Genomic DNA, 72,089 nt, shown 5'->3' on the forward strand with positions numbered 1-72,089 from the left:
ACCCTGGAGTTCCGCAGGTGACGAATTCGCCTGGAATTTCGTCACATACTGTTCACTAAACTTTTGCCTTAATACCCTCGCTTACGTTTGCGCACGTTCATGGTTGTGTAAGGATTGACTAGTATCTATTACCTAACAGTGTACGTGCAGTCATCTGTGAACACTCAAATTGTGAGAAAACAAATGCTCTACTGGCGCTCGTAGTCGCACCAAATGGTTTAAGATTTGAGAATATCTATGTGTATTCAAAAGCTCTCGATCAACCCAAGTACCAGCTGCTCAAATGTCGAATCTCCCTTATTAAGGGCATGGGATATTTTCCATTCAATGAGCATGATAAAGCCATCAAGCCAGAGAATGCTCGACCAAATTCCATCCTGATCTTTGATGATATAGCTTGCGAAAAACAGAGTAATATGCGAGAATTTTTTGCATGGGTTGACATAGAGATGTTGATAGTTTCTACCTCTGTCAAACGTACGCTCATGTACCGAAACATCTAGTACGGGATCACACCAATCTTCTGATACTCTTCGGTCAAGATGATATGAATCTCAGACATATTTATGAGCAAATACAGTTCCATTGTGATTGATAAGGACAGTGAAATTCATGAGGCTTGGTATCGAAAAGGATTCGATAGTTTCATGAAGAGATAAATATGCAGTTTTCTGATATGATGAGAAATGATACCAGTTCTTGTGTGAACGTACTCGTGTGAACATGCAAAACGAGAATTTTCGGAATAAGACGAATATCTTGCGGAATATTACTCAAGCGAGTGATGCCATTTGCCGCAAGCATAAAATGATAAAATTGGGAAGAAAGACTAGTATATAAGCTATGAGCGAAATGCTTGAACCAGTCATAACCCCTCTCGAGAAATTGGTGGATCAGTCGGTAATGAAGAAATCTCCGCATGAAAACAAGACAGAAAAGATGTCTGGTACTCCTGTATAGATGCAGAAGGATATGGATACAGACAGTTCTTCTCACTATGAATCCTTAGAAGAGCTCTCATCTGATTCAGAAGGGGCACACATAAGCACTCCCGTGACGAAAATATGACCGATAAAAGCAATGACTCCAACTGATAGTATTTCATCAATTAAGCTCCTATGAAGATCGGTGATTCTCTTGTCATTTTTCATGGGGATTCAATGACCCTTAAAGGTGAGGCATATACATTAACTTCTGGTCTAATTGAATATTTTCCAAAAAAATATCCTCACTTTTATTCACCGAAAAATACTTGAAATAAAAAATACGCCAAGCACGTCGTTCACAAATCATATTGACTAGAGGGACCTGATATATCAAGTGAATGAATCCAGTAACAGATATGAATGGAAAGGTCGCCATTGGAGACGCTAAATAACAAAACGCCCTCTACAAATTGCCGGCTTGAGAATACACATAGATGATACATCCGCTCATATGTCCATGTGTGAGCAGACTTTTATATATCTGTGAGCACTCCTAAACTGGCCATCTTGAAAAAACTAGCACCACCTACGGTAACTAGCGTCGCCAATTGCCAATTCGATTTTCAGAAAAAAGTCCACTGGGCGCGTCCGGTTTTGGTGTAATTACACTGGGCACTTTCTATCATAGGGCACTGTCTAACACAGTGCCAAAAAGGAGAACTGTGATTGATCAAAGACATATCATAGTTAACACTGTGTCACTCTGTGGCCCTTGATGGAAAGTACCGATTGTTACCGATCAATTCATGAGGATAGAACGCCTCAGTCCTTCATCAGTGGATTGCAACATTACTCAATCGGCGTATTCAAAATCTCAATTGATTCAAATGAATATGGTATTAAAGATTTACATAATTTCCAGTTGATTCCTCGATCGACCGTTGAATCGGGATAATCTACAATCGAATGTTTTTCAAGTAACTATGTCACCAAACTTTGATTTAATTTCGGAGATTGTACAATATTTTCCCCGAAATTCATTTATTGCTTTCTAGAAATGAACTTCGACACCGATCTATCAACTACTCAATTACACATAATTTTCATTTTCTGAAGTATCCACAGAAAACCGGGCGCACCAAGTTAACTTTTTTCTGAAAATCGAATTGGCAATTGGCGACGCTAGTTACCGTTGGTGGCGCTAGTTTTTTCAAGATGGCCAGTTTAGGAGTGCTTACAGATATATAAAAGTCTGCTCACACATGGACATATGAGCGTATGTATCATCTATGTGTATTCTCAAGCCGGCAATTTGTAGAGGGCGTTTTGTTATTTAGCGTCTCCAATGGCGACCTTTCCATTCATATATGTTACTGGATTCATTCACTTGAGATATCAGGTCCCTCTAGTCAATATGATTTGTGAACGACGCGCTTGGCGTATTTTCTATTTCAAGTATTTTTTTGTGAACAAAAGTGAGAATATTTTTTTGGAAAATAGGCTCAGGCAATAAAACGTCAACTTGGCAAAATTTTTTCACAAAAGTTTTTTTGTGATTTTTTTATAGGATTTCACTCATTTTTGCAAAGCATAACAATCTTTTGCAAAATAATATGGTTAACTAAAACAATTATCCGTTAATAGAGTTTCTCCTCAATTTTTTAGCTCTGTATTTTATTTGGAATTACGTCGGAATAAAATCATCCATAATAGTCTTCAAATGGTTGAATCGCATAACAAAATTTTAAGGAGACTTATGACTGCTCAGATTGGTTTCCCCCAAAGGTACTCAGATGTCTACCAGTCGTGAAGGGTCTGAGTCAGATTTTAGACACATACACCAACTTTCATCGATTGCTTCAACATATGTATTTCTTAGGGACTTAAGGATTGAACCCGACTTTCTTCAAATAGAATTTTGGTATATACCTAACATAGGTTCACCACATTCAGCAACTCAAAATCATCTATGTTAAATGAACCAAATATGTTACACATGACATTTTTGTGAAGGAAAAAAATACGTTTCTGCAGTGTCACCAAAATTAATTTTTCTTCCAATTTTCATTCTTTTTCTCCAAAAATAATATATACGTATCATTAGCGTTCCGCGGCCATCGAATTTTTGAAATAACGGCATCATCAATGTATATCCAATCATTTTTGTTATCTCTTAATAAGCAAGCATACTGATCGCAATGAGTAGCACAATGCAGTATTTGAAGTAGCCTCTGCGTTTAATTTTTTTTTTTTGAGAGGAGGAATGAGTACAGTGCAGACCAGCACAGCCTTTCTTCTGAATTCATGAAAAGGATAGAGGTATGTTGGAAAATATTTTTTCTGTATATCTCTTTTATTTATACTTGTACATATCTAAGAATTCATATAATGATCTGACAATTCCATTATCATTTCTTTCTTTCTATCCTTCCTTTACTCCACCCCCGCAACGTCATCACTACTCGTACGTTTTCTTATTTTTTCTATCATAAGGTGTTAAGAAAACCATATTTTAAAGTCTCATTATAATTTTTCTCATTTATTCATTCATTATATTTTTTGCAATAATGACAGTCGTCGAAGAAGTGCTTGAAACATAATGACTTTTTGCACCAAGAACAACGAATAATAGCAATATTCGTACATCCTGGAATTTCGCGATGCGATTTGCAAGATTCACCGAATGCGAAATGGACTAGATTTTCGAATTCATCTGGTTTGGTTACTATGTAACCGCTTCTGTACCAAGCATATTTAAAGAGATTGACATATCATGGTGACGACAATTGATTATGAGCCAAGGATTGCTACTTGATGACATTATTCTTTAAATGTAAATTAAAATCGTAATCCATTAATATAACGCTATTAGAGAAATGTCTAATGAAATTTTTCCAAACTATATCCAAAAACATCGGGTGGTTAGAGTTTCCAGTTGTCCCTAGGTGTCCCTGGAGGTATAATCATTACCTCCACATCCTTATTGCGTGTTTTGGTAGCGCGACTGGAGAACAGTATCCGGTCCATGAATCCACTAATAATAGACTTTTCGAACCAACATTCGAAAAAAAAACATATTGCAACCAAGTTTTGAAATGTTCTGAAAAAGATCATAGAACAAATACACGTTACCATTGGAGCGACGCCGTCATTACGGATGAATGAGAAACTAAGTATTAGACGAATGAACACAGTCTCATACCTGAAGTCAATTTCCCAGATTTGGATACGTCTACGTATACATTATCAGGACGAAACCGTTTCTCCTCTACTCTGAGACCGAAATAACCGCTTGGTTCTTTCAAAACCAAAAAGAGTGGAGAGAGGAGTTTCCCTTCGACCGATATAGTTGGTTAAATAGTATAACTATGTATCGTCGATGTTAGGGATTGTACGACACATTGTATTTGTTTTTCACCTTATTCAGCCAAAGTTCTCCCTGAATGCATTTCAAACTGAAAGCCGCTCTGATTAGAATTATATATGAGTCATTCCACGGAAATGCTGTTTTTTCACCTCGTAAAATTTTCAGTTTTCAAAATGCCTCGGAGGCAATTTTTTGCCAGTTTTCATCCGTTTATGGGGATACAAGAACATTCTAGAAGTTATCATACTACAACCTAAGAAATCTCGAAGTAATTACTTAATCCAGTCGTCAATTGCTTCAGAATAAAAATTCGATTGTACACGACTTGCTAAATGTTGAATTATCTCAACAGTGAAGCGTTCCGCGAATTGATCACAAAAAATATTGTTTTGTACAAGAATAAATTCCGGATCGTGAAGGTGGGAGTGAGATGGAGACACGAGGTGGACAATGTATATCTATGTAGTCCGGGGTTGAAATGATGAAGCACTGTGTAACGTCACTAACAGTTTAATGTCACTAATTCTAGTCTCTAATTTACAATATTTACAAGCGCGTAAGCATGAATTAATTGCGTAAGCAACCGGGGTTACAAGAAAAGAATACTGAGAATCCACTGGGTACTTTTCACGAGAATTAGTTGATTTGAGTTCCGCGTAATCCTTATAAACAAACTAACCATTCCCGACAATGAGGGCGTGATGAGATTATTAATTTTTTGGTCACTGGGTAAACACTAGGATTAACACTCAGATTGATGATTAGCGTGAAGCTGGGCTATAATTAACAGAACTCTGTGCAAGCATGCTGACTGGGATGCTACGTGAGGCTAACTGCTAAAAGCGCGGGCAAAAGCCGCTGGTTAGCGTCATGCGGTGAGATTAGGCTGGGTGATTGCCCACTGTCCAGTGGGTGGTGCCACTCGTGGCTCAATCAAGCGACTCTTTCGATCATGGGTGTATTGGATGAGTTTGGCGGGATTTCAGACATCGTCCCCCACGGTCCTCAACGAAGTTGATGACGTAACCTGGGTAGATCAAGTTCCTAGTGATCTGTAACAAAAAACTGATTAATTTTGACCTGGATCTGAGGACTCCACTGGTAGCAGTACGAATTTGACGATCGGTCGATCCAAGGTTGTAGCTGCTGTCCTCACAGTGACGACTCTGGTCATACCATCTGGTCCGGGATGCAATGCAGTGACTCGAGCGAGCGGCCACTTTGATGGAGGGAACCTCTCGTCCGTGAGAAGAACTAGTGATCCATTTTGAATGTCGCGGTTGGGTCGATACCACTTGGAGATTGCCTAGATGCTCTGGAGGTAGCTGGTAGACCATCGGCTCCAGAACATTTGTAGCCTCTCTTGGATGAGTTGGCATCTGGAGAGTTTGTTGGTGTTGAGATGGCCTAACAAAGGTTCTGAGATGGTGATTGGTGCTTCACCGATGAAAAAATGTCCTGGTGTGAGTGCTGAGAAGTGGTCTGGGTCGTCCGTCAGTGGAACCAATGATCTGGAGTTTAGCACGGCTTCGATCTGGGTAAGCAAGGTGCTGAGTTCCTCGTAGGTGAGAAGAGTGTCACCGACTGTCGTGGAAGGGTGATGCTTGACCGATTTGACTGCTGACTCCCACTTTCCTGCGAAGTGAGGAGCTCCTGGGGGGTTGAAACTCCACTGGGTGCCGTCGTTGAGAATAATCTGGGCAAGGTGTTGAACGTCCTTGATTCCTGAAGTGAACAGCTTCTTGAGCTCCTTGTCAGCTCCGATGAAATTCGTTCCGCAGTCGCTGTACAGGTTCCTGCAGATGCCACATCTGCTGACAAACCTCCTGTAGGCTGCTATGAACCCCTTTGATGAGTAGTCTCAGACCACTTCTAGGTGAACAGCTGACGTGACCATGCACACAAGGATTGCCAACCAGCCTTTGCACGACTTGTGACCACGCCTCTTCCACGTTTTAAGAGGTACTGGGCCGGCTTAATCTACGCCGGAATTGAGAAAAGCTCTAGCTGGGGTGATGCGTGACACAGGGAGCTGACCCATGAGTTGTTGAGCTCGCACTCCTCGTTGCCGTGCACAAGAGACACACTTGAGGATGTACGATCTCACCGGTGCTCGTCCGCCGAGGATCCAATAGGATTTCCTGGGATATGTGGTTGTCAATTGGGTTCCTCCATGGAGCGTCTTTTCATGAGTATCTCCAATGATAAGCTGGGCTAGTTGAGATTCTCTGGGTATGATAACTGGGTGCTTGGCTTCTGGGTCTACGTGTGCGAGCTTCAATAGTCCCTTAACTCTGAGGATGCCCTGGTGATCGATTGTTGCGATGAGCTTTGTCATGGGATGAGATCTCGGCAAGATCATGGCAGCTGTGAGCTCTAGCCTGGGTATGGTAAGTTTCTTGGTAGGTGCCACTTTACTCTTAGCACAAAGCAATGATACTTATACTCGGTCCTCCTTAATGATCCTGAGATAGACTACTGCTGCCATCCCATGGTTGGAGGCATCAGAAAATCCGTGTACTTCGACCTCTGAGCTCTTGCTGAGTCCCAGCCACCTAGGGATTGTAATCTCTTCTAGATGGATGAGTTCCTCTCGGAAATTTTTCCACCGATCTCCAATGTCTTTTGGCAATGAGTCATCCCAACCCATTTTTTCCAACCACAACTCTTGCATTAGCATCTTCGCCCTGATGACCGCTGGTGAAAGAAAGCCAAGAGGGTCGAACAGCTGGGCTATCTCGGAGAGTATCACCCTCTTTGTGATTACTGAGCTCTCTGGGAGCCTTGATGAGAAGAAGAATTTATCTGTGCTGGGCAGCCAGGATTCCTGGGATCTTGTGAAATATCAGTAGGTGAAAGTGATGCAAGGAGTTCTGGGCTGTTACAGTGCCATTTTACCAAGGGGAAATGACCAGCCATGCAGAGGCTTTGAACGTGACGAGCGACTTCTTGAAGTTCCTGTGTTGAATCTGCGCCTCCGCAGATGTCCACGTAACGCCCCTAAGTAAGTGGTGTTACTGCTAAGGGATACTTGTCTCCTTCATCAGCCACAAGTTGATTGAGTACTCGCGCCGCCAGGAAGGGAGCTGATCGCGTTCCGTACGTGACCGTGGTGAGCTGATATGTCTGGGGATGCCCTTGGTTATCTATCCAGAGTATCTGTTGTAGTGGCCAATCCTCCGCATGAAGCTTGATCTGCCTGAACATCTTGGCAATATCCGTCATGAATATGAACCTGTGCTGCCTCACCCAAAGTAGTACGTCTGAGATGTCCTTCTGGAGCGTCGCTCCAGTGTGCATGATATCGTTGAGAGATTTCCTTGATGTCATTTTGCTAGAGCCATTGAACACGACTCTGACCTTTGTCGTCTCGCTACTTTCTCTCAAAACTCCGTGATGAGGAAAATAGTACTCATGTGTTGGCGAACTTTGCGCAGACCGGCCTCCCCCCAAGACCCTCGATCCTCCTGCTGCCGGAGCAACATGCGCCAAGGTCATCCCAGGGGGCTGTCGACCCGCAGTTGAGTTCTCACGTTAAAACTGAGTTGAGACACGCCTCACCTGTCTTAAATCTTCGTATTCCTGAAGAAATTCTGAATATTTCCGAGCGTAGATTGGGTCCTTGTTGATCCTTCTAATGAGTGACTTGAGACAGGCCTGGGCACGGGGTCTAGATTCTCCGAGTTGATCTGGTGATCTATGAAACGGCAGGCGAATTATATAGCGTCATGAGCTTTCTCTGGTGTGGGTTTTCTGGAAGTGCCCTTCACACTTCAGTTCTTCTGGGTTGAGAGCTGAGCTCTGAGTAGCTGGGACTTGTTCCTGGGTCCAAAAATGCTTCAGAAGATCTTGAAGGTCTTCGTCACCGACTGCCGCATGATGAGAGATGATCTGCGGCGGCTGGAGGCGCTCCGTTGGTCCGAATACGGTCCAACCAAACTTGGTTAGCTGAGCTACTGGGGTATGTGGTCCTGATTTGACCACAGCTTGTTCGAGGATACTGCCATAGACGTCAGCTCCCAGTAGAACATCAATCGAGCCAGGTGTCGAGAACCCTGGATCAGCTAGCTGTAGGTTTTCGAGATGAGGCCCTGTCATCTTCCCCGGGGAGAATAACGGCAGCGACGCTGTCAGTTTAGTGAGGACGTGGGCTGTCAGCTTCAGCGTCTGAGATGAATAAATTGAGCGTATCACGAGATCTACTGTGCCTCTGGTGCATCCAAGTGAAGACTCTGGCGAACTGCTGATTGTGTGCGTTTGAAGTATAGAAGTTTAACAATCTTCTCTGAAACAAACGAGATTTCCGAGCCTGGGTCAATTAGCATGCGTACCTTGTGAGAAGAACTAGGATTATCGATGAGATAAGCTCGGCATGTAGCTAGCAGGACTCCTGGTCTCGCTGATTGAACTGCTCGTTGAGACGCACAGGCTTGGACAACAACATTACGATGTAGTCACATCGATGGCTGCTGTTGGTTACTCGTTGCTGGGCTGGAACTTGAGAATTGCTGGGCTGGAGATGAGACCTGCTGGGCTGGACATGAGAACTGCTGGGCTGGAGCTCCTCGTGGACCTGACGTGGGGCTAGCTCTCCCTGCTGACCTTGCGATAGCAGCAGCCTTCCGTTGTGCTGGTGTCAATGGCGCTGGGGGATCCACTCCATCAATGTGGATCATGGTATGATGCTTTCGCTCACAAACTTTGGACCTCTCTTCTATGTCACATGACAATACAGGAGGTTTACCGAAGCAGTTGAGGCAAAGACGACTTTTAATCACGAATTCCTTGTGAACTGGTGGTGTGAGTTGACGAAATCTGGGGCAGTTGACTATGAAGTGATCGTCGGTGCACATAGAGACTGGGAAGCGACTCATTTCTGCCCATGATGATGTGAGCTGAGGTTTTCTACTTCCTGTCATGTTAGCGATGAGAACTTTACTGGGCTGTACCGATGATTTGTATGGCTGCTGGCTGTGATGAGTAGAGTTGTTGTTTTCCGATGAATCCTGGGCCATCTACTGAGACTGAGTATGTTGACTTTGACCTTGCTACAACTCGATGCATTCCAAAGCTCGAGCCTTCCCTGTCACGAACCTAACAAGGTCTGCATAATTCGGGGAAACAGCTGATGTACCAATCTCCTCCTCCCAAGCTTCTCGAGTCTTAGCATCTAGACGTCTGGTTATTACGTACACTAGGATGGCGTCCCACTGATCGACGGGACATCTTAGGGCCTTGAGAGCGTTCTGGGCTTCTTGAGTAGAAGTCAGCACGTTGTTTAGCTCCTTGGCTCAGCGCTGCTGCATTGATGTAGGTGTGAAGATCTTTTCTAACTGGGCGGTGATGAGAAGTCTTGGATTGTGGTATCTATCCAGCAGCAATTCCCACGCTGTCTGGAAGGCGTCGTCTGTGACTCCGATATTTGACACTAGCTGGTACGGTTCTGCAGAGAGAGCTGAGCAGAGATAGAACATTTTATCTACTTGAGGGGTCTCTGCGTTCTCGTTTCGTGATCAATTCACGGAACCCTTCACTGTTGAGATAATTCAACATTTAGCAAGTCGTGTACAATCGAATTTTTACTCTAAAGCACTTGACGACTGGATTGAGTAATTACTTCGAGATTTCCTAGGTTGTAGTATGATAACTTCTAGAATGTTCTTGTATTCCCACAAACGGATGAAAACTGGAAAAAAATTGCCTCCGGGGCATTTTGAAAACTGAAAATTTTACGAGGTGAAAAAACAGCATTTCCGTGGAATGACCCATATATAATTCTGATCAGAGCGGCTTTCAGTTTGAAATGCATTCAGGGAGAACTTTGGCTGAATAAGATGAAAAACAAATACAATGTGTCGTACAATCCCTAACATGGACGACACATAGTTATACTATTCAACCAACTATATCGGCCGAAGGGAAACTCCTCTCTCCACTCTTTTTGGTTTTGAAAGAACCAAGCGGTCATTTCGGTCTCAGAGTAGAGGAGAAACAGTTTCATCCTGATAATGTATACGTAGATGTATCCAAATCTGGGAAATTGACTTCAGGTATGAGACTGTGTTCATTCGTCTAATACTTAGTTTCTCATTTATCCGTAATGATGGCATCGCTCCAATGGTAACGTGTATTTTTTCTATGATCTTTTTCAGAACATTTCAAAACTTGGTTGCAATGTTTTTTTTTTCGAATGTTGGTTCGAAAAGTCTATTATTGGTGGATTCATGGATCGGATACTGTTCTCCAGTCGTGCAAGCTACCAAAAGACGCAATAAGGATGTGGAGGTAATGATTATACCTCAAGGGACAACTGGAAACTCTAACCATCCGATGTTCTTGGATTTTGATAAGACATTTCTCTGATAGTGTTATATTGATGGATTATGATTTTCATTTACATTTAAAGAATAATGTCATCAAGTTGCAATCCTTAACTTATAATCAATTGTCGTCACCACGATATGTCAATCTCTTTAAATATGCTTGGTACAGAAGCAGTTACATAGAAACCAAACCAGATGAATTCGAAAATCTCGTCCATTTCGCATTCGGTGAATCCTGTAAATTGCATTGCGAAATTCCAGGATGTACGAATATTGCTATTATTCGTTGTTCTTGGTGCAAAAAGTCATTATATTTCAAACACTTCTTCGGCGACTATCATTATTGCAAAAAATATAATGAATGAATAAATGAGGAAAATTATAATGAGACTTTAAAATATGATTTTCTTAACACCTTATGATAGGAAAAATAAGAAAACGTATGAGTAGTGATGACGTTGCGGGGGTGGAGTAAAGGAAGGATAGAAAGAAAGAAATGATAATGGAATTGTCACATCATTATATGAATTCTTAGGTATGTACAAATATAAATAAAAGAGATATACAGAAAAAATATTTTCCAACATCCCGCTATCCTTTTCATGAATTCAGAAGAAAGGCTGTACTGGTCTGCACTGTACTCATTCTTCCTCTCAAAAAATACAATAATCCGCAGGGGCTACTCCATTTTTTCTCACTTGTATCACAAGGAAGTGTTGGTTACGAAATATTTATATATTTCAACTCTAAAAGTTATCTTGTCATTTACTCCTTCTGAACAGGACCGACAAGATGCTTCACTGCACACATTGGAAATTGTCTTCATTCCAGAAGAAATCCAATATTCAACTGGTAATGAATTGATTTAAATTCGAGGGTGGTTTACCCCCTACACGCCTTTTTCCGGAAAAAGCAAAAACCCGTATTTCCTACTTTTTCTCGCTCATTCGATAGCCATATATACTATTGAAACGTTGAAAGACGAGCGTTATTTTTTTTCATAAGAATTTTGTGGATTTCAACCCCTATCATTTTTTTTGAATTTACCCCATCCGAATGGAACCAATGCCATTTTTCATTATTTTTCTTCTAGACTATCATGCATTTGGTTTCGTTCCAAAATTTTTTATGTGAATATATGAAACTGGCAAATGGTCCTGCAAACCTGTCAACTTTGAGGGTTGGTTTCACCCCCTAAAAGTCTTAATCCGCAGGAAAAAAAAACGTATATCTCAGATTTTGATGGAGAATAACATATTTCAAGCTCATCGAAATCGGTGAGGGACACTCGGGACGGTTTCCTTGTTAGTTTGTTCCTTTAATGTTAATACTTGATCACACAAATTTCGACAAATACCACTCCTGTCAGATTCCAATCATAAACCATAACCTCACAAACTATCTTCATCTGCAAGGTACGGATAGAGATATGACGAGAAGAAATTCGAATTTTCGGCGAGAGAAAAAAAAATAGAACACAGGTTTGATTTTTCCTTTTACTCTAATAAATGATTTCAAGTGAGAAAAAAGTTTCGCATGGTTCTCCATAACAACATGACAACCCACGTTTGAAGGCACTAGTGGCAACACATCGAGGTTGAATGTGAGGCTCGGTTCAATCGGCGCTACCAACGTTGTCACTTGATTCTCCGACTTTATAATGTGTATCGCAAGAATGCGAATATCAAGCTGTTGCTATCCGCGTATCTTTTTTACTGTTCGTCCAAAAAATACCATAGTTACATCGTTGAAAAGCTCATAGACGATTTATATAGTGTAACTGAGGACACTTTTCTGATTTGTCGTCCCGTTCTTATTATACCGAATGAAAATCATTTAGAGGTAGTGGAGGGGGAAGTTCTGTCGTGTATAGATACGCGGTGTTCTCGGCCTGAGATGTTCAACAATTGATGTCAAACCTTTTTCTTGGCCGATACGTTAGCGCGTATCTCGATTGTCCATCATGAGTGACCTTGAATCCTTCCCCCGGAGGACCACGACTCCCGATAATTCTTACACCAGTCTTAATTATTGCTCAATTAATTTCCAAACACCTCAACGCTCATGGTTCAAATGATGGATTATTGTCATATGCAACTCCATAAATAATTTCAGCTTTACGTAACTCTTCTATTATTGACATGATTTCATTGGTATTACTCATATTTCCTGCTGACTGCAGAGAAATAATATGCGACGCTATAAGTAGTCGACGTCTATCTACCAGCTCATTACGATCATGCCAATACACATAGTCCATTTCTCTAGGTTTTAATGATGCAATCATATGACGAGGAAGAGCTGTTCCACTTTTCTCGGATTTGATAAGATTTGTGATAATGGCGCGATATTTCATGATGTCGCTTATTCGGAGAGGTCGATTAGTCTCATAGTATATTCGATGTGCATTTGTACTCCGTTTAATATTTTCTTAGATATGTTAATCAGTTTCAGTTATGAGGCTCATATTCGGTGACTTCTTGAAGATCAATTCAATTAGACCAGAAGTTAATGTATATGCCTCACCTTTAAGGGTCATTGAATCCCCATGAAAAATGACAAGAGAATCACCGATCTTCCTAGGAGCTTAATTGATGAAATACTATCAGTTGGAGTCATGGCTTTTATCGGTCATATTTTCATCACAGGAGTGCTTTTGTGTGCCCTTTCTGAATCAGATGAAAACTCTTCTAGGGATTCGTAGTGGGAAGAACTGTCTGTATCCATATCCTTCTGCATCTATACCGGAGTACCAGACATCTTTTCTGTCTTGTGTCCATGCGGAGATTTCTTCATTACCGACTGATCCACCAATTTCTCGAGAGGAGTTATGGCTGGTTCAAGCATTTCGCTCATAGCTTTCTCAGTACTCGTTCTTCCCAATTTTATCATTTTATGCTTGCGGCGAATGGCATCACTCGCTTGAGTAATATTCCGCAAGATATTCGTCTTTTTCCGAAAATTCTCGTTTTGCATGTTCACACGAGTACGTTCACATAAGAACTGGTATCATTTCTCATCATATCAGAAAACTGCATATTCTTCTCTTCATGAAACTATCGAATCCTTTTCGATCCCAACCCTCATCAATTTCACTGTCCTTATCAATCACAATGGAACTGTATTTGCTCATAAATATGTCTGAGATTCATATCATCTTGACCGAAGAGTATCACAAGATTGGTGTGATCCCGTACTAGATGTTTCGGTACATGAGCGTACGTTTGACAGAGGTAGAAACTATCAACATCTCTATGTCGACCCATGCAAAAAATTCTCCCATATTACTCTGTTTTTCGCAAACTATATCATCAAAGATCATGATGGAATTTGGTCGAGCATTCTCTGGCTTGATGACTTTATCATGCTCATTGAATGGGAACTATCCCATGCCCTTAATGAGGGAGATTAGACATTTGAGCAGCTGGTACTTGGGTTGATCGAGAGCTTTTGAATACACGTAGATATTCTCAAATCTTAAACCATTGGGTGGGACTACGAGCGCCCGTAGAGCATTTGTTTTCTTACAATTTGAGTGTTCACAGATGACTGCACGTACACTGTTAGGTAATAGATACTAGTCAATCCTTACACAACCATGAACGTGTGCAAACGTAAGCGAGGGTATTAAGGCAAAAGTTTAGTGAACAGTATCATCAACGAACTTCCTGTGGAATTGCATATACCAGCATATCAATATTGTGGTCCTGGGGCGAAGCCGCAGAAACGATTAGAACGGGATGACCCGGGCATTAATCCAGTTGATGCAGCGTGCAAAGAACGCGATATAGTCTGCTCGAAAAATCGACATAACCCAACCGCAAGACACAAAGCAGACAAAGTTCTTACCGAGAAAGCCTGGAAACGGGTCTTATCGAAGGACGCAAGTCTTGCTGAGAAAGCTGCCGCTTGGGGCATAGTTAACACCATGAAAGCAAAAACTTCCCTAGGCATGGGGATAAAACAAAGCAAAATAGTTAGAAAGAAGAGTGAGAAATGTGGTGGTGGTGGTGGAGAAGAGAACAAATTGCCCTGAAGCGAATTCTACAAGCTGCCAAGACTTCTATGCATCCTGGAAATGAAGCTAGTAAAACAGCGTTGACAGGCGCATGTGACGCAGTGAGAAATATTTCTGGTAGGAAGCATGTGCGATTACCTCCCATCTTACCTGTCCCTGTGAAAATTGGGGGTGTATTACCCATCCTGATACCTCTATTCGCGGGTTTAAGTGCCACTGGAGCTCTAGCTGGTGGTGCAGCACGTATTGCCAAAGTCATCAATGATGCCAATGCAACTAAGAAAGTCCTCCAAGAGAATGTACATCATAACCAATCAATGGAGGCCATTGCATTGGCCAAAGGATTCTACTTGAAAGCTTGCAAAAACAAAAATACAAAATGAAAGTATATGCTGTAGTATTACAGAATGAAAGAATGGCATCAGAATTACAAAAAATTGATGGCATCTGGTATTTCGTGGCACAAAACTCATTGATTGAATCTGTGGCAGCTTCCATGGAAAATTCGTCACTCTCCAGTGAATTAAAACTGTTATTGTAAGAATTGGGTGATCAATCAGTCCAAGATCGAATAAAAGAACGTGGTGGAAAATTTGTGGCCCCTCACAGATTTGAGTCTACTGATTCACTCAAACATAAGATGCAAATGTATTCATCATATGTTGAGAATCTGACAATCCTGAAACAATTGGTAGGACAGGGAAAAATTTGACTAGAAATGAAAAAAAAAAAAAAAAAACTTACTAATCACATCCATCAATTTCCGTCAATTCACGTCACACGTGACGGGAACCACCACTACACCTCCATGTAGCATATCATCAAACTTACTAATCACATCCCATCAATTTCCGTCAATTCACGTCCCACGTGACGGGAACCACCACTACACCTCCATGTAGCATATCATCAAACTTACTAATCACATCCCATCAATTTCCGTCAATTCACGTCCCACGTGACGGGAACCACCACTACACCTCCATGTAGCATATCATCAAACTTACTAATCACATCCCATCAATTTCCGTCAATTCACGTCCCACGTGACGGGAACCACCACTACACCTCCATGTAGCATATCATCAAACTTACTAATCACATCCCATCAATTTCCGTCAATTCACGTCCCACGTGACGGGAAAAAAACAAAAAACTCCATGTAGCATATCATCAAACTTACTAATCACATCCCATCAATTTCCGTCAATTCACGTCCCACGTGACGGGAACCACCACTACACCTCCATGTAGCATATCATCAAACTTACTAATCACATCCCATCAATTTCCGTCAATTCACGTCCCACGTGACGGGAACCACCACTACACCTCCATGTAGCATATCATCAAACTTACTAATCACATCCCATCAATTTCCGTCAATTCACGTCCCACGTGACGGGAACCACNACTCTTACCGACTAAGCTACCGGGAACCACAGAAATTCACTCTCAAATTCACCTGAAGGTAAAATACCAAAGCTGTTCGATTCACATTTTAAGGAGAAGGTGAGAAAGTCTCTAGACCAAATGAAAGCTTTGACGTTGCGATCCAAAAAATGTCTGGACACACGAAACTATCTAGCTGACATTGCGGAGGAGTGGCTCTTGTTCGAGAAATCTTATGATGTCAATGATTGTCGTATTGAGGCAATATTATCTCCAGAAATGCTTGCTGCAAATTTTTTCGACAACAAATATCGTGGAGACCTTTTTGTTGAGAACCGTTCTCGAATGAGGAAGATGCAGCAGTTGTTGTTGGACATGTTGGAAGAAAGCTACAAAAGTAACAGCGATGTATTCAATGATTCATTAAAAAAAAATACAATCATGTTCTCTATTCTGGAGATTTGCTAAATCTGCTCATCCTCAATTGGCGGGAATGGTCCTCAAATTGGTCGATATTCCAGTAGTTATCGATAAACTCCACATGAGTGTGATACCTCCAAACAATTTGACCCCCGATCGACAACAAAAATTAACAGAGATTCATTATCACCTCAAGATTCGTGATAAGAAGAGAAACCTTCAGTAATATATATGCAGTTTCTATTTTCGTGGATTATTAGTGAACAAAACAATGTTTATTTGCTATAATTTAAAATTACGCATGAGAGAAACTGACTGCTACACAGTAGGAACTGAATTTTGCTTTATTACTGTAGTTTAATGTAAAGAAGAAGTCTATCTAAATGTTATGACAAGATAGATATTTATAGGTTATATCAAAGTGTTTTTGATGAGGATGAGGAGACAAAAATCATAATATTGCGATTATTCAAATTTTTTTTCACTCGATTTATATTTTTTTGTTTTTCTTTTAGTATATAAGAACACATGGATGTTTTAAGAGGAATCAGATACACTTGGAGTGTTCGTTCATTGAAAAAAGATCTAACGTCTAATGAATTTTGTAGTTTAAAAAAAAAGAAAGTTTGTTTGTGTGAAATATTTTATTGTCAGATTATAAGCGTTCATATACATTAACAAATGTAGTATAATAAAATTGAAATAAAAGTTCATTGAAATATTCAAATTTGAATTTTTAAATTATATATTCACAGCATCTTCTTCCCACAATAAATCATTAATTTTTGCCCATGAAGAATCTCGCATCTTTAGTGCATAATAGATAGAAACTAGCTTCATAGAACGTTCTACACTCAGACGATTTCGAACATCTGAATGGATGAACGCCCAATTAGAGAAGAGTCGTTCAATTTGCGCAGTGGAACTTGGAATGTTGTATAATTTCATGGCCAAAGTAGATAACGTTGGATAATCGACTTCTGCCATGCACCAGAAAGCTTCAGGGGATTTTATATTTTTTCTGTATAATTTTTCAAAAATTTCTTTTTCCTCCGACTATTCTCTCAAACCTTCCAACTCGCAGGGATCCTCATCGGCCAGTTCTCGCGCAAAAACTTGGTTTTGGAAACTTTGGATTTTTTTTCCAAATGAGCGAATTGTCTCCCTCGATATTCTGGATGCAAATAATTAGCTACCAAGGCGATTGGCTATAAAACCTTATTCAATCGGCTCCGAGGTCTTTATCGATTGCATCACTGTCAGTTGGAATATTTAGTGTCACCCAGAGCTTAGTTCCTTCCGCAAGATTGGTTTCAGTCCATTGGCATTTGTTCACCAACTCACAAACAGGATCAAACAGCGTAATATAATCTTGTAATCGTTCTTCAAGGATATTATCCTCCAGAAGTTCGAGATTTCCTGCTTTAAGTGTAATAATTCCTTCCTTCACTATTCGTCTCATAATGTCAAGATTTTTCAGACAGCAACGAAACGTATCTCTGTACGTACACCATCTAGTCTCACAAGCGAGCATGATTCTCGTTCCACCATGTTTTTTTAATTCTCTTTCCCCTCGAGAACTTTTGAACTCCCTCAATAACTTGTTAATGCATTCAACGACTTTAGGATCGACGAGAGATTTCAACAATAAGTTACCACTATGAGACAAACAGGTGGTATGTCAAACACTCAAAAGTCTGCCCATCCGCATCATTGCAGAAGCATTGTCTGATACTACTTCATAAATGTTTACCTTGAATCTTTCTTTCGCCATGGCCACAGCTTCATCAATAACATTAGCTAACTCATCACCAGTTTCCCTCTTATCCTCAATATTGTGTTGGCTGAGGAATTTTTCCAGCCCTCTATTAGTAATATACCATCTGTCTCCTTGCTGTATTCCGATTGTTTAATTATTTTTTGGTGAAAAGTAGCTAGGTGGAGAGCTTCTTTCTTGATGGAACTTGGTACGAGGAGTTCAGAAGTTTGATGAATTACTTGAAAAATTTAGATTCCACCACATTAAAAGGTATATTACAGCCGAAAAAAAATTCAGCCAAAGCCTCATCAATTTCTGAATCTGTAGTACGCTAGAAAAATAATATTACTAATGTTCATTTTTATAATCAATTACGTATTTTATGAACTTAACTGTATTATTTGTACTTACGTTGGAAGTGGATTTTTTATGGTGATTATTCATATTGGAGCGTTTTTTGATGTTACCAAACTCTTAAATTACTACTTTACGATGCACAATTTATATATTATTGTTGATATTTATTCATTCATTTATTTTATAATGTTGTTTTTATAATTGAAACACTAGTTTACATGAATTATTTACACTCCACCACTGGTTACCACTGGTCACTGGTTATAGGTTAGGGAGTTTTATACCAGTTTTATACCTTTTTTACCATTTGATGGTAAATTACCATTTTTCTACAAGGTATAGGTAGAAAACGCAGATTTGCCATGCATGCCCAAGCCTGATCATAAGTGATATCAAGATTACGATACAGTAGAGTGTGGGCATCTGTGTCTGAAATTTCTCAATGGAGAAATATTATAAAACCTCAATACACTACTCTATGGATAACAGTCAGATATCAACTACGATGAGTGACTCTTTTACGTTGACATTTTCAAGCACCTCCTCGGTACTAGAGGCTTATTACTTTCCGCCAATTGAATTATCACCATTGAAGAATTATACTCTAGGGTTGGCGGAGTTATTGACCTTCCATTCCATTCCCAACATTCACACCGGGAATAATAAATTCTATGTGGCTGATAGAATTATTGAAATACCCACAGAAAGTTACGAAATTGAAGACATCGAAAATTATTTGATTGAGCAGCTTGTAGAGTATAATATAGATATCAGCCTGAAGCCTAACAGTAATATTCTGAAGAGTATGATCAAACGTAGTCATCCGATAGATTTTAACCCTGAAGATTCTATTGGACGCTTATTGGGCTTTAAAAGTGGCTCTCTCCCACCCCATATCAGTCACGAACCTGATTCACCAGTGACAATCCTTAAAATCAATTCACTGAGAGTTGAGTGTAACATCACCGCTGGAGCATACATAAATGAAAAACGAGTACACACTGTGCATGAATTCTTTCTGATCGTTCCGTCAGGATATAAGATCATTGAAGTTCTATCAAACATCATTTACCTTCCGATCGCCGTAAAAGCAATAGATCATCTCGAAGTGGATTGTTGATCGAGAAGGTCAACTAGTGAATTTCAGAGGAGAGGTTATAACAATAAGATTACACATGAAAGCCTAATATGGGCGTTGTTTTCAATACCAAGACTGGAGGTCATTTTAAATGTGACTCACCATTACCAATTTCAAACAGTCATCGACGACCTCTCAAAGCGTTAACACCGCCAAACCTAAAATTCCTGAACAACTTGGGGCTCCAACTCCAAGAAAGAAAACGAAAAGAGTGAAAAGAAAAATCTACAGTTTCCTCTGTTGTTGCATTATCATCTACCATCGTAAACCATCAAAAACCCATCACTATGAGATTCATGTACATCAGCCTTTCGCATCGGCGACTTTCAATAACAATAATGAAATTCGTATTATCATTCAGCATTAACACTTGTGTCTGCTACCATGTAAGAGTTCACTGCATATACATGGATGCTTGATTAAACATAATTAGCCATGATGCTAATGGCTATTTTGACATCTCCGTTCCATTGAGTATGTTGTTGGGTTTTGCTGAGGATTATGGAAGGATTATTGTGAATGTCAAACATGAGCCGATCCTGACACGAGGAAACACCGATGTGAATACAGTCATCCAAACAGCAGGAGAGGATGCTGCTACTGAGGCATTCAAACTCTCACCAGATAAACTAGAGTGGATGATTCCCTACATTAACGTAACAGATTCTAAGAAAATCAATCTGCTGAACTACATCGATGAACACCGATGTGAATACAGTCATCCAAACAGCAGGAGAGGATGCTGCTACTGAGGCATTCAAACTCTCACCAGATAAACTAGAGTGGATGATTCCCTACATTAACGTAACAGATTCTAAGAAAATCAATCTGCTGAACTACATCGATGAACACCGATGTGAATACAGTCATCCAAACAGCAGGAGAGGATGCTGCTACTGAGGCATTCAAACTCTCACCAGATGAACTAGAGTGAAAACTAGAAAATCAATCTGCTATACTACATCTCCAAGGACGCACCAATTCCCATCAGTTTTCGAGCTTGGAAATCGAACGAGTACCCACTGCTGCCACCGACCTCTAAACACATTCGGGTGGTGAAATACTCAACACAACTGGAGAAACCTTACTAAGTCCTTGTGGGATTGCAAACTGATCGCAAAAATCGAAGTAATAAAGATGCGAGTTGTTTCGATCATTGTAATATTCGCGATATAAAGCTTTTTCTGAATTCTCAAAGTTACCCTTATGGTAATCTGAATTTTAATATCAGTCATAATCAGTACGCTTTACTTTATGATATGCATACGGATTTCCAAAGCTCTTACTATGGTAAAGAAGCCAAGCCACTTTTAAGTAAAACAGATTATTTCACATATGCCCCACTTATGTCATTGACTGTTCAAAAGAAAATGAGTACTTGAAGTCAGGGCCAGTTCATATTGGTCTTGAATTCGAGTCTGACCGTAATTTTCCAGCTCAAACTGCAGCCCATTGCTTAATCTTACATGATCGTATTGAAATAAATTATATATTTGATTCTTTAATGTAACATTTTTTTACAATAGAATTTTTTTAATTCCATGGAAATATGTGTTATTTTTTATTTCAAAACCTTCTCAATTTTTTGAACTTTTGGGACCTGTATGCGTGATGACGTTGTCTGCTAGTCTTTTCACAGCGAAGACGTTTTGCAGGTAGAGAATGATCTCTACTATCCTTTGAAGTACTGGCCACTGGTCCTTCCAGATGTTTTTCATCATAAGGGATCTCTGCTTCGCTTTTGGATGAAGTACCGTCGACTGATTGCTCTTTCTCCTCGCCTTCGTCCATCTACAAATTACGACGTAATTTCACAATTTTGTAATTTCTTTGTAATTCCAGGAAATCTTGTAGGAAATTCCATGCCGTTTGTGGTGGATTATTTCCATAGTGATTAAGGGGCTACATACAGGTAGAGGGCGCCCAGAAAGGGTTATTTTCATAATTTTTTTAAAAATGTAATTTATTTATTAACATTGAAAATATTGATTGTTTCGGGAACAGCATATCTTATAGAATATTGACAAAAAAAATCGAAATATTCCAAGCCATTTGCATGTTGGAGCGTCTTGAATAGAACCGGTCATTTGCCAATAGCGTCTGCCGTGCTATCATAATTTATTCATTAATTTTTCCTGGAACAAAATCATTATTCATAACTTATAAAGAATACATTGATTGAACTTGAGACGCATGCATAAAAAATATCAACAATTTTCATGAGAGATATGAGTTTTTAAATTTTCCCGAGCGTTTGAAGACTATAATTTCAACCCTTTTTCGCCATTATTTAAAGAAAAAACAACACACAGTGAAAAAAATGCGCTACATATAAGAGAATGATACAAAATTGCCCAGTGCAAAATTTCAGCAAAATCGGTTCAATGGTATCCGAGAAATCATTGGTACCGTTTTGGAAAATTCAGTTTTAGAGAAAGGACGTTCAAAGTTTTGCCACTGTGCGTTATGCAGAGGCGAAAGAGCATTAGCTTTGAGGATTACCGGTCGGGCCCTTTTGAAAGATTTAAATGTTGTTACAGGTGAAAAAGATACATCACAATACTTACAGATCTTCATCTATTCCCGGGCTGTAAAAATCGTCTTTTTGCCTTGGGTTTTTCCTTTGAGTGCGTGTTTCTTTTGATGCATTTTCTGCTGCGCGTTCAGCCGATCTACGCCGCCTGTCATTCTCCATCGAAGCCCAATTGTACGTATTTATTCCAGCCGAAATGTCCATTTCCTGCATTATTCTTAATAAAGGTCCAGTGCCTTCATTAAATACACAAGTTGCAATATACGCGGCAATTTCGACTGAAGCTTTTCCACCGTTTATTTCTTTAGGAGAAATCTTCCATATCAAATTGCGGAGACTTTCATTATTATTTTGCGTATATCATCCTACACAACGTTCCAATAGAATATCGTCACTCAGATCTATGTATATCGATTTAATTGCTTCCAAAACATCGATGGGAAGAGCCATATAGTCATGTGAATAGATATCTAAATTGTTCTTCGCATTTGCTACTTGCCAAGTGCACCATGAGTCGGGACCTTTCGGGCAATTTTCATGTTGCGGATTTTCATCAGTTGATGAGTAATGATAAAACGTAACCCAGATAGCGGTTTTCATATTCTTTACAGAGTCTGTGTTTCGTCGAATTGCCAAACCATAATAACGTGATAATTTATCCATCATTTTCCCGGTCAACTTATTACGTCCTTTGAGGTGCTTGCATTCTTCAACCAAATTGCGGAGACGCTTCCCCATTCATTTCTGTACATGTCCAATACACTCCTTTTTTATCATTTGCACTGTATATCCATACGGTTTAGCATCATTCACTCCCTTGTAAGTTTTCGAGTCACCATCTCCAATGTAATTGGCGTAAATTACTTTCGAACGTTCCACCGATCGTTTGAACATCTCTGTGATTCCATCCACTTCCATCTTTCCAGAGAACCCTTCGTGATTCGCTGAAAACGATTTTTCACGCTCTGTTTTCCATTCATCATATTCAGCTGTGCCCTCTTTCGTGGACGAATATTCACACACTTTGCAATAAGCAGATTTTACTAATATGTCAACAACTTTACCCGTGTAATTCTAATTCTCTTAGAATTTTTTTTTTCTAGTTCTAATTCTCTTAGAATTCTTTAATGCCTAAAGGAGGTTAGGCGGTGTTTGAGGTGAATTTGAGAGTGAATTTCTGTGGTTCCCGGTAGCTTAGTCGGTAAGAGTGCCCGGCGCGTATCTGGGAGACCCGGGTTCGATTCCCGGCTGGGTGAAGCGGAAATTTTCTCTCTCTAAATTCTAATTCTCTTAGAATTTTGACGAGTCCTGTCACTCCGAATAAAGATTTGAACCCTCGTTTTTCCATGTGCCATCGCCGGAGACTGTAAGTTTCGTATCATTTTGATATCCAATATTGGTCATTCTCTCTTTCCTCTTTGACTGCTTTCATCAACAACATATTACAACCGGTGAAAGCTACTCGGTGGATGTGTTTCACGAAAATGTCATACGAGCTCTGTGCAGCAGGAGGAGGTAAATCCATGATACCGCAAAATTTTTTAGCCCCACTCAAACCAATCCCCAAAAGTCGCATTGCGAAAGTAAATCTCTGGTTTATTTCGTATCCACCTCCGGCAGTTGGAGAAGAGAGAATCGAAATGGGCTTACAATTTTCGCACTCAATCACTATCTTGAATCCAAGTCCACGCACTGCTTCGCTTACAAAATTGATATCACTATTGTACGCTTTATACTTCACGTACTCAGAAATCATCAAAAACACGGCATAGAAATTCAAACTTTTATAGCTGCTTGATTGCTCATTGGGCATGGGTATATCCTCGGCTGTTTTCAATTTTTTCGCAGACGTGCTGGTTTCTCCTGTCTCTCTCTTCCACCGATTTGGGGTCTTCCTCTTCTTAGTCACATATTTTCTCGTTCCAAAAGCCTTGCGTTGCTTCCTCGAAACTTTTGGGAGGCCCATTTTTTCCAATAATACACAATTGATACGGAAATAAAATATATACGGGTTATAAAGCACGGAGACACCACGGAGCGAATTTTCCAGAGTGCACTGTCTTCTGTCTCTCCGACAATTAGACTGAGGGTAATTTGTTTGCACTTGACGATAAGTCCGGAAATTTTCCGCCATAATGATGTTGTCATTCGCAAGTGACAGGTAAACAGGTGCATGAAAATCCGTAAAAAAAACGTGTTTGGACATTCGGATACAATGAGAGGACGAGTACCAAAAGCCATGGGAGGCCTGTGGGCCTACACAACAATGCACCTGCCGGCTAGGTCAAGCTGACCGGGTCAGCTATTAATGGCGGTAACTTTGTTGGAAATAGGAATTTTTGAATGAAATATTCACAGAAATACAATTCAAGAGTGGTACTATCGAATGAGATAATTTTTCAAAAATCGATTTTTTTCACCCTACCAGCTGTATGTAGCCCCTTAAGCATAATGTCGTCGTACTCGCAGATATACGGTGATATTGTGGTTAACGAGTCAATTTCGTCAGCAGTCAAGTTATGTCCGCTTTACGGTCCACTGCATCAACTTTTCACAAGTTCCAAATTTTCCTTCGAATCCAAGAAATCCCGAAGTCAGTCTCATGTCGTTTGTGATGGATTTTCACCATAATGTCTAGTGACAACACCATCATTGTTCACCAAGAATGGTGGGAGCGCATACAGAAATTTTACTTCGTCTGGACTCAAGTGTTCCATGATGGAAACTAACGCTCTGTTCAGTGCGCTTGACCTTCATAAACGTCTAAGGAATGTTCTAGAACGTCTAAAGAATGTTCTGGAACAAATGATGTAATTCATCAATCAATCCAAAAAAATTCTTCATCCCCTCCTTCATGCAGCTTGGTGTTGTTATAAGAATACACAGTATTTTTAGATGTGAGCGCTTCCAGGAATCGTTGATATAAAATTTGACACTTATGTTTTCCTAGAATTGTTTCGATAGTATTTAGGACGTGAATCACTATGCAGATATTCTGCAGCCAGTTTATTTTCGATGTCTTTAACATTGTTTGGCGACTCCAATTTTAGAAAAATTTGATCTGCTATCTTGATTCTCTGCTTCCAAAATGAATTCGTCATTGTATCCTCGTCTTCTTTTAGCTTTTGTTCTTCAATGTTTTGGGTTTTATTTTGGAGTTGACGATATTTCTTAATGATTTCGAAATTCTCAAATCGATAAATTACATCCCCAAATAAATGATCCGGTGGATCAGAACCAAAATTTTCCTGATAACTCTCCATGATAACACTTAATTATTTTAGGAGCCCCATACTCGTCAATAACTCTTTGAAGGAGTCTCCAGCCTCGAGCAGGTGTATCACTAAAATGATGTTCCACAATAGTTGCGTAACGGTGAGCATAGGGTGGCACGTTGTATAAAAATTCTAATTCGTTCAGACTTGAGTAATCTATAATGAAAACTAACTATCTATGACTCCAACTAACTATTATAAATATCGTAAGAATTTTCTAGAACAATGATGACATATAATACAACTCACTAACCAATCGGAATCAAATCTCCCCCCACCCCAGACCGCTGGCAAAAAAACTGCGCAATACTTCCAGATGTAAACAGTTCTCGGAATTGCTGACGTACAATGATGCAATCGAATTCTATAAGAAAAATCATGAGATTTTCGTGAGAGCATTCCGTTGTGCTCTACACCGTGCAGTGTAAAGATGGAAGCGATCTTGAACGTTCAAGGATTTCAAAGCGACGAGAATACGTTCATCGTCAAAGAACTGGCGGTTGCGTGTACGAAGGACCTTGAACGCATTGAATATATTCTCTTCAAGCCACTCTATTCATGGAATGAATTATCAGCTAAATCTAAACGTTCCAACGCATGGCTCATCAATAACTTCCATGGTTTACTCTGGAGAGATGGTAATGCACCGAACTCTGAGCCTCCACAAGTTGTTGAAGAAATCTTAAAAGACGCAACTAACCTCTATGTGAAATGATTACAAAAAAACAGTGACTTGAAGGAATTCTTGGAAGTTCTCAATTGGTGATCAATTTGGAGAATTTGAATTGTCCGAAATTATCCGACCTCCAACTTCCAAAATGTTCAGATCCTCATAATGACTGATTTGATTCCATTCGTTTGTGCTTTAGAAAACGTGAAAAATTTGAGGACCTGGTACATGAAGAATCATGGTATTAGTCTGCAACGATCTCTGAATATTCTTTGTACCCTGAAAAGTCTAAAAGGAATAAGCAGTTGGGACATTTCCATACTTCCCAAGAAATTTTTGGTCATATTTGCATCATATAGCATTGAAGATAATGGGATGAATTACCTGAAAGCTTTCAGAAGGATGAAGATATCGCGAATTGTCGTAGATGTCACCTTTATCATTCTTCTCATCCACCAATGAGCAAGATCTGTTCCTTGTGTAAGTTCGTCAAAAATATGAAAATTTATACGAAGCAATCAAAATTGTCGTCATTCACTAATTAACTATCAAGGAGATCATATAAAATATGGAAAAACGTCCTCAAAACTCAAAGTCCAGCGGGAGCAGTTGGTTAAAGGAACAGCAGAGGTGCACGGCTATATTTCGTAGAGAGTTCGAGAAGACCTTGGAAGGAAGTAAGCCATATAACAAAGAAGCTGCTCCAGGAATATACGGTGCTCTGAGTGATAATTGATATGAACATCAGAAATAAAAAGAAATATTAAAAACGCAGTGTAAAAAACATAAAACTTAATATTTAGAATCGATTGTTGAAAATAACAAAAAATATATATAAATATATACTTTGTATATTATATTTCTTTAAATCTCCTCCCATTCTCAAAAAATAAAATTATCAATAACATAGCATTAAAGAAAATCCTGCGAGTTGAATTATAACGGAGAGTTCCGCATTACCGACTGCTGAAATCATGTTCAGCAGTAGGCGCTTCTCTCCTCACACAATTGAAATTTCCCACCCGCCTGGCTTATCCTCATCGCTACGCTAACAGATGTATTTTCATTACTTTATTACCCTTTTCATTCAATCTTTGAGTTTTAGACTCTCAAACGTAAAAGTCAGCATTAGAAATCGGAAATTAAAGATCAGAAATCGGAATTCATAAATAGAAATTTAGAAATCAACTCAGAATTCAGAAATGAAAAATCATCAGTCAGAATTCAAAATTTTGTGTTAAAAAATCAGAAATTAGACAGTAAAATTCAAACATCACAATGCAAGGGTCAAAAGCCCTCTAGCGATATTAGATGGCAGATAGTTAAACAGAAATCCAACATTATTAACAGAATTCTTCCCAACTTACCTCCCATATCAACAGGTGGCGCTACACTCACGACCAGATTCAAATTTCCCACAAAATACGATCTCCACTCCGAGCACGGCTTCACTCCGCCGCGTACATTCGAATTTTCCCGCTGTTTGTCACTTCCACTAATCCTCGCTCACCACGTCTCATAGCGACGCCCCAATGTGCGTGGCTCCACCAATCATGTCACGCTACCTCTTTCCACTCACATTTGTATCCCCTTCCACCCCGAGCCATCACTTCGACGCTGCGCTCGGCCTCCCCCCCCCCGCCGCATCATTCTACAAGCAGTTCAAGGTCAAATTGATTTAGAACTGCCGCTGTACATCTACTCTCTTGCTATTCTCCAGTCATTGTTGACGTTAGAGGATGCTAACATCGATAAAGCTCTGATTCTTACAAATTTTCAAAGTGTTCTCAGAATTTTACTTCATATTTCCCCTGCAAAATCGAACTATTTTATTATTTATGAAATGCTATCCTAATGAATTTAACTCTAGTGCAGTGAAATTGGCATTTAGGGGCTTTTTTAATTCACCGGGGATGAAAATATACCCATTCGATAGATAAAATCGTAATAAATCACATATCAAAATGATCAAAAAAAGATCGGTGCAGAAAATATCTCAAAAAAAGTCGACGGCTGTATCTACGGCCGCTATAGTTAGGGCGGTCGATACACCCGGTAGATCATAACGTGGATACGTCTATGGGGAGGCGGTTGAATCGACCAATATAGCTAAAAAATATCAGCTTAATAGTCATTTACACCTAATACACTGGTTCAATGAGAATTGAATTACATTTTTAAAGAGACGAATATATTTGACGAGTGAGATTTAATAACATCCTGAAATCAAAAATATATCTAATTAAAACACAACGATCAATGTTTTAGTGTCATTTTATTAAATACAGGTCGATGATAAGAAAAATATGATACATAATGAAACAAACTGACGTCAATGTGGCAACTAAAAGTTAAATCCAAATAAGTATTACCTAGAGTTGTGGGAAGCGTTTCAATGTAATTTCAATCAAATTCCTTCTTCATAAATTCGACCAAGGTTTCCTTCTGCTGTAAATTACAATTGAAGTCCCCACGGAAAATAATTGATGACGTAATATCTGGTTCCATATTTGGCATTAATTTCTGTAGAGAATTTTAATACTGTATAAGTGAGTGAAACAAAAAATGTATACTCCTGTCAATATAAAATATACATTATCACTACATGTTATTCTAACTGATGTAAAATTTCCAATCAAGTCTTCTTGGATATTTATCCAATAACTAATTTTAGTAATTTGTGTACACATTGTTAAACTCTCTATGCTCTTATATATAGTTACCCCTCCGGCCATTCGTTCATTAGATTTACGACAAGTGTTTCTACGATTTTCACATATAAAACCACTATTTTGTACTGCTTGTACATTATCGTTCATCCAAGTTTCGCTACATACTAAATATTCCACACGTTGAAGCATTGAATCTGTAGAAATATCATCAGCATGAGCGACCAGGCTTTGTCCATTCATATTGACTAAAATAAGAGGTTTGTTTACAATTTCATTCTAGTCGGATGTATTGCAAAACTCTTCAACTCTACGGCTCGAGGTATGTAAACGATGTTGCTCTAGTCGTAAATATTCATCCCTAATTTGTTTGAGTGTCGGAGTGTTATCACCTTTACTATGATGAAAAGTAAAATCATCATGTTCATTTATTATGTATAGGCCATCAATCGTAGTCACTCGACTCATTGCTACATATACTAGTTGAATTTGTTGCGATTTGTCATATATATATATATTTTTTTCTTATATTCCGGCCCTTTCTGCCCTCTGATTGGCTAATCGGCCCTATCCAACCCTATGCATGCGGCTGTGGATTCTACACTGCACCGCATTCGCACTCCTATAGAACATAGGAGTAGCATGGGAAACCACAGAAAACCCATGCCGGTACAGGCGGTCACTATATTAGCGACCTCCCGCTCGCCGGAGCCTCCGGTTGAAAAACTCGGTTCCACGGGGAATCAAACTCACAACCTTTCGCACACTAGGCTCGCACCTAGATTTGTCGTATTGATAAACAATTTTGTCAAATGTAGCCTCTTGAGATTTGTAACGAGATTTTCTCGTTACGGGTTGAAATCCCCTTAAAAAGATAAGTGAACTCTCAAAATTGTTGAAGAGAGATAAGTAGTGACACCTAGAAGCGGCTGAAGAAAGCCGGGACTAGGTGAGATAAACCACAAACCAATGAAAGACCTAAGGCATAGCGGTTATGGGTGAAACCGCGACCCCTGGAGGTCTGGAGGGCGTTACTTAGACTATCGCCGTATTAGAATTCGCCCAGCATGTGCTAGGGGAAATGGGGCCGACGTACAGGCCGTCCAACTGGGCGATTCTATAGGCTATGTCGGAGTAGGCTAGGGACCAACGGCCAGGTGAAAGGACTGGTACCTCCGTGATCCCGTCGGGTTGATTGGTGGGGATAGGGTAACGGAATGACCTATCGTCGCCAAGATATCCAGACTAGGAGGCAAGGCCCTAGTAAGATTCCGAGTTACTCGCACGCGAGCGCTTGAACCGAGAGGTTGAAATAATCTCTCGGTGTGCTGGAAGTGGTGGATGGCTGGAGAAGCCATGGTAAGGAGTTTACTCAGCGTAGCCTGGTGCATAACTGTGGCGGCGAATATAGGGGGATGCCCCTGCATCCCACGCGCGTAAATCTGAGTTATTTCGGAACGCGGGGTGACAACTTCGTCGTGTTCGGCGTCATCTAGACTCGGCGGAACGATTCGAGGCATATGGGTCCGTGGGCCTGGAGTCGAGAAATCCTCCTGTCGGTCCGATCATACGCCGACGGTCTAGTAGTACCCGGAGGCAGTGACGCGCGACGACCAAAGCGGTAACTGGAGGAGGAGAGAGTGGGTGGTCGTAGCGTGGGTAACGTAGTTCCACCCTGGTCAGATCAGCCTCTCCACGTCCCAGGCTCTGAGGAGTCCCGGCTGAATCGCAAATAGTTCGGAAACTCTCCCGAGTAGAAATACTCGGAGAGAGGAAGCATTTCGGAGGAGTCGAGAGATCCTCCGGAGGAAAGATGAATCCCAGTAGGGAACTTATGCCGCGAGGCATAATCCTTGGCTTGCAAAGGCCGTGAGAATGTGACGGTTGTACACCTGGTGGACTTCGCCCACTCTACCGTATCACGCTGATGTTAGCTAGGCAACCCATTGTCCAGCCAAAAAGTCTTCTGAGTGGACGAGTTTGCCTCAGAGGCCGGTTTTCGTCGAACCTCCCGTGAAGGTTCGGCTGGCGCCCGACTATTATGCGATAGAGACGGCTAAAAAGTAGTTTGGATTTTTCCTGGGTGAACAGCCCGAGAAAATATCCTTACAAAATGGCGCCCGACGTGGGGCCACGCCAATGGGGTAGAAAAGAAAACCCTGGAAAATGGGTAAGTAAAAATTATTGCATAGATAATACGAGGAGAATCGAGGAAATTGATTCCCCTCGAAGGTGACGAATTTTATTTATTCCTTGAAAAGGGAAAAAGAGAATTCGAAATGCACGACATTTTTGTGGTGGGGAGATTTTCTCAGAGACTCGATGTTCGGTCTCCTCGACACTCGGGGGAGATGACCTTGAGAGGACGAGTTTATTTTCCTCGACGAAAATTCGACGGTATCGATTTTTTCTCTTGGGAGGGGTTGTTCCGGCTGCTCTGAGTGTTGTTCTCCTCGCCACCCGGGGGGGGAGGTGGTTTCAGGCGCGGGGCATTCCCTTTCCTCGACCGAAAAATCAAAGAAAGTGAGTGAAAGAACAGAAAATTCTGCAAAATTGAATTTTTCTGTCGTAAAATGGGCCAAAAATGCTGAAAGAAGCATTTGCCAACGCCCGGTAAAGAAGACTATTCTGAAAAGAATAGCATTACCGACTGCAGGTATCGGAGGTACGGTTTCCGCCCGCGAGAGTGAGCCACGTGACGGACAAGTCGCGCGGAAAAACGAAATTGACACCTCTGATTGATATCAATCAAGGATGTTTAAAAGGACCGCCTAAGTACGCAAATTTAAGTCGAAGTTCAGGTCACTAGGGGGACCACCGGCGGCGATTAATTTAATCGACACGCGCCCTAATTCCCCCACCCCCAACACCTGTGGAATTGGGAAAAATGACCACTGGAAGCGTCCTTTTCCGTCTCGACCACGACAGTGACAGGACGCGAGAATTTTTCAACGCTCCCTAAAGGAACAGTGCGCACGTGGTGAATAACCCCGTGCGATGGATAAGACTCTTAATGAGTTAGTGCAGAAGGTGGTGAAGACCGCCGAGGAAGCACAAGCAGGTAGGTCGGGCTCCCAGGAGCCCGAGGAAAGCACCCAGGGCGAAATAACCCTGGAGGAATGTGTCGGGGGAGCGACCATATTGCCGCAAGGCAATGGGGCGAATCCCCTCATCGAATTAACCTCTCTGTCTATTGCAGAGAGAGAGAGAGAGCTCACGGCTGAGGAGCTGGCCGAAATGGCCTTGCTGCTCGGGAAAGAGGAAGACGAGCCCCCATCGCCCGTCTTCGAGCCTTTGGAGAGGATGGTGGTGCACCCCATGGAGGTAGAGGTGTCTACCACGGCACCCTCTCCCCCGGTGAACGAGACTCGGGCGAAAAATCCCGAGGAAAGTGGAGCTCCAAAGGCAACGCCGGAGGAGGAGCTCGTGAAGAGCTTGGTGGCGACGTTGTCGGCCAACCCGGGGCTGCTGGCGGCTGTGTTCGCACAGCTGCCACCTGTCAACCTGGGGTCCTCGACGTCAGCGGTGCCGCCACCAGCACCGATAGTAAGGGCGGAGAAAACGGCCGGACCCTGGGAAAGGTAGACGGGGCGAAAAACCCTCGTCAAACCTCCCCCCAGGAGACCAGAGACCCCCCTTCCGAAGCCCGAGGCCGAGGAGCGGAGCTCCAAAGCTAAGGGACAAGGGAAAAAGGAAGCTGCCAAAGAGAAGGTGGGGCCGAAAGGCTACACCGAGCAGGGCACCGGGACAGTGACGAGGCGCACCTACGCCGAAGTCCAGCACGGGAAGAGGACGGAGAGCTCAGGGCCGAAAGGCTCTGAGAGGAAAATCCCCCCAGCCGCAGCGCTGGAGCCCGAGGCCAAAGAGGCGACCTCCGAGGCCAAGGGCAAACTCCCTTTGATAGTGAGGAGGAAGGGGAAGAAATCAGGGGCGCAAAACCCTGAAGGCAAGGACCCCGAAGCGGAGGCATGGAGCATCCACCTCCAAATACTCCAGCACGAGGGGGAAGGACCCACAGAGGTGGTTGGGGCGAAAATCCCCAAGCGTAAGGTCTCTGAAGACGAGAGGATGGATACAACATCCCCTCTCGTCGACAACGAAACCCCCAGGCAGGAGGAGAAGAGGAGGAGACTCCCGCAATCCAGCACGCCTGTGCTGGAACTGCCGGAAACCGGGACATAAGGGCAGAGACTGCCCGGAAGCACGAAGGCCCCACTGCCGAAGGTGCGGCATCCCGTGCAGCGACGAATTTTGTGCCTCCTGCACCAAGAAGTGGGAAGCCATAGGCCCATGGGTGCCTGAATTCGGGCAGAATGTGCCTCGGGACACACTAAGGCTGCTGAGGAAGCAGCAGAAGGCGGACGCCAAAGCGAGGGCGAAACCACGCCCTCCCAGGCGAGCCCCGGAGGCCGGAAGGCCCTTGCAGAGGGGGCCGGGTTATGTGGCTCAAGGAGAGCACGGGAAAGGACCTCGGTTCATTCCCCTGCAACCGAGAAAGCCGACAAAACCGGGAAAGATCGCCCGGACGGAGCGGAGGGCGAGAGAAAGGGCTGAAAAGCTCGCTCAAGCTCAGCCGATGGAGGAGGATGAACTCCCAAAGGCTGAGGAAAGCGAGAGCGAGGACTCCGCCTGAAAAGGCGGGAGGAGGAGCTCGGCAACCGAAGTTTTGGACAGGGGAGGGCACTTTCATTCTGCTCCCCGCCCATTTCTTTTCGGTTGGGAGAGAGGCCTGGTCCGAAATGACCAGGAGGCCGGTACAGACTCATTTATGGGTGGCACGAACGCCGAAATTCACTTCCGAGTGAATAGAAGGCGAAGGAAAGGGGCGAAAGCCCCAAAACAAATAACTATCCACACGTGCATGCAAATCGGATAGTAGGCGCCATCTAGCGTCTCCCCGATAAAAGTAACAACTGTCGGTAACCCACCACGGTTGAATGGCAGTCGGTAAGGCAGAAATATTCCTTGCCGACGGATGAAAATTATACCGGTTGGTGCGAAATGCCACTAGATGGCGCCACCTCAGTCGAAAATCACTGAAAATGCCGAGAAAAAGGTTCTTTTAGTTGGGAAAACACCCCCCAGTACCGACAAAGACAGGAAATGGAGTGTTTTTCAAATACAAAAAAGGGAAAAGCCCAATAAAGAGCGAGGAAGAGGGAAGAGTGCCTGAAAAGGCAGGGAACACCTCCAAAATGTCCGTAAACGCCCGAAAATGGCAGAAAATATAGGGGCAAGACGGATAATCTCCCAGAACTAGTGAGTTTTCGCTCAGAAATACTCACTAGATGATCCTGGGGATTTATAGGGACTTTTACTAGGCAAGTAAAATTCCCCAAAGAGCCTCCAGAGTAGCCGCCGACCCAAAGAAGGAGGCGCCACATACTCGGAGAGGGAACAAGAGTAGGGAGGACCCCCCACTCTGTACGGTAGAGTATAAAAGGAGCTGCAGAGCTCCCAGAAAACTCTTTTCTGTCATAAAGGCAGAGGTTGAATAAGTCTCCCGACTTTACGGAAGACTCCCTGGGCTAGAAATGGCGCCAAAGAAGGATTTGCTGAATAAGCAAACGGAAGGGGGAGGGGAGGAGAAAACCCCTGAGACCCCGGCGGAACCGAAAGGTTCAGAGATGGATCCCGAAAAGGGAGCCAAAAAGAAAACGAAGAGGAATCCCACTGGAGAAGTGACGACCTCGGGAAGTAGTGGTGGAGAATCAGAGGCCGAAAAAGTCTCGAGATTGAAACCAGAGAAAAAGGGGCCACTCTCGGAGGAGGAGAGGGCTAAAAGGCCGATCAGTCCGCCGGCGGCGGATTGGAGCCTTCCCTTGCCGAAAGAAAGGCCAGGCCAAGGGGCCGAAAGGTCCTCAGAGGACCTAGCCTCTCGAATGGCAATACTGAAAATCTTCGCTGAGGAAGCGAAGAGGCTAGAAGAGCAGATTGTGACTTCAAGACTGATCGGAGCTGCAGCCCCTCCCCGCAGAGGGCGAGGGAGACCGAAAGGCAGCAAAACCACTAGCCGAAATGCTAGTGGAGCTACGACGCCGACGGAAGGAATTCCGGGCGTGACGGTAATAAACGCCACGCCAACGGCTGAAGAAATACTTGCTCAGGTGCAGAAACTGAGCAGGGAAGTGAGGGGACAATTGGGGCCAGCAATGGCCAACCCTCAACAGAAGGTCCGAGAACCAGAGCCTGAGGTTCTGAGGCAGTCTCTCACGAATCCTCCAGGGCGAACAGCCCTAGGAAATGATTATGGGGGAAATGAAAGATACGCACGCCGCAAAGAGCGTCGTAGGCAAGCCTCAGAGTCAAGCACTACGGAGAGCGATTTTTACGGCCGCGAGGATCGTAAAAATCGTTATGAAAGCTCTGGCAAAGCCCTGGATTATTTAACTAGGTGGGGCATATCATTCTCTGGGCAACCAGATGAGGACGTGGAGGATTTTATCTCCGCGATTGACGAGGTAGGGAAAGCGATCTCGTGAAGATCCTGAAAGGGGTCCTCAAGGGGAACGCCCTCACGTGATATCGCCACGTGGACGTTTTCTCTTGGGAAGACGCGTGCCACGCCCTCCGTGGAAGATTCGGAGCGCTAGATTTCCAGCAGGCGTTGCACAAGGAAATTTCCGACCGCCGGCAAGGCGCGGAGGAAAGCGTAGGAGCGTTCATAGCGAATATGAACGGCTTATTTGGAGGCACTCGACCCCTGTGGTCCGAGGAGAAGCAGCTAATGTACATCTACAACAATATGTTGCCGAAGTACATAGTTGGCTACACCCTCGGCCCCGCGTCGAGGTTGAAAGAATTGGAGAGGCACGCTTTACGTCAGGAGAAATTAATTCTCTCCGAGTTGACGTGGAGCCCCCCTCCAAAACCAGAACATGCCCTGTGCCCAAGCTTCGCATACCGAGGCCCGAGCTATGTACAAAAAAGCTCGAGCTTCGTGCATAAAGACCCAAGGCAGCACAGAGGCTATGAAAAGCCATCTCTGAGGGCACTCGAGATGGAAGGGGACAACGAGCCCATAGAGACTGTAGAAGTCATCTATGACGAGCTCGAGTTGCAGGAAACTGAAGCAGCACACGCCTTGCAAAGTCGTGATGCTCCTTCAGGGAGGGGTGGACGTGCTGGTTTCACCAGGCACTTGTTGGTGTGTCGCAATTGCGACAGTGTAGGCCACACGTTCAGGTTTTGCACCGCCGAACGAACCGTATTTTGTTACGGATGCGGTGCCAAAGGCGTGCACTTGCCGGAGTGCCCAAAATGCCGTCCAAAAAACGGGAAACCGGCAGCGTAAGTGACGAAAATTCGTCTGCGCCGCCGGAAGTCTCGGGAAAAAGGCAAAGAAACCCAGTGAAAGAGGTGAAAAATTCCTCAGAAACTGGAGGAAGGGAGATGTCAGGGCAGAATCATAGCCCAGAGGTCGGAGAAACGGCCGTACAAAGGGTAGAAATGCCCATGGCAGTGGCAGAGGAGTCTCGAGAGGAGGGGAGAGTGGAAAAACTCCCTCTGGAATCCCTGGCGGACCCCATTGCATTGTCATCGCCAGAGATAAGCTCTGATCTGGAGTTTATCAATCAGGCGATGAAAGAAGGAAAGACATTTGCCTTTCACGTGCATATCGAAATTCACGGAAGGAAAATACGCGCTCTAGTGGACTCAGGGGCATCTCGTACCTTCGCTGGAGAAGCGGGGATCGAGCTGCTGAGCGAGCTAGGTATCAGTGCAAGAAGAATACCACCGAGAAGAGTTCTAGTGGCGAATAGCCAACTAGAGGTGGTAAAGGAGGCCTCTAAAATACCTCTGGTATTAGGGGGAAGACCCGTCACGGTTGAAATTCTTTGGATGGCTTCGCTATCCGAGGATTTCATACTGGGATTAGACTTTTTGAGAGAAGCACGGATGGTCATTGATTTCTTTGACCAATCCTGGTTCTTTAGAGACAAACCTGATGAAACATTCAAGTTTGTCTCGGTGGACCGAGCCTGCCACATAACTGTGTGTAACGGCTTGAGGGTACCTGGAGAAGAGCAAAATAGCCAACTCCAGAGGCTCCTGGATGAAAAAATTCCAGTGCATGAAGGAAGTCCACCGATTTCCAAGCTACCACCCCACAAGATTGACGTGGGAGGGCACGAACCTATCTGACAAAGGGTCAGAGTCGTGTCCGAACACATCAAACTGTCAATGTGGAAGGAAGTAGATGAGATGCTCCGAGATGGAGTCATCAAGCCATCTCAAAGTGACTGGAATAGTCCCGTAGTGATGGTCAAGAAGGCCAGCGGAAAATATCGGTTTTGTATCGATTTCCGCCGGGTTAATGAAGTAACGAAAAAGGATGCTTAGCCGGTTGCAAATATGAACGGCATCCTTGATGAGTTACGACAGGCCAATTATATCACGACACTCGACTTGAGTGCCGCGTATTGGCAAATACCGTTGGCAGAGGACTCGAAAGAGATCACTGCCTTCACGGTGCCGGGAAGAGGGTTTTTTCAGTTCGAACGCATGCCGTACGGACTGACAAATGCACCCGCTACCTTCCAAAGAGCCCTGGACAAATTAATCGGTCCAGAGATGTATCCCCACGTGTTCGTGTACTTGGATGATATCATTATCGTCTCAAGGACATTTGAGGAACACCTCACGTGGTTGGGAAAGGCCCTCGATAAATTGAGAGATCACGGTCTCACAATAAATCGAGACAAAAGTGTTTTCTGTCGTTCCGAGGTGAAATACCTCGGATTCGTCGTGAACAGTCAAGGACTACAAGTCGACCCAGAGAAAACATCGGCAGTCGTGGATTTTCCCGTGCCGAGGAATCTGAAACAGATTCGTCGTTTTCTGGGAATGGCCTCCTGGTATAGACGATTTATACCGGAGTTTGCAACCATAGCTCAACCGCTGACACTTCTGACAAAGAAGAATCAGCCGTGGGTATGGAAAGAAGAACAGCAAGACGCCTTCGAAGCGCTGAAAAAGCACTTAACATCGGCTCCGACTCTTGCTTGTCCCGATTTTTCACTGCCGTTTACCCTGCAAACGGATGCGAGCAGTGTGGGACTTGGTGCTGTACTCACGCAAGTACAGGATGGACAAAGCGAGTTATAGCGTACGCTAGTCGCTCACTAACAGGCCCTGAAACAAAATACACCGTGACTGAGCAGGAATGTTTAGTGGTTGTGTGGGCAATTATGAAGTTCCGCTGTTACTTGGAGGGTTACCCCTTCATAGTCATAACGGACCATAGCGCCTTAAGGTGGCTTCATAATATGAAAGACCCGGCTGGAAGGCTAGGGAGATGGAACCTCCGGTTGTTAGAGTATGATTACAAAATCATACACCGGAAGGGCGTGCTTCACCATGTGCCTGACGCCTTGTCATGCGCACCGGAAGGAGCGACGGAGTTGCTCTCGATGGCGGTAGATACTGAGGATAAATGGTATCTCCGGCGCTATCGAGACGTAGAGAGAATCCCGGAAAAATATCCTACGTGGAAAATTTCCGAAGGATTGTTGTACCACCTGAGGCCGAAAACAATTGCCTCAGTGGACAATCAAGACTTGGACGAGTAGAAATTAGTTCTCCCTCGGGAAATGAGACGGGCCGCTATACGCGAATGCCACGATTTGCCGCAGACAGGACACCAAGGTGTTGATAAGCCCTGCCAACGCTTGGCCAATCAATATTATTGGCCAGCGATGTTTGAGGACGTGATGTCGTACGTAAGTGCGTGTCACGAATGTCAGCGCTGCAAAGTGCAACAGCAAGCCCCGATAGGCCAGATGGGACCTCGCGCAATTGAGAAACCCTGGTCGAGAATATCGGCGGATATTATAGGTCCCTTTATGCGTAGTAAAGCAGGACACCAGTATATCCTAGTAATCCAAGACTTCTTTACGAAGTGGATAGAAGTGCGACCGTTGCGCAAAGCAACCGGTACGACGATACGGAAAGCATTGGAGGAAACCATTATTTATCGATGGGAAGCTCCACGAGAATTGCTGACCGATAATGGGACCGAGTTCGTGAATAAGGACTTGAGAGAGTTGGCTGCTTCAACTAATATGAAGCACCGAACAACGCCGCCGTATCACCCGCAAGCGAACCCCACTGAAAGAGTGAACCGTTCGCTAAAAGCTATGATACGAGCGTACGTGGATCAGGATCACCGTGATTGGGACTGTCATCTGGATGCATTTCGTTTTGCATATAATACAGCCCAACACAGTTCCCTGAAGGCAACCCCGGCTTTCGTAAATCTCGGGCGAGAGCCAGAGCCAGCGAATTCGCTGCGACGAAAGCTGGAGGGAGAGGTTGAGGTTGAAGAAACTCCAACAGAGGCCTGGGTCGAGCGCATGAAGCGCCATGACACCCTCAGATTGGCCTTTAGGCATGCATTAGCCGAAGCTAATGATCGACAGGCGCAAAGTTATAACTTGCGCCGAAGGAAAGGTGAATTCGAGGTCGGCGAACTGGTCCTAGTTCGCGGCCATGAGTTGTCGAGTGCTGTAAAGCATCGTTCAGCGTCCTTGATCAAACCGTTCAATGGACCTTTCGTGGTGACCGAGAAACACTCCAGAAACTTTTACCAAGTTTCTGATATGGCGGGTCGTAATACCAAAGACTGTGCTATAGTGGACATGAAGCCCTATAGGGAAGCTTTGGAGGACCCCCCGACTGAAAAGTCGGAAGGAGAGGAATCGTTGCTCCTGGAGGGTTTTGCTTGAAACGTCTAGGTTTCGAGTCGAAACCTCTGTTAAGGAGGGAGGTATGTAACGAGATTTTCTCGTTACGGGTTAAAATCCCCTCAAAAAGATAAGTGAACTCTCAAAATTGTTGAAGAGAGATAAGTAGTGACACCTAGAAGCGGCTGAAGAAAGCCGGGACTAGGTGAGATAAACCACAAACCAATGAAAGACCTAAGGCATAGCGGTTATGGGTGAAACCGCGACCCCTGGAGGTCTGGAGGGCGTTACTAGACTATCGCCGTATTAGGATTCGCCCAGCATGTGCTAGGGGAAACGGGGCCGACGTACAGGCCGTCCAACTGGGCGATTCTATAGGCTATGTCGGAGTAGGCTAGGGACCAACGGCCAGGTGAAAGGACTGGTACCTCCGTGATCCCGTCGGATTGATTGGTGGGGATAGGGTAACGGAATGACCTATCGTCGCCGAGATATCCAGACTAGGAAGCAAGGCCCTAGTAAGATTCCGAGTTAGTCGCACGCGAGCGCTTGAACCGAGAGGTTGAAATAATCTCTCGGTGTGCTGGAAGTGGTGGATGGCTGGAGAAGCCATGGTAAGGAGTTTACTCAGCGTAGCCTGGTGCATAACTGTGGCGGCGAATATAGGGGGATGCCCCTGCCTCCCCCGTGCGTAAATCTGAGTTATTTCGGAACGCGAGGTGACGACTTGGTCGTATTCAGCGTCATCTAGTCTCGGCGGAACGATTCGAGGCATATGGGCCCGTGGGCCTGGAGTCGAGAAATCCTCCTGTCGGTCCGACCATACGCCGACGGTCTAGTGCTACCCGGAGGCAGTGACGCGCGATGACCAAAGCGGTAACTGGAGGAGGAGAGAGTGGGTGGTCGTAGCGTGGGTAACGTAGTTCCACCCTGGTCAGATCAGCCTCTCCACGTCCCAGGCTCTGAGGAGTCCCGGCTGAATCGAAAATAGTTCGAAAACTCTCCCGAGTAGAAATACTCGGAGAGAGGAAGCATGCCGGAGGAGTCGAGAGACCCTCCGGAGGAAAGATGAATCCCAGTAGGGAACTTATGCCGCGAGGCATAATCCTCGGCTTGCAAAGGCCGTGTGAATGTGACGGTTGTACTCCTGGTGGACCTCGCCCACTCTACCGTATCACGCTGATATTAGGTAGGCAACCCATTGTCCAGCCAAAAAGTCCTCTGAGTGGATGAGTTTGCCTCAGAGGCCGGTTTTCGTCGAAGCTCCCGTGAAGGTTCGGCTGGCGCCCGACTATTGAGCGATAGAGATGGCTAAAAAGTAGTTTGGATTTTTCCTGGGTGAACAACCCGGAAAAATATCCTTACAGATTTATGAATAGTAATTGCACAAGCTGGTATAATCGGAAGTTGTCTTCGTTTAGATTTGATGGATTTACTGAGTGTAATGGTTGCCGTAAACTTGAGGATTGGTGTCCAATTAAATTGTAAAATATTTTGTTTCACGGCTACGTATGGACGGCATTTCATTCGAGCCTTACGGCCGACATTTTCTTGCTCAAAAAGCATCCATAAACGAACGTTAATCGATTCGACTTCGGTATCATTAACCATGTTACTAGGACCAGGCATTAATTCTTGTGGATGATCATCATCTATTTTTTCAATAAACATAAGTTTACCAATAGAACCGTTCACTAATGCATCTTCTATATCGAGATTTGTTGTAATCATGTATGGATAATTAACGGAGAGATTTACTATCCAAAGGAGGCCCCCAGTTTCAACTGTACTCAACTTATGTAGTTTAGTTTCAGCGTTTTTCAAATCTGTTAGAGTTTTGTATCCCATAAATGCATCTTGAGCTAAGCTTATCATACTGGGCTCGATGGCTTTTTTGTTGTACTGATCAACATCACTATTTCGATCACTATTTTCGATACAAACGTTCAGCATCGGGTATATTTTGATCACAACATTCAGCACTATGGAATAGACTTTCTATTAGTTCAGTTTCAGACTGAGATAACCGACTACCATTACCAATTTCAGTAAGAATATTAGAAAAAGTAGACTCATTTTATGGCACCACGTGACGTAATAGAAAATAGTCTAGTGATTGCCATAAAGTTGCTCCACCAATCGCATCACAACTATGCTTGTAGACTGGTCGTGCGTTTACTGGAGGAAGTTGCCGAAAGACACCACAAAAAATAATATTCATGTTACCGAACAGTTGATCGTATATACCAGTTATTTCTTGTGAACGAAAATGAATCTTCTGTAAAATATCGGCGCCAATCATGCTGACTTAATCAATTATTACACATTTAACACCAGAGAAAATATTTCGATAGCTTTGTAATAATTCTGAAGAAAAAACGCCTGTTTGTCTAGAAAGTGTGCGATGAAACGCCGAATGAACCGTTGTACCAGATATATTTATCGCTGTTTTGCTAGTCGAGGCACATGCAACATATGCATTTTGTAATGAATTGTGTTCTTGAGTGTAGCGATTAAACGTCTCCATAATTGCTTTTAATACATATGTTTTACCACAACCGGCTGGGCCAGTAAAGAAAATTTGGATTGAGGGTGGGTCAGTGATATGAAGGCGATGGATTACTTCAAGTATTAATTCACGTTGTTCAGGATTAGTAGATCTTAACATTTCACAATATTGTTGTTTTGGCATTACGTTACTGCGACGTCGAATCATGGCCAGCACTGCATTACCAGCAATCATATCAATGTCATCTGTATTGTCTTGTAGTTTCTGAACTGCAAAGTGTTGACGCCTCTCAATTTTAGGCAATACTTCATCTGTAGGTGCACATAACTCTTTAAACACAGCCATCAATTGAACTATATCGATATTAGCTTCATATTTTTTACGTTGTTCTAAAATAAGTTTTTCATCAGAATCGTACAACTGTAGAAATTGTTACGATCGAGAGCGTCCGCAAGTTCGTTCCGAAATGGTATATATAGTAATACCATTTCTCGCTTGTAATTTTCTATATCATCGATTTCATAGTGACGATAACGAATTGCTTGAGGAATAGTTCTCAATCTATATGCACTAGCTTTTTCATATGCTCATATTTTCATCGTTATCAGATTCATCGTCGAGTTCTTCATGGTCATCACAATTATCTTGTATCCGTCATCTCCTTGGCTGCTGGTTTAGATCTTCATCTTCATCAAGTTTCTTATCACCATTGTATGTGTTAAAAGTTCCGTCTAGTATATATAGTTGGCTGCAAAATCAGCGAGAAACAGATCATTGAGTTCTACTGGTCTAGTTTCATAACTATGAATAATGTTTTTCGTCCATATATCAGTACTGTCTGGTGCAATGATTTCTTTATCCATTGTAGCTTTACGTTTATGACATTTCTGTCGTTCATGTGGCCATGTAGTTGGAATATACAAAGCTTACCGACTACCGTAACTCATTGGTTGACGAAGGAAAAACCTGTGACGAAATTCCAGGCGAATTCGTCACCTGCGGAACTCCAGGGTATTTATGTATAGAAAGAGAGAGAGAGAAAGAGAGAGAGAGAGAGAGTAAAATTTTATAAACCGTTACTTTTTTGTCGATATAAAAATATATACGGAGAATTAGAGCTACCTCCTACCTTAACTCTACTTCAGAGCTACCTTAAGTTCGGAAAACTACTTAAATTGGTTACCTATCGCGTGAATCGATTCCCTAAAATTTTAGAACAATATTCATTAAATAACTTCATTAAATAAGCCAGATATTTTGCAGATATTTCTTTTTTTTCGAGTCATTTTTGTTGAGTTAAAGTTTAGTAATTTTGAGATTTCCCTACGTAAATTCGGTTAAGGATCAGGATATCACCGTGGGATATTTGGCCAAGATAATGTGCTACCCAGTGTTTTCTGTAACCCTTTTGGTTTGTCGATAGAGTGAGTACATAGGTCGAGTTGAAATGCTTGCGCTCCCTTGAGCGAGAGTGTTAGGGCTTTCAGTTGGAAGGCCGTGGAGACGATTGCCCAGTCGTCGAAACGGATCGCCATTGGGCTTTTAGTTTAGTTAAGTTTGCGTTTGAGTTTTCGTTGGTAAAGTCCTAATTCCTCTCCGGAGAGTGCCCTCTGTAGATAAGCTACCTTATTCCGATCGTAGATGGAGTGAAGATCCGCTCAGCCATCTCAGTTTCACGTTGAGTTCAAGTAATTTCAGTTTTGTTCAGTTAAAATAATCAGAATCAATTCTAGGAAAATTTAAATTTAAATCTTTAAATATTTCGCGCACAATTACCCCGGGAATCGATAGTTCGCGTCTCCGGCACTCGAGTCAGCACCGTACGGGGCTAGTCTCCCCCAGACTCCCCACCACTATGCAACAGGCCCGAGCGGACACACGCGATAGTCGCCATTAGAGTATCCACCCGGACGACTAAGAGTGAGGTACGAGTCGATCTAGCTCCCTGAACCAGTTCTCTTTCGAGGTAATTATCGAGGCCCCGTGATCCAAATTCAGTCAAAATCAACGCTCCAGACCATGGTAAGTACTCGTGTACTTATTTAGGAGTGATTAAAAGTGAAATAGTGCGGTTTTTCGGTAAAGCAGTTGGACCACGCGGAATGGCGTCGCTACCTCTCGGAATGACGCCAACACCGATACTCATGGTTTGAAGGGTAGGAAATCCTTCAAACAAACCCAAATGCTCCCTGGAAGCTACCTGAAATTATCTAGTTAATAATTAGGCTACCTGAATAAATCAAAATATTAATAATGCTACCTACCATAACGTTTGTGCAAAAATTCAGGCTTTATGCGTCTCGCTACGGCGATTGATGCCATTCGCTACCTACTTCATTGCTACCTTTTTGCTTGCTACCTTTTCTCGCTCTCTCTACGTAATTATTCTATGCTACCTATTTCTTTATATTTCTCCGACTCACAAGAGTTCTGGAGGAAAAATGATGCTACCTGAATTGTTCGGAAACTACCTTTTTTTGCGTTTTAATGCTCTCTAGCGTTCGTTGAATTTTGGATTCCGGTTGGGCATGGGGACGCTATCTTTTTAGTTACATTTACTTTTATGGTTGGAATCCAGAACAATAAAATTATCTAAGCTCTCTTACGTTCATGAATAAGCTACCTATTATTTTGGAAATTATTGGAGACCGTAAGCTACCTATTTTCATGGAGAAAACCTCCATTTCCGGGTTAGAAACGCTCCTTTCCGGTAAATCAGCCACGTGGCTGATTCAAGCTCCCTAGCTCATTTTTGCTACCTTTTCGGTGAATGAGATTCCCGATTTTAATGGGTTACAAATGGCATAAGAATTAAGTAAACCATTACAAAGGCGCTCCATAATTCGTAATTCGATTAATTACAGTCGAAAATAAGAAAAATTAGTACCTTTTCGTGAGCTCTCCTTTTTTTTTTTTTCGCGTAGTTACCTCATCCGTTCTCTCTCTCGCACGTACGCTACCTTCCTATAGTCTCTCTCTCTCGGATTCGTGTTCCCCTCGTGGACAATACCTTTGCTTCTCTCTATCAGCTTTGGATTGGGATCGCTTTCTTTTTCATACTTAAAATTATTATTCGCATCTTTCGAGTCCTTTTGGAGTTTAATGGATCATTTCAGAGTATTTAAAATTATTTTGAGTCACATTCATGTAATTTTGTGTTTGTACGAATTTACGATTTTGTATTAATATCGGCAATAGCGAAACACGTCAGTACAATTGTGTTTATTATTCAATGTCGACCTTACCTATCCCGTTTGGAATTTAAGACATTGGTTTATTGGTTTCTCGATCGATGATTGGTTTTGTTAATTGATGTTCTCGTCCACGAATCCACCCCTCTCTCCACGACCCGCACACTGAGCAGCCGAGTAAATCCCGTACCCTCGTAATCCACATTTCTGCGTATGGTTTACGATATGTTTCTTGTCGTTATTGGATTTTTGGGGACATTCAGTATTTAGTTTTAAGAAAATACGGTTTCGTTTGCGGTTTGTCGATTCCGCGTTGCTAAAAATCGGCTGGCTCCCTAAATACACGAAATAAGGATTGGATGAGCTGCTGATTGTTCCCGAAGTCCAGTGTTAGCGTTATGGTTTTTGGCGTTTCAGACTTGTCGGCTTACGAGAACGAAGGTAATGAGTTGGCCGTGTTTGGATAATCGAGACTTCTGGGTTAGGGTTTATTGAGTATTTGTTGAGGTCAAAGAAAAATCGTTACAAACCAAGCAGCTTCTTGAGCTGACATTTCCATCATATTCAATAGTTTGAGACCCAATTGCTTGAGGAATGTACCATAATCACTTGTTGGAGAGTTTTCCTGCAATTGCAATAAGTGACGATGAAGGAGACTAATGCCTCTATTTGATTTATTTACGTACTCAACAACATAAGTAGCACAGCTGTGTTCATCAAATGAACTGTAAGTTCATGCTTGAATTAAGTACGCTCCCGATCCACGGATGAAAAGTATTTGTATACACTGAGAAAAAAAATTTCTAATATCTGAAACATATTTTCTTGAGAGAAGAAAATTATTTTCAACGGCTTAAATCTCAGAATGTGTGCACTTCACGGAACTCGACTAAATTTTCATTCATCACTATCGTTCCGCGTTACGTCATGAATATTTTACATATTGCAATATTGGAAGTGCTTAACGAAAAAATTATGAAAACCATAAAGACTAGAAGATTGACGATCCTTCTACGCCATGTAAGTAAGTTCATTTGCGACAAAATCATACTTGAATACAAGAATATTTTAAAGCATGAGGCCTTTCTCGGGTCATGTGAGTTGAGATGCCTGAGAGACACTCGTAAGACACTTCAAATCCAAAAAATCCGTGGGTCGTCGCAATTGGAGATGTTCACGGTACCAGTGCTGACTGTTCAATGCTTGACACATCATGCAGTCCCCTTTTATGAACAAATCAGAATTCTGGAATGTTCTCGTCCTCACAGGGGGCAGAATGATCTAGAATAGCTATAAATAATTGAAAAACATAAAATTATAAATTGATCCATTAATAATTATCAAATTCAAGATTAATAATTTAATTATTTTGAATAAAATCAAGTGAATCTCATAATGCTTACCAGAAGACACTCAATGTCGAGAAAATTCGCGTCGTCGCTATTAGAGATGTTCACTGCTTCAGCGTTGATCGTTGAATGCTTGACACTGCATCCAATCCGCCCTTCTATAGCAAAATCAGGATTCTGGAACGTTCCGGCCGTCACGCAATGCACAATGTTCTCGAACACCTGTAAATAAATAAAAATCATAAAATTACAGATTGATCAATTGTTAATTATTAATTATTATTAACTATCTCATAATGCTTACCAGAAGATACTTAACAATCTTGCACGTGGGGGACGGTGATCTACTTTCCAAGGCTCGGGCATGTAATGTACTATCTAAATTTAGCCAATATCAGTTACTGAAATTTCAACCAAGTATTGAGGGGAGGTTAACGACGGACTTAATGCGTCCCATTCACTGTTTATTAGCAATAATTTTTTTTTCTACAAATTTTTTTGCCAATAAATAGTCAATGGAACCCGTTAATCCCTTCCGTAACATGCACTGAGAGAGAAAATCTGCTGTGCCGAAAATAAGGAACTGATGGAAATATTGAACTATGGAAATTTTTTCCGCTCAAAAATATCAAGAATATTTATATTTTTCATGATATTTGAATCCTGGCATTCTACTTGAAAGAATATGTATTTATATGCAATTGCCAGATTTTCCAGTGGAAAGAATCACTTTTTCGCTGCAGAATATTTTCTCGTAGGGAATGATAATCTTAAGACAAGAAAGTTTTGTACAGGTGAACATTTATCTTTTTAAACTTGGTTAAAATTCCAGCCATTCATATTCATATTGGATAGAATGAGAGAAGAATTAAATGACAAAAAAAAATACTTTTGCGACCGCTTTCATTACCCCGTAAGTCTTTTGAAAGTCTGTATTTGAGACATTTAATCATCTCAATTGCAGACTTTGACTAGTCTTAATTTGTGATCATGCGCCTCAAAATAGCAAAAAATTCGATTTGTTTTCTTTTTCACGGTAATTATATTAATTATATTATTAAGTATATTGTGCATCAAGGGCGGAAAGTCATTTTTTCGCGCCCGAGGTGCACATGCTATTTTTTAACACGCCTGCAAAGGAAAGTTCGTATTTTGCTCTTTGATGAGCGGGAGGACAGTACGAACTTTTCGTGCAGATGTGTGAAAAAAAAATTTTTTTTGCGCCAATTATATTAAAAATGTTTATAGTTGGCGATTTATCAAAGTTTCTTCCTATAGTATTATGGAAAACAAATGAACAAACAGTGGAAAAAACTCGGGAAATTAACGCTGAAGAATTTCTATAAAAAAATCAAAATCTAGTATTTTATCAAATTGTGACGGACGGGCTTCGTTTTAGTCCTCGATTGGACATGTGGGAAACAAATAAAATAATCCGGAGAACGTTCACATGCACCGATCGTACATTTCGAGGTTAGGTCTAGTTTATAAGGAATCCTGAAGGACTCCACGAGGAGTCCTGACTCACTAGAGACACTAGGAGATCATCAGCCACCGGAGAGGACCATCTAAAGACCTGGGGAACGAGTCACAACGTCCTGGAACCAAGACGAACACCAACCGAAAATCTCACATAGTCATACCCTTCACACCTGTCCATTGTGCCGCGGGGTAATTCAGATCTCCTGCGGACCCAAAAGAATATCCCTCGAGGGCGCAGTACGTTCCGGAGCTCACACAACCACACACACGCAAACCGTCAATAGTATGGGCATTGGCTGAGGCTCATCTGCAAGGCTTTCCTATCTATCGGAAAGACGTCACAGATCACCTGGCCACTGGAGATATGCACCTGAGAGAATAGACGGCACCACCGGACAGCACGTGACCGGCGAAATATGCAAATGAGGCCGGCATTGGCTAATATTGGCATTCAGGGCCAATATCAAGGCCCGAGAGAAATGGAGTGAGACAGCATGAGATTGAGAGGGCAATGACGATTTCCGCCTTCATCTTCACTTCCACCTCTACTGTCAGTCGCTTTGCATCGCTTTAAGTTTCTCTAATTTTCGTATCTATTGTGTGGGTCCAATTAAGAAGCTTTTCGTGCAGACTCGACAACGTAGGTGGGAACAAGGTTCTCCGGACCTTATCTGGAGGTTTTTGAGGCGACTGAGGGCAATTTCGAGGCGACATACAGGCGGCGAATATCCAGGCCAACATCTCAAACTATATTTCTACAAATTTCACAGTAAAATCACATAATATCAAATAGAAAAGGTGCAAAAAAATCAATAAATATTTTTAATAAAATTGTAATAAAATGATGGGAGTTATGATTGAGTTTCAATAGAAATTCAATAGAATTTCTTCGAGAAAACGATTGATTTTCCTATTAATTATTAAGACTTGGAAGCGTCATTATTTTTTATAATTGACAAAAACTTCACGAGGATCGCAAGGAGGTTAATTTCACGATTAAAAAGTAGAAAAGAAGGGTCATAAGGTGATTAGAACTAATCGCATAGATTTTAGAAGGTCCCAAGGGTGTTACTCACAGAGATTCCGCCTCACCACAGGGGGCAAGGTGTCTCCGATCTCCAACACGGGGCGGGGAACCTATTGTTCCAACATTCTTTGAATGATATGGATGCATTCATTCCTGTCAATAAAATTATTCATTTCCCTGAAAGTCAATAATAGTTGGCGACGAGTCGCAAAAAATTGGAATGAGCATTAAAACTTAGTATTAAAATCTCAATGACGACCGATGAATCATCAAATTGCTAGGAAATTGCTTAAAATTATTAAATTTTCCACTGAGTTATTCTTATCCATTAATGTAAAATTAACTATATTATTCCAAAACTTTATTGATGAATCCACTGGCATTTGAGTTAGCAAATTCCCAGCTTATCATCAACGACTAATTTACAAACAAAATGAAATTTTTAATATTCCCCGAGAAGAGTTTGAAGTTAATTGGCGAAGTTGTTTTATCAAATCAGATCCTTAGAACTGAACTCATAAAAATTCGAGTTTTCATTTTTTACTAATTATCACTCTTAATTACCCCGAATTAATTATCCTCAGAAATTCATTTAAAAGTTAAGGTGAAAGAATATTTATCGATGTTTTGGAAGTTCGTCGCGGCGAACGATAATTCTGAGAAGGATTAGAAAACGAGATCATTGCTTAAATGATGTTCACAATCCTTGGTATTGTAGCATGCTATTTATTTATACAGATGAAGTAGATTAAATCTCAACAACTGACCGTGTCCTATCATGTGAATCATAATTAAAGTGTCTTTATACAAAAAAATTTATGCACCTACATTTCTGTGTTTCTCTGAATTTTCAAATTAATTAATTGGAATTGAGGACGAAAAATCGCAATATCGTCACGCAATTGATTGAATAATCGAGTAAGGTAAATGATCCTACGCTCGTGTAGCTAAGGTGAACACATCGTTAGTTCAATATTTCTATTGAAATGTGTGCAAAGATGCGATGTTTTAAATTACCTATCAGAAAGTAAAAACTTCAGAATTAGAATTGACTTATATTAATCATGATAATTACTATTTTTTAATGAATAATCGTCCATAAACGTGGAAAGTCCCATGTTCCTACGCTCGCTCATTTGTCCCCATCCACGTTTGACACATATCCCTATCCTCGTATCGTGATTTAAATGTGTAAGGATATTTTCCCGGGTTGTTCACCCAGGAAAAATCCAAACTACTTTGTATGCCGTCTCTATCGCTCAATAGTCGGGCGCCAGCCGAACCTTCACGGGAGGTTCGACGAAAACCGGCCTCTGAGGCAAACTCGTCCACTCAGAGGACTTCTGTGGCCGGGCAAAGGGTTGCCCAGCTAGCATCAGTGTGACACGGTAGAGTGGGCGAGGTCCACCAGGAGTATCTTATGCCAACCGTCACCAGCCACTATTTCAGGCTGGAAATTAAGCCTAATCATCCATGTAAAGTGGATTTACTCTCGTCCTGGAGGGTTTTTCACTCTCTCAGTAGGCTTCGCCTCCCGAGTATTTCAACTCGGGAGTGTTTTCAGATTTAGATGCGAATCAGCCGGGACTCCTCAGAGCCTGGGACGCCGAGAGGCTGATCCGACCAAAGTGGAACCCTGTTACCCACTTCACGACCACCCACACTCTCGGCCACCAGTTACCGCTTCGGTCATCGCACGTCACCGTCTCCGGGTACTCGAATGTCGGCACATGGTCGGGTCGACAGGAGGACGATCTCTACTCCAGACCCACGGACCCATGCGCTCGCCATTTATTTCGCCGAGCCGGATAACGCCGGAAACAACAAAGTCGTCACTAAGAGTTCCGAAATAACTCTTTTTTCCATTTGTGGGAGATGCAGGAGCATTCCCCTACGTTCGCTAGCATCAGTTATGCACCTGGCTGCGCTGAGCTATTCGCCCACCATTCCCGTGGCCATCTTTCAAGCCAACACCACAGTATATCTCGGAGAAATCCTTTCGACTTCCCCATTCGAGCGTCCGCGTTCGACTAACTCAGAATCTTACTAGGGCCTTCTCTCCCTAGTCTGGATATCTCAGCGACGATAACAATCTCATAAAAATCAATTAATATAGGTCATTCCGTTACCCTATCCCCACCAATCAACCCGACGGGATCCCGGGGGCACCAGTCCTCTCACCTGGCCGTTGGTCCCTAGTCTACTCTGACATAGCTTATGGAATCGCCCAGTTGGACAGCCTGTACGTCGGCCCCTTTTCCCCTAGCACATGCTGGGCGAATTCCAAAATAGCGATAGTCTAGTAACGTTCTCCAGACCTCCAGGGGTCGTGGTTTCACTCATAACCGCTATGCCTTAGGTCTTTCATCGGTTTATCGCTCAGTTCATCTAGTCGCGGCTTTCTTCAGCCGCCTCTAGATGTCGCCTCATGTCTCAATTTTAGAGTTCACGTATCTTTTTAAGGGGATTTCAACCCGTAACGAGAAAATCTCGTTACAAATGATATGGAAAGGTTACATCCGAACTAATTACATCGTGAGTATCCTTTGGGATAAAACAACATTAAAAAATATCTCGAGGCACAAAATTATATTTCAATTGGACAGTCCAACCTTTTCAATGATTTTTTCATCCGTTTAATCCGTTACCAGGTGACAGTTGGTTGCAAAACGAGCATAGGATCAATGCCATTTCCATTATACCTATACTTTTAATTGCCGACATTTCTGTGAAATATTAAGATATTACTATAATTTATGCATTTTTATTGTTTTTTTATCCATCCGAAACCTCAGTCAAGGGACTTTTAATCCCATTTTTCTATTATAACGGAGATATCAGCATTTTTAAATTGTGAGACTCTTAATTTGCGGCTTAATAATTCAATTTGTCGTAGCACCACTTGATGTGAATGGGATTTTTGCCTCTTATTCTTCAATAAATCACTGTTTATTGGTGCCTATAACTTTCCTTATTAACTAAAATAATAACTCCAATCGTATTTTACACTTGGAAGACTCTTGGGACTGTAAAAATGATTAAAATATGATAGCTCACGACATCTGAACGAGCATACACTGAGAGAAAAAATTATTCCTGTCAAGGATTGATATTCTCGTCAGAAGATAATATTTTTTCAGAACGAATTTTTCCAGGACAGTCATTTTCAGAGAGTCCAAGTCTATCCTCAAAAATTACAGTGATATTGAACAATCTGATTATTATGCTACATATGACCTTGACAAAATGTTCTCCGATATCTTCCGGATTTTACAAATTGGCGATTTTCTCAGGTAAAGAAAATTGGAATAATTCCAAATGTTAATAATTATTATTGGAGTTTCTTCGAGGTCATATGCAGAAGAATATTCTTATAGATCACCATAATTCTCACGCTTGGAACTGATTTCGGAGCACCTGGAAATGACTAGCCTGGAGAAATACGTTCCAAAAGAAATATTTTCTTCTACTAAGAGTTGTGACCTTTCAATATTTAATTAATATTATTTCCTAAAAGGGGGATTTAGGGCAATTAAATAATGAGGACAAATGAGGGATAAAATTAACTAAATATCTATATTTCTATTAATTTACATATTAGATCGTCGTAAGACGTTTGAAATGCCTTTTACTTGGATCTAGGGTTATGGGTAAGGCCAGGCAACTTTTGTACACGTAAAAAGAGGAGTGACTCTAATGCAGAAAAAAAGGAGAAGCTAGTCGTGTCGAGGGAATGCAACTAAATATAAAAAGAATAACTAAATGGGGAAGAAATAAAGAGTGTAGGCTCACCGTTGGGGGGTAGAAGGGTAATATTGTAGGGACAAGAGGGAAAATGAGGGGGGTAACTCGTACTCACGATGGGACTTCACTCTGGCGAACACGTGGAATTNGAGCCTCCTTTCCACCTCGGGGTTTCCTGGGCACCAATACTAGAGCTGGGATGAGCTCGATGTATCAAAAGTCCTTTTTTTATCCGCCAAATAACTTCCGGGCGAATTCTACTGTATTCACTATTTACTTTCGGGGCACGTGACGACTCACGAGGCAGCTAATGCACGAGTGACGGTCTCTTCTTTTCCTTCACGATTCGTGGGGGTTCATCAGGTGTCGATGTCCTTCGGATTTTAATTCGGGAGCAATCGGGGCCAATCAGCACGGGTGAGTGGTGACGATGACCACAATCCAGGGATGTCTCGCTGGGGATTATTGCAGGTGTTGAATATTCGGGGGTCCAGTGTGGGGAATTTCCAGGAGGTGTTGGCTTCTCCAATTGATCGGGTGGGGCCGGAACTGATGTCTTCCTTCGGCTGATGTCTTCGTGATGTCCAGGGGCAGGGATAGAGGGGCGATGAGGGGAAAAGTGAGGGAAGGGGTATCCAACGGTGGCGGGATTTACATTTTAGGGGGAAGTGTGTAGTGGGGAAAAAATATGTAGAAAAATAATAAAAAATAAATGAATATGCCTCGTCACAGAGTATGAAAAATATATCACCAATAACATTTTCTTGAAAGGAATAAAATTTTTTCTCAGTGTAGAGACAGGGCCGAGTATAGGTACATTTACCTTGGGGAAAGGGGGGGTAGTACCGCTCAGCGGGTAATTCCGCTCACCCTGGTTTTGGACGATTGGCTGAGGAAAAAAATATTTTTTTTCCCTTAATAGAACAATTACATGAGAAAAACTTATTTTCATGTGAATTTTGAATTTTTCATCGTTGAAAGTGAGTGAAAAATGCTACATTTGATTCCCGATGAGATCCATGTAAGAATTTGCCCCCAAAATTTAAGGTTTTTCGTCAGTTTATATTTTTGAATAACACGAAAACTAATTGAATGAGTTCGTCATACATTTATGAATCGTTTGACAGTTCGTTGATAGTGAAAAATACCTCGGTTAATTAATTATTAATATTTATTGAACTTTCCGCGTTTGTTGGTAATTCCGCTCACGAAATTCTGCTAATACCGATCACTCTGTGGGTAATACCGGTCACCGAGTGACAGTTGAGGTGCATGAAGCAGTAGGCGCTCGACAAACAATCAAGTAAGTTTATTAAAATTGATTGTTATTGAATGATAAAATAGAATGGATAGAATAAAAAATAAACATACAATGAACACATTGTGTACTCATATTCTCCAAAACCATTCACTGGTACGAAAATATTCGTAGTACAGTTTTAGGGTTAGGTTAATATTTATTTTCGTAGGATGCCACCAGAAAAAGGACAAGAGTCCAAAATTAAAAGAAAATGGAGTGGAGAAGGAATGAAGACGGCTATTGAGGCTGTCAACAACAGAATGTCACTTCGTACAGCCTCAAAGACATACGACATTCCTTTCAGCACATTGAGGGACAAATGGAATGACTCAAACACCATCCATGGGTCGAAATACCATATTCACGCAGGAACAGAAGTCCATGATGACAGCAGAAATTTTGGCTCTAGCTAAAATGTTCTATGGCGTTACTCGTGAACAGGTTTGCCACATGGCCTATGATTTTGCAGAGAGGCATAAAATCCCACACAATTTCAATTCTGAAACGAGAAAAGCTGGACGTGCCTGGTTCGAAGGATTTATGAGAAGAAATCCAACTCTCTCAGTACGTAATTCAGAGAACACCAGCATCAACCGTGTCACTGCGTTCACAAGAGAAGAAATGTCTATTTTTTTTGACAATTTAGAACAAATTCAACAAAAATACTTATATAGTTCATTTTTTATTATTCTATGGTTCGTTGGGAGTTTACCAAATGTTTAATAGTGATGTATCCAATCTAGTGTGTTCGTTAACATTTGTTTAACCAAAGGAAAATCTCAAAGATTCTTGTTTTGACTTAAAATAATTATTATAAATTTATGAAAATGTTCAAATAAAGTATGTCTTTGCGTTCAATTCAATATTAATATTTACAAGACGTGAGTAAAACCTGTTAGAATGGAATTATAATCTTGCGGGCGGTGTAACCTTCACCTCGAGCGGTGTTACAAGCTCCCGAGCGGTACTACAAGCACGCCGAGCGGTATAACCCGCATTGTGAGGCAGTACCGATCAATCGTTGATTTTTATTAAATTGGTTATTTTAAATTTCGGGGCTTTTAAAAAAAAATCCCTTTTTACGGTTTCTTCAGGCGAATTCGAAGAACCTATTCCAAAAATTTATTTCTTTTTATTTATTAGGGAAACTAGAAAAATTTCTCATTTTCCTTAGGTGATCGGTACTACCCTCCTCCCCCTGCCCTACATGTAGATTTGAATCTGCACATACCGCTCTTTTCATTCACGTGCGCACGCCGAAAGTAGCGGAGCCTCGGGAAAGATGCTGGAAGTATCACGAAATTGGGGTTAATTGGGGTTTCCGACATTTTTTACGAAAATACAATTCATCTTAGAACATCGTTTCACATATCATTTTTGTGTGGAATTTTCACGTCTACAATTGGTTTTTTTTTACAATCCATTGAGTTTGGTCGAAACTACGAATGTTTTTGTCATTAACCAAAAAAAAAATCGTTCGTTTTCAATTTTTTTCTGTATTTTCTGCACCGATCTATGTTTGATCATTTTGATATGTTATTCAGAACATTTTCATCTATCGAATTAATATTTTTTCATCCCCGGTGAAATTATTTCCCAGTTAGGCAATTTTCGCGTCTAATTTGACTGGATTACTCCCAAAGTAAAATCAGTCAAGCCATATAGATCGAAGCGCATGTCAGGATCCAAGGTAATGAAAATTCTGACTCCTTAGCCAAAGACGCAATCAGTTGTGATACTGTTCTAAATACCTCAATCACATACACTGACTATTATAGAATAGCTAATCAAATCATGAAAATTGCTAACGTAAAATTCTTAAAAATCCAAACCAAAAAAAAAGGTCCTCAATGATTCAAAATGTTTTATAATTGATGGAAACAACCATGGTTCCAATACTCATCTCTTTCTTGGCCCTAGATCTCTACTCTATGTAGAATGAGAGCGAACCACTACAACCTCAATTATAGTTTAGCCAGCAAAAAAATAATAACTTCTCCACTCTGCTTATGTCCGCTTAAAACCCCAGAAGAACTTAATCATGTGTTTGGGTCTTGTCCGAAGTACACTCAGGAACATGAATCCCTCTGTTGTGAAAGTACTGAATAAAGCGAAAAACAAAGATCGTAACTTTATTAAATTGTTAAAATCACCAGGTGACAAAATCGTCTATCTATTATGTAACTTCTTGAAACGCATCAAAAAAGAAATTTAATTCTCCCTCCATCTCATTTTCTTCTTCCACATTAAGGGGGTCTCCGCAGTCCGTTCCGAGGGGTAAAAATCAAATGAGCTGACAGTTGGCGGCAAATTCTAGAAAAAAAAATAACGTGAATAATACCCTCATAATTCCATGAAAACTATCGCGCATTTGTTTCCCCTTCATTAGGAGTCATGAATTCATAAGAAAGTCATTTTATTGATGAAAATCAATCGTATAATTATAAAAAAATTTACAAATTAGAGATGCAGACTTGGCAACCATGTGATTTAGTTTCAACGGATTAGTACTGATTCAGTCGGTAAAAACAACTTCTGCCTGAGCATCACTGTCATGTGGCCATAGAGTTATGAGATGAAGTTTATATTAATTCGTAGTAAACACCAGCAAATATTGCGTTGTATTCATTAAGAAATGCAGTAAATAATTATGGTTGAGAATATAAGATTCAGAAGGCACTTCACCGCTCCGATTTAAGGGGAAATTTATCAAGAAAAAACGTTTAAATCCGTTGATTGCTCAAGTGAAGTTTGGCAAGCAAAATAAAGGCAGAAAAGTTAAAATGGTTCAGGACGAAGAAAACGACTATGTGCCAGTGGCAAAAATGGATTTGATGATGATGATCCTGGAGAATCAGTGCATGATAAGCCAACTTATTAAGGTCTGTATCGCGTTGTGAACTTGAAATTAATGAGGGAGGCTCTCAAGGCTCTCAAATGTGGCTCTTAAATTTTGTATGGTCCGCAATTATTAGATGCAATTGAGAATTATTCTCTCTTGTCAGAATCCCAATCAGTAGTAACTGGGTTAAGTTGTACTCTCCAAGGGTATAAAATGAAAAATAAAGCAAATAAAGCAAAGTGGCGATTTGACTCTGACGACCCTGGCTGGTCCATGGGTGAAGGTGTTTGATCAAAATGCCCACAATGCATCATATGACGTGCTTCTATTGTGACACTTTGCATGTAAGGTTTTTACCTTGGAGGATTTCCTGTCCCAACTCACCACTGTACCTGATGCACTTCAAAGATATCATTCTTCAAAAGTAAATAAGAGGAATTTGGATAGTCTCTCCACTATCCGACATCATCACAATGTGCTTGAGAAAGAAAATTTCTGAGAGAGGTACTGGATTGGATGACTTGAAGAATGCTTATCTAAGAGATGGAGAGGATGTAGTAATTGAATTATTAAACAGTAAAGTCAATTACAAATCTCAAAAAATAAACCTTGAAGAATGTTATATGAAAATGAACAATTATTTGAAGAAGTCAGGGAAAAATTGAATTCATAAATTCTCGTGGTTGTGTATATGGGACATGAATGTAATTTCGAAAAAAAAACTATTGAAAAATTCTTTCTAGTTTGTATAAAAACTAAATTCTGTTCTAAGTCTTCGAATTACCCGCACTTAAATATCGCGCATGCGCATCGATTCCTCGCCACAGCGTTGCTCAGTCTTACCACCATTTTGACCAAACCAACCATTTTTTATGCAAATGTTCATGGTTTTTCAATAATAAAAATTATTTAGACGATAAACATGCTGAAATTTTAAGAGTGTATAGTTGAAACTTAAACAGTGCGATACAAGTAGAGCTGAAACGTCCAGTACATTGTCGATACAGGCTTGGAGTCGTTTTTGGGCCTCGAAAATTGTATAAGCATTTTTTTCATTTTCATGTTTCTTATTCCAAACGATAAATAATATTTGGGACTGTCAACGTGGATTAAGAACTACTTGAATATAATACTCGCAAATTCTGCCTATTGTAGCACATTTCCTAATTTTCACTGAAAGTACTGCGGAGACCCCTTACCCAGAAATGTCCCTGGCAGAGATAGCGGCCGTTAGACTGTGGACTCTGTTCTAAACAGCCGGAATCATTAAACATCACATTAAACATCAAATAATGATAATAATTTTTCCACGGTCCCCGCGCAGTGTGCTATTGAGCTCAGCTCCAAGTTAACAAGATTTTTAATTTCAAATAAGATGGTTGTTTTTTGGAGTGCAAACGTCTCGAGTAATCAAGTTCAGAGGAACACTCCAGGAGTGTTAATATATTAAATAAATTCCTTTATGAAAAGTAACCTCTTGGACGTATTGTCGCGGTGATCCATTTCCCACATAGTTACCTGCTTAATGAAATTCATATTCGACTCACCTCGTTCTAAAATTTTCTTGGATGATCCCTGTTATACATAATGTTGAATAATCAAAATCTGCAAAGAAGCCACATACTGTTCCAAAGCCCCTCATTTTGATGATAGTTACAGGAAAATCTGCACTCATATCTCCCGACTGTACTTTATAAACTAATTACGTTTATTCAATTTTGTTTTCTATGCTTTTTTTTTTATAGAGAATACGAATCACAAATGTCATTTGTAGACACTGCAATCGCAGAAGTAATGAGACAAAGCGAAGCGTTCTTTGAGGATAACGCAACTTCTTACATTTTTACCGCTGACCATGGCATGACAGACTGGGGATCACATGGTGATGGATCCCAAGATGAAACTGAAACACCTTTTGTCGCCTGGGGAGCAGGAATTGCTCCAACAAATTTACAAAGAGACATCAATCAGGCTGACATCGCTCCTTTAATTTCCACTTTACTTGGAATCTCCATTCCTACTAACAGTGAGGTAAGAACGTATTTAAGGCCCGCATGGAGGTTCTGACCCCCCTTACCTCTCCCCTCGCTATTTTCAAGCATCTAGACTTGATGGATGATGGAGATGAATACCTGCACTTGTTCTTATTTCTTCCACGTACAAAAGAATGAATAACTCCCAGAAAAAGACGCCAAGGGAGAATTCTACATTATTACTTCATTTTTTAATTGAAATCAAAATTTTTTGAATTACTTTCATTACGATCTGATGAAAATTGGCGAAATGTGAAGGGGAACACGAGGTGGCGGACGATTATTTTGTAGTCGCACCGACAGATAGATAATCTTTTTCAATTTAAGCACCCTTACTATGTACGGCGACACTATGAATTAGGCGTGGACATTTTTACCAACCGAACTGGCATGAGACTAATTCGACGATATAGTATGTTTATGGTCTCAGGACAGTAGTGGTAATTGTTCTCCGTGTGACGGCGCACAGTACATGCGCAGAGGGGGCGTTTACGGAAAGTTCACCGCGTTTTATTTCTCCGCAAATATCAAGGAATTATAGAAAAATGATGATTTTGTGATGAAGACTTTTTTTGTAGAAAAAATGTGGAACGATAGAAAATATCTTATCAAAAATCACCGTATTTTCATTTCCAATTATTTGCGAAGATATTTACCCCAAGACATTTGCGAAGAAGTTTTTTTTTTGCCGTGAGATGCGTTTTTCCTCCCTCTGAAAAGGACGCTGATGTGAGTAGGGTAGATTTATTAGGCTCTCTTGATCGCCTGTTTAGTATTGGGTTAAGTTTCCGGGTCCGCCCGGGTTTCGCACCCAACAGATTACGTGTACGAGCAGGTAAGTAATTAATTTTTTGTGTTCGAAATCCTGCCTAAATTGTGGGTCTGTTAAGGACTAGCTTCAACATGTAACCCAATGATTCGGGTCAAGTCGTAACTCATTGAAAACAGCCGAAATATATCATTTCTTCTCGACTTACGGGCAGTCACTCAGCGCGTTCCGTAGGCATAGCAAGTCACTCATCGTCCGTCGTAGACATAACAAGTCGATCATCGCCTTCTGTAGGCATAACACAAAGTTATTCATCGTCCTTCGTGGACAGTAATTCACCGGAAATTGTCTCGATTTACTATGACGGAATTATCCGAAAGTTATAGTAAAATCATCATGTAAATCATCGAAACAGTTCATTATTTGTGTAGCAAAATCATCGAGTGAGTTATCAGTTGTACACTAAATTCAACGTGTCATTTAGCTATCAAAATCAATGGAAAATCATCAGTGATTTATTGATCATTATCAATAAAACATAACAGTGAAAATTCAGGTTGAAAGTCTTTCCACACACATTACCAGACAATTATCAAGGACAATTATCGATACGAAAATTCAACTTGTACATCCATAGTTCGTCTATTTATTATTGTTCAGTCCATCTAAATTATTGTGAATAAATTGACTTGGCTCAGGTCTAAATTCTCGGTGTACTTGTCTTACAAATAAGTCCAAACCTGCCCTTTCCTCCTCCGTTGCCACCCTGGGAATCAACGAACCGCAACAGATTTTCAACATTGTTCCTTCGAGCCGAATGGGATGGAGGCCAACTCAAGTGTGAAAGTGCATTTCAGTGCTAGGGACAAGCAACGTATTTATCAATCAATACTGATAATCATCGCGTGTGTTAGATAGACGCTCTGTGTGCCGCGAGGAAATGCGGGGTTCACAAGACATCGCATATGGATATCAACACGAACATCCCCTGGAATCAAATTCCTTAAAGGATTAGTGTTGTGGTCTCAATAAAGTGTTTGTTTAAATCGTGCTCGGCTAGCAGTTAATTAATGGTCAACACTCGGTGGATTTCGACTCTCATTGGATTCTTCCATTGCCAATTTGTCCCACGTATCGAAAGTAAAACTCACCAGCGTGAGTCGGGGAGTCATCCTTACTCTCGTTACACTGTTATTATGTATTGAAACTCAACATGAAGGAGAAACTCAATGATAAGGGAGGGAAAGTCTTAATAGCAATTCACCAAGATTACAAAATCTTCTCGATTGTACCGTGTCTTATCAACGCACGGCAACTCAACAAAAATTCGGAGAATTATCGAAAGATTCAAACTTTGAAGAAATCATCAAAGAAATTCATCCTCGACTCAACCTCCGCATGGTCCCCACCGCTTATCATCCCTTGGAACATTAACATGGATAAATTCATCAAGCAAAAGCAGGCTGATCGACGGATAGCAGTTCAACTCAGGGAAGACCTTGACAAGGACGTTCTTAAGGCCGATATAACTCGGAGAAATTTATCGAAACTTCAACCTTGGAAAAATCATTGCCGAAATAGAGACCATTTATCTTATGAGGGTAACTTGAACTACATCGTAGTTGGCACTACTCATCAACTTTCGAAAAGTCAACATGAACAATTTCATCGGAAGGAAGTGGTCTTAGCTACCACCCACATGGTTAAATTACCTGGGTACGAATCATTCACTACTCATTTCTCGAGAAGATCATCAACAAGATGTCGTCGCATCATCGAGAGAAAATCAACGCTACGAATCATCACCCCCAAGCCCAGAAATGCAGGAAGCAACTGGATCGAGAGGTAAAGTATCATTTTTCTTTCATCAATTTTGATAAATGATACCGCCCTCAGACATTGTTTCTTTCCCGAGGTAAAACAACGTCACTGAGCATCATCTGAGAAAAATTATCAGCGAGTTCATCATTGAGGGAATTTACGGCTCTGGCGGGGCCATGTAGATCAGATCTACGACGACGACGCTGTCTCAGCCAGCTGGCTGCAAGTTCATCAATCGACTTTCAACATCGACGAACTTCAACAACCAATTTTCATCATATGGCTCTTATCTTTGGCAATCAGATGTAATCAGATTTTGAAAAAATTATCGTGGAAAAACTTCATCAATCGATCTTCAACATCGGAGAATTTCAACGGTCGATAATCATCATCGAGGACCTTCAGCAATCAATCTGTATCATTGAAGAACTTAAACTATTGATCTTCATCATCGTGCAGCTTCAATAATTGACCTTCAACGTTGAGAACTTCAACAATGGATTTTCACATTCAGACTCCGATTGGGACACTTCTACAGTTCCATGGCACTTGTACTCCGAAAAACTACATCAGTCGTCAACTCAACAGGTTCCTCATATTACCAACAATTATCTTCAACAAATTGGCTGCAAAATCAACAAGAGATCGCATCATTGAAGGCTCATCATCATTGTTTCAAACCACTCACATTGGTGCTTGACCTGTCGATAATACTGGCTAGGTCATTGACGTCAAGTCATTCAACATCACGTGGTACAAGAGTTGGCTCTACTGATCTTAAGACAACTTCAACTACTCGAATCAGGAGAGTTAGGTCGAAATTATCAGGAATTTACGACTCCGGTGGATTGGACTGCGTCTCACCACGTGACAATCAACAGAAGGAAGATCAACAGGAAGTAACTTATCTACTAATCAACTGGTCCATCATCACATCTTGACACAGCATCGTAAATCGCAGCATCTCAAAAAAGTTCATCTCCTCAGAGCGACAACAGGTGATCAACAATCAGAGATATACCACCTTGATCAACGTGGAGATTATCGTCAATCAGAGGTGTACCACCCTTGACACAATCGCCAATCAAATATGGGGCATCTTAGAAGTCATCATGGAGATCAACGACAGTTAGAAGTATAACAGTCTCCATTGTCAACCTCAACGATGATTGTCCTTGCAACCGCGAGAATTATCGCTGCAACATCCTGCACTCATAAAGGATGCATAAGTCCTCATCATCCGGATTTCAGAGACATTAATCAATCCTGGTCCTCGACACCATCATCGTCTTCAATGGCCATCATCAGCAGCAGAAAATCATCGCCATGAACAACATTTTGGAGCATGGGTAGTTTCGTCACTTTCGACCATACAATCGAACAGTGATCCAGCATCTCAACTCATCAGTGCCATTATCGACAATCAGCTAATGGTGAAAGATACCACGGTCTAGCCACGGTTCATGAGCAGGGCGCCAGTCTCGGGAATTTCATCATCCTGAGGGGCAACTCTGGCTCCATAGACATCATCACTGACGCAGAGAAAATTATCGGAGACCAGATCAACCAAATTGATGATCTTCAACTACCCACTCAGAAATTCATCGTTATCGTATATCGACCAACGAAATTCATCTACAATATCATAATCGTGGCATAATTTAAGATATTTTAACAGTGAATCAATGATGAACATCATCGCCTTAATACGGTGCTTGCCTGTACAATAGTGAGAATATATAACCATAACGAACAGAAGATTGCCTTAATAAGCAATATTGGAAATCATCGAGAAACGCAACGTAGATCATACCCACAAGCCATTGAAAGTCCATCTAAGACCATCATCAATGAATTAAATCACCTCTGCACGGCGGATGGCCATATCGGCCAAAAGTCGAATCCTTACTCATTACCTAAACGTGGTGCAATTGCAAATATCACCAGCCAAATCAACGCCAGTGGAATGCCCAGAATCAACAGTAAAGGTTGACCTTCCGTAATGTCAACGTCACTTGAATACCTTCATTGATTTATAATAAAGGTATTCACGTGACGTTGAAAACCTATTCAAGAAAACTCAACAAGGAGATGTGACCTTTTAACGTCAGCGGGTCAAGGCCATATCCTTGGACCACAGTAAAGGTTGCTCAATTACCAGAAGGCAATCATCAGCGAAAACTTTCAGAAATTCAGCACATGAAAAATTTCATGGGGCTCTCATCCATCGTCGCAAGCATCAACCATACAATTGCATTGCTCGACGACGTCCTGAACTACACCACGAGCGCTGTAGCATATTCACGCATCTCAACGTCGAATTCAGCGTCGACTAAACCTCTACTTGTCTGCAGAATCCAGAACTTCATTAATGAAATGATTTCTCAGTGGCATCTACCTGGAACTGAGGCTACGTATCAAGATGGAAGGAATTTGTACCTATCGAAGATGCAACATATCAAAAGCACCTTGTATATCACCCGTACCAGAATCGCCAATCATCACGCCTCGAGAGATGAGGCATGAATCAACTGGATCAAGCATATGCTCGAGCAATATTTCGAATCGGAATTCATCACCTCAAGAGAGGAGAAGCATCACCGGAAGAGCCGGCTCCGCAAATAATCGCACAATAAGGAAAAGAGGGTCTACGTTTTCGTTAAGGACTAGAGAATATTATCGAGATGCTGTTAAAAAACAGGGAGTCTCATCCCACGTCACTCATAGTAATTGGTGATAATAATCGCAGACATTCATCAATGAACAATATCATGACGCCTACTAAAAGAACATCATCAAGGACATCATCAGGATTGTACGTGAATCACTCCACTCGTTCTTGTGTGAATCACTCCTAACAGAAAATATTCTGCATGAACCACTCCACTCACTCCTGCGTGAATCACTCCGAATAGAAAATATTTTGCATGAATCACGCAGAATAGAGAACTGAGTACTGCGTGAATAACTTCACTCACCCTTGCGTGAATCACTAGGGTTATCTGTGTGACTAACGTTACTTCATCCCCCCCTCCCCCTAACAGCACAAGCTGACTGGATCCTGAACTCCTACGTTCCATTGCATCCATTTGTGCGAATGCTGCGGGTTGTACGTGAATCATTCCGAAGAGAAAATATTCTGCCTGAACCCCTCCACTCACCTTCGCGTAAATCACTCCTAACAGAAAATATTCTGCGTGAACCACTCCACCCACTCTTGCGGGAATCACTCCGAATAGAAAATATTCTGCGAGAATCAGGCAGAATACAGAACATTCTGTATGAATCCCTCTCATTTATATAAGTACTGCGTGAATAACTTCACTCACCCTTGCGTGAATCACTAAGGTCATCTGTATGACTAACGTTACTTCATCCCCCCCCCCTGACAGGACTGCGGCAGGGTCACGAGAAGAAGTTATCGCCCGGACTTGAATGCATATCCTAAAAAAGAAGGTAGTGGAAATATTGAGACAGTGTCACGCCAAATGAATATTGTTGGGAATGAAAATTAAACACCACTTGAGATCCTGATAATAGTTGGAGGTTATGTGGATCCGGAATGATCAACATTGCCAAAAACCGTAGCTAAGACACAACTCCGCTACTGGATTGAGTCTACTAATGGTCCAGGAATAATTGGGAATAATAATTGGATTTTTCCAGTTGTAAAAATACCCACCAAATTACTAATAATAACAATCGGACTATCACATCAAGTCCACTGAAAGGATGGAAAGATTAAAGGATGTGTCGATAATTTGGTTTACTGCCGAGTTGAGCCGGGAACTTTCTCATTGATTGAGAGAGTTAGGGAGACAGGGGAAATTAAAAAGAATGAACTGGACATCGGAAGCCCGCCCGAGGAACATCACGCTGGGAATTGCCGTGGCCACGACTTCATCTTGGTTACATGTAAATCACGTGGGGACAGGTGAAATTCTTAGGTCAAGTGAAATTAGCGTCAAGTTCTCCTATCTCTTACAATTAGGAGCACAGATGATACTACTCATTACCATCCCAATAGGGACAGTTATTGTAATCACCCGAAAATCGATTTTCGATTTTTGATCAAATGTTGGTACTCCAAGGTCTATAGACTCATTTTCAGTCATTTCCAGAAACATATCTGTCTGTGCGTGCATGTGTGTGTGTGTGTTTTTTTTTAAGACGTTTGGGGGGAAATCTTCCAAAAATTCTGGTAAAGTGATATTAAAAACCAGATCTGAGATTTGTACTCAGTAAAATCCCTTTTTCGCCTCTTTTCTACTAACCCCATATTCCCGTGAAACCATCGGCAGGCATTACTTCACGGGGGGACATCAGCTGTTGCTCTTCCTCTGTTCAAAACGCTGGGCCCTACGTCCCCCTACCTCACTCAGATGTTAGCGGTGAGAGGGAGGTTCCGGTAGCTCTTCCTTCTATACAGCGTTCTTTCGACAGCGCTCTTCCTCACGGAGCTCCTTCATGATCTTCGCCGCGAAGTCACTCGTTGCGTCTCAGGCTGCCTGTGATGACAGCATTGCTTCCACCAGGTTCTCAGGCAGGATCGTTCCACCAAGTGCAGACTCCCACTCCGAGTGGCTCGTTCTGAAACGTGAACATACAAAAAACACATGCTCTGCGTCTTCCTCAATACCAGAGCACGTCGGGCAATCCGGGGAATCATCATGTTTGAATTTATGAAGATATCCTCGGAAACACCCATGTCCTGAAAGCAACTGTGTCAAGTAGTAGTTTATTTCACCATGTTCACGGTGTACCCAAGCACTTACTTGCGGGATCAGGCGATACGTCCATCTCCCTTTCGGAGAGGTGCCCCATTGGGACTGCCATCTATCCATGCTCTTACGTCTCGCCTTTGCCTTGAGCTCGGTTGGGCTCAGTGAGGTCCATCCTTTTTGCCAGAAATCTTCGTTCCTCTGCTAATACTTCAATCAGCATCATTCCGGCTATGACACACGCGGCATCATCGGATACAGTGCGAAATGCACTGGCGACTCAAAGGGCACTTAGTCTGTGAACAGCTGCCACTTTGCGTCGGATCTCCTGTACTTGGAGCGCATCCGCCCAAATGGCAATGCCATAGGTGAGTACTGACATAATCACCGACGACAGTATCGCTCGTCTTCTCTACTTGGGGCCTCCAATGTTGGGCATGAGGTGTGATAAGGCAGCTCGAACTCCAGATATTTTGGTAGTCACATGTTCCAGCTGCTGTTTAAAATTGAGCCGGGCATCAATCATCACCCCCAAATACCAGATGTACGGCTGAGATGTGAGTTCATAGTCCCCGACTTGCAGCGTAATTGTCTCTAAGACCTTTCTGCTCGTGATCAACACGGCCTCGGTTTTATGCTCAGCCAGGCTCAGCTCAACTGAGTCCATCCAACGGCGAACCGCACCGAAAGTTCTTTTGAAGGCAAGTTTGATGTCCTCCAGGTGTTTTCCCATGATCATCACGGCCACATCGTCCGCAAAAGCAATGAGACTCACATCAGGTGGTAGTGTCAGCTTCAGCAGACCATCGTACACGATGTTCCACAGAAGAGGACCCAGCACCGAGCTCTGAGGCACCCCTTCAGTGACTCTGTACTCTTTGGGGGCACACTCCGTGTCGTACTTGAGAACCCTCCCGGTGAAATAATCGTCTACTATCCTCCGAAGGTATTCAGGCATACCGAAACTCTCGAGGGCCTCCATAATGCAGTCCCATCTGGCTGAGTTGAAGGCGTTCCTGGTGTCCAATGTTGCCACTGCTTGTATTTCTTCGTGCCCCTGTACCATCTTTTCCCTGAAATCGCTTCTCTAGCTGTATGAACGACCAGATTGATTGCTTCAAGGGTGGATCGGCTTCTACGAAAGCAGTACTGGTTGTTGGCGAGCAATGGTTCAACTACTGCTTCTATTCTCCTGTGAACGATGCGCTCGAGTATCTTATCAGCTGTATTGAGCATACAGAGGGGATGGTAGGATGAAGATTCGTCCGGTGGTTTTTTCCTTTTCGGCAGTACCACCAGCCTCTGCTGCTTCCACTTTGCAGGGAAGGCGCCCTCACTGAGACACTCGTTGTACACGTCCAGGAATAGGCCCGGCAACGCATGGATAGCGGTTTTTAGTGCAATGTTGGGAATCCCATCAAGCCCGGGGGCCTTTGTATTCCCGACCCTAGCGCACGCCTCCATCAACTCATCCTCAGTAATTGGTGGGACCAAGTGTTTTCCTCATCTGTCGGCACGCTGAAATTCCGGTTGTTGTGGGAAAAGCACTGTGACGATCTTCTCCAAGAGCTCCGGGCACGTTGGCGATGGCATGGGTTGGCTTTTGAGTCGCGTCAACACCACCTTGTACGGTTTGCCACGGATCGCTTTCCACTTCAGCAGTCAGCTCATTCCAGGAATGTGCTTTGCTGCACTTGATGGCCTTGTTGAGCTTATGGCGCGCCTTCTTATACCTCATCTCCAGTTCAGCAAAGTTGGGTTTCTTCCGGCGGCGCTGAGATGATCTTCTTGCCGCATTACATTCCTTGCGCAGATTCACGATGATATCATTCCACCAATATACTGGTGGCCGGCGATTGATAGCTCGCTTCCTAGGCATGGTGGCGTCGCACGCTTCCGTGAGTCTCCTCTTGATGTTCTTTGCCTTCTCAGTAGCATTATTGCCACTGATTGGGCTATGGTCCATGGCCACTAAATGGAGGTTAGGATCGAAGTGGCTCACTATCCAGCCTACTGCATTGGTCTTCTTCGGTCCGCGTCTCTGGCGGGTGAAAACCTCCCAGAGTATCGCACAGTGGTCGCTACCTGTGTATATTCCGGTTACCTCTCACGAGCAGTTGCCTCTTGCAAGGCTGCTACTCACGAGGGTAAGATCCACGATTAAGCTCGCGTTTCTTCTCACGAAGGTCAGTTCCTTATCTCGGTTGAGCAAGACCAAGTCCAGCGATGACATGGTCTCAAGTACGGCTTGTCCTTTAGGCTTTGTCTGCTTATTTTCCCAGTCAACTGCCCAGGCGTTGAAGTCCCCGGCGATTGCCACGGGAAAGTGCTGCTTCACATCCTCGGTCAGTATCCAAGGAGTCGGTGAAGTCATCGATCGAAAGGCTCGGCGGGGCGTAGCAGCTGTAGACATATATGCCATCAACCTTCACCCTCACAAAGCCATACTCATTGCTACTGATGGTGCTCTGGAAAGGTCGATTCCCACAAGCCCAGATGACAGCCTTCTTACTGGTGTCAGTAACCCAGGATTGGGTGCCAAGATGTCTATATGGCTCTGAGATGAAGACCAGATCGACCTTCCGCTCCCATACCGTCTGAATAAGCAGATCGTGTGCGGCCTCACAGTGGTTGAGGTTGAGCTGTAGTACTCTCATTTCCGTCCACTGGTAAGCTTCTGGAGCGCATCCTTATATGCTGGGCATCTGGTGCTACCAGCAATATGGGCATAGTTCTCAACGCCTCCTTTTTCGGTACACAGGGTACATCGGGGCTCCTTCCTACATTCTGCGATCTTGTGGCCAGGATCAGCACATCTGACACACAGTTTCGATCTATCGACTTCGCTCTTGCATTGAGTGGCGAGATAGCCGTAGCGCCAGCACTTGAAGCACTTTATCGGCCTGTTCATAGCGCTAATGTGGCAATTGATCCGACCTATCCGATCTTGCCTTTCTCTTCCAACTTCGAGGCCCAGTCTGTGTTGACGCTGATGATCGTTCTCTGCGTTCCTCCATAGGCCTTTCGGAGAAACTTGAAGGCGCTCATGGAGATGTTGCAATTTACGAAATCTTGCTTCTGGATAGCTTTCCAGATTTCCTCTTTCGTGGTGATCTCGTCCAAGTCTTTTATTTCCATTTCCACTTCTGGAATCTTGCTCACTACCTCTGCATCATCCTTGAGGACGTCTGCCATGGCCGCTTGTAGACGAGATGCACTTCCAGAGCTGTTCTTATTCAAAACGATGAGGAGTGCGCCAGTTTTCGTCCGGCGTATCTTGTCCGCGCAGTCTCCGTAGTCGCCAACCTCCTGTTTCACCTTGCGGAGGATCTCAGCGTAGCTTTTCCCCTCCGTCGCTATGAGGAGCAACGCATCTAAACGAGTTTTAGGCCGAGACGCTTTTTTCGGCCTTCTGCCCTTCATCACCTTCTGCCAGGCTTGCGGCTTATCCGGTACCTTTCGATGAGCAGGCGGCGAATTGTCTTTCGGCTCTCGTCTCTGCTCCGCCCGAGCTTTCCGGATTTCTTCGGACGCGTCTCCTTGCTTCCGTCGTTTCTTCCGAGAGTTCTTCATCTCGGCTGACGGCGGTGTAGGAGTGGACTGCTTCTATCTTTTGCCTTTCGCCAGGTCCCTGGACATAGGAGTGACATCCCCTGAGGTGTTCTTCAGCACTCAAGAGTACGTACGAGTGAGCGATGGTGTCGTTTTTGAACCTTCCTCTATTACGGTGGTCAGTTCATTGACCTTTTCGAGGACTACATCCTCTGTCTCCCGCAGTCTAGCGCACTTCTTGTACTTGCTCAGCGTCGCGTTAGCTAGGCTCGTCAACTCGGCGTGCAGGTTCTTCTTACTCTTAATAAACCCAGACGTGCATGAAGATGCGAAGTATGTGTTCTTCATATGTCCGCGTTTCAGCGAGACTAGGCGTATCTGGATGTCTACACTGAGGATGGAAGTACTGCCTGAAAACCTGATAGATCTTTTACTATCATCGCAGGCAGCTTGGGACGCAACGAGTCACTTTGCGGCTGAAGCCATAAAAGAGCTCAGAAAAGAGGAACGCGAGCATAAGGCTGCAACACAGATGGAGAACCTACTGGAACCTCCTACTTACACTCAACATCTTAGTAGGCTAGGAGGACGTATATTAGGTTGAAAAGAGGAAGAGCAAACAGCTGAGAGCTCCCTCGTAAAGTAATACCTAACGGTGATGCCGCGAGGGAAAGAAAAGGTCAAAGATTACTGGTGTCATGTTTGGTTTTTTAGTCCGTAGGGGTTGCACATTCGCCAGCAAATACATGGAAACCATGGTGCTCGTGGTCGCTACCATCTAGACCTGACCGATTCGGATACTACACTCCTTATACCATCAGTCTGGAGTGTGTTAGTGCGTAAAAAGCATTTTTCCAATAATGAAGCAGAAAAAAAAACACATACACGCACATACATTCAGTTTTTTGCAAATGTCAGGGAACAATTGTGGGGATCACAGAGTGGGCTCATAGAGTGCAAGAATAGTTTTTGAATACTACTCTTTTCTGATTATTCCTACTGAATTCTTATGCCGAACAAACGAATCGGGAAATTCTTAGTGCATCCCGAATGGGTCACATCTACCTCAACGCACTGGTTCCAACGCACCCAAATTTGGGAGCGAGCGACCAACAACCCAGTCCTGCGCAACCCACCCGCCATCGGAGCGAGCGCAGCGAGCGACCAACAACCCAGTGATTCATTCAGTAATTGAAACGCCTCTTAATAAGATGCCATTGAGAAAGACGCCACCTAGTTTCTACATAGTATTTTTGATTATTATGTATTCATTCATGCATTAAAAAGGAGTTAATGTCCGCTTTTATTATATTCAGATTTGGGAACAACTTTGAGAAATGATCTTCAAAAACTTTTGCGATGAAAAATTCACGTTGTTCATGAAATCGAGTGCAATTGTTTTTCGCATTCTTTTGCTAAAAAGTGTTCACCAATTTTGATGTTAATCCTCTATTAAAAAATGGATGGAATATTTTCGGTCACTAAACCATTTCGCCAAGCCGATACAAGACTTGGGAATATTTCAAGTTTATCTTAGTTCATGAATAAAGAATACGTATTTATATATAAAATGTATGAAATAATAGACCATTGTAGATATAAAACATAAATTTTGTTATTATTAATAACATTAGTATTATTTTACCCATTTTATATTATATATTTTTATATTTATATAACATATAAGTAAGTATTTTTTATTCATAAGCTAAAATAAACTTGAAATATTCCTAAGTCTAGCATATGCTTGGCGAAATAGATTGCTGAGCAAAAATGTTTCACCTACTTTTTAATACAGGATTAGTATATTTAGATACGTCTTACATCCAGAATAATTTTCAATTTTCTTTTTAGATTTTTTTAAGGACCTAACTCTGAATATTTCAGTGTAAGAGTCGAACGAACTCATCGAAATGCACACAGGTCATTCCACCCCGGTAACAATGGAAAACGTACGATATTTCACTATTTCTTTTCGAAATCATTCAATGTCGAAATCAATAGATCAGTATTATTGTAAAACTTATCGCCTTTCGGTAACAGCAGAACATCCACGTAGGGTCACCAGAAGGAAAAAGAATGAAGCCACGGCCACCGACCGGCCGCGCAATTGATTAACTTGCAATTTTCATGCACCCCCCCTCTTCAAAATTTACCAAAAATCACGACCAACCTACCTCCAAAAAATTTTGGAAGAAGTCAGTCGTTCTCCGCTCT

At 42.2% G+C, this 72,089-nt stretch overlaps 1 protein-coding gene and 1 pseudogene across 1 annotated transcript in view; one reads left to right on the top strand and one right to left on the bottom strand.

Moving 5' to 3' along the window:
* Window positions 1–17,187: 17,187 nt before the first annotated feature.
* Window positions 17,188–18,649, bottom strand: LOC107043822 (annotated as a pseudogene).
* A 38,268-nt stretch (window positions 18,650–56,917) lies between these two features.
* Window positions 56,918–72,089, top strand: part of LOC107043823 (GPI ethanolamine phosphate transferase 1) — a 32,690-nt gene continuing 17,518 nt past the window's right edge. Inside the window, exons 1-2 of the mRNA XM_029126525.1 lie at window positions 56,918–57,030; window positions 58,722–59,007. Of these exons, the coding sequence (XP_028982358.1) occupies window positions 56,918–57,030; window positions 58,722–59,007 (399 nt within the window). The remainder of the gene's footprint in view (window positions 57,031–58,721; window positions 59,008–72,089) is intronic.

The sequence above is a fragment of the Diachasma alloeum genome, unplaced genomic scaffold, assembly GCF_001412515.2.
Source record: "Diachasma alloeum isolate Michigan unplaced genomic scaffold, Dall2.0 Dall_scaffold_00636, whole genome shotgun sequence".
NCBI lineage: Eukaryota > Metazoa > Arthropoda > Insecta > Hymenoptera > Braconidae > Diachasma > Diachasma alloeum.